At 44.5% G+C, this 59,540-nt stretch overlaps 2 protein-coding genes across 2 annotated transcripts in view; both read right to left on the reverse strand.

The window, feature by feature from the left end:
- LOC144737596 (B-cell CLL/lymphoma 7 protein family member B-like) overlaps positions 1 to 4,028 on the reverse strand; it is an 18,061-nt gene extending 14,033 nt beyond the window's left edge. Inside the window, exons 1-2 of the mRNA XM_078620358.1 lie at positions 3,791 to 4,028; positions 788 to 869 (exon numbers count right to left, since the gene is read on the reverse strand). Of these exons, the coding sequence (XP_078476484.1) occupies positions 788 to 869; positions 3,791 to 3,882 (174 nt within the window). The 5' untranslated portion in view covers positions 3,883 to 4,028. The remainder of the gene's footprint in view (positions 1 to 787; positions 870 to 3,790) is intronic.
- Positions 4,029 to 16,603: 12,575 nt separating this feature from the next.
- On the reverse strand, positions 16,604 to 35,832 carry TXN (thioredoxin). The gene is made up of 5 exons (XM_078620370.1): positions 35,665 to 35,832; positions 22,399 to 22,503; positions 19,633 to 19,692; positions 18,665 to 18,730; positions 16,604 to 17,153 (listed from the first exon to the last, which is right to left on the reverse strand). The coding sequence occupies exons 1-5, from the start codon at positions 35,689 to 35,691 to the stop codon at positions 17,091 to 17,093; spliced, it is 321 nt and encodes a 106-aa protein (XP_078476496.1). The 5' UTR covers positions 35,692 to 35,832; the 3' UTR covers positions 16,604 to 17,090.
- Between the last annotated feature and the right edge of the window lie 23,708 nt (positions 35,833 to 59,540).

Here is a 59,540-nt window from a genome sequence, read left to right on the forward strand (position 1 = left end):
TGTTAAGAGAGCACCTATGAAGGCCGGAACAGCACACGAAGGTGTGGGTGGCCAACACCACGCCCAGCCGACTGTCTCCCGAGTGTTAATATTTACACACCGTACCAAGTACTCATCTGAAGCTGAATCGACCTAGGGGAGGCCCAGGACTGGTTCAGATAATCGTCACTGGTGTTAGCCGTGAATAGGAATCAAACTTGGGTTGCTGGGTTCGTAGCACAGCGCGCTAACCGCTACACTACCGCTCCCCACGCTCACACTGTCACACACACTCGCTGGAGCGAGTGTTCTGGGATCAGCAGTGTGCCTCCAAACATTGTCCCCTCGCTGGGAAGATCCATCTCTCTCTCCACTCTCTCCATACTCTTTACAGCTGGATGGAAGCAACCAAATATTAATGAAACACATTAACATAGGCTTGCAGTGGGTAGGGCTTCAAGGACCTGTCTTTGTAATTGTATGCCATGTTTTATCATAAAAGTCGATGTCCAATGAGATCACAGTAGTCCACTGAGAGGCTGAGCCAGCTAGCCAGATTCACACGCAGAGCCGGCTTGCTTTCCACCGATCATGGAAATGTGCCATGGTGACATCATTGTCTCACAAAAACAAGGTTGTTTTCCACCGACTATTTGCCGAGCTGAGCCAGAACCAAGCTGTGAAACTCTGGCCTCACAGGACACATGAATCTGGCTCCCGAGGCCAAGCGGGGTGACGTCAGCAGCACCGGCTTGGGTTTTGCAGTGGGGAAAAAAAAACTCGTGTCATGCGGGGACCCAACAATCACCTCAAGGGGTTTCCCATCCAGCACTGGCACCCACTTGTAGATGCGCAGTGACGTGTCTCCGACGGTCACCCACCGCTTCTCCCTGCACATTTACAGTAAAGGAGACGTGCAGAGGTGAAATCTCTGTGATTGGAGCTCACAGGGCAGACTCGGGTGCTGTGTGGATGGAGAGGTCAAGTTTCCCTATTGGACAAGTCATGGAGGTACAGACCAAGGTGCTGTTGGTTTTCAACATAATGGTGGAGTTGTGTTTTTTATTTTAATAGACAATACATACTTTTAAAAACTTTACTTATTTAATCCATTGTCATTCATTATGCCTTTGCAAAGCCTGTCATGTCTCCTTGTGTTTCCCCTGCCTCCTAAAGTCCCAGTGTCTTATTTTCAAATGATCCTCCCCCATATTAACTAACATTCACGTTTCCCCCCACAATTGTTGACTCATGTCTTCCATCTATCCCCACCTAGAACCAAACCAGCCAGAATGCGCCAGACCTCATCACATCTCAGAAGTTTATGAAGTGTAATCCCTGTTACTACAATGGATGCCAGGTGTTGTAGGCTTGGGCTACGTAAGTGACTGGGAGATGGCAGCAGGGCAACATTCTTAAATCCATCTATGCAGAGCTTTCAATGTAACCCTCTCTCGATCCCCAGGTATGTATCAGTCTTTTCCCAATTTCTTCAGTTTTATCCCTCATGAAACCAGAAAACGGCCAATCATCCCATTACACGGACCCTCCTCAGCAAGTCTTAAGAGGCTCAGTGATTTCAATTTAAAGCTTTCGTGACTGCAGGGATTCATCTTCTTGGTTCTTTCGGTAAAGTCACGTAGAAGGGAAATAATAAAATAATAAAACATTTATTTTATGTTTTATTTGTATTACTTTATTATTTCCCTTCTACGTGACTTTACCGAAAGAACCAAGAAGAAGGCTCAGTGATGCTCTTCTTGGAATACAAATTTTAATTAAAATGGCATTATTACTACTTATTCCTCCCACACCTCATCATACCTCTCTGTACGTCTCTTAAGAATTCCCATCTCACACGTGTGTTTGTATTTCTCTTGTCTAATCACGTCTCACCATTACATCCCATGTCTGCCTAACACTTGCCCCTGTCATTCCGTCCCTTATCCATTACCCGTGTCTTCCATCTCTCCCCGCATCTCTTGGATGCACATTCACACACTTTAAAGATGTCGATAATGATCAGTATCAAGAAGTGGCTTTTTCAATTCGGAATAATCCGTCGACCAACACCACGGCGTTAGACGTACTCAGACAAACTGACTTTCATCTGGGATAAGAAGGTGCATTCAGTTTGTGTAAATAGGAAAGCATTGACTTGTACCATGAATAAACCATGTTTTCTGAAATCACTGTTTTGATAATGACCTTTAAAATAACACCAGATCATGCATGTCATTTTAGGATGATTGCGAATTGACTGAGGTCGCCAAATATTGTGGAACTGCCCATGTGTCCACCCATGACCTCTCTGTTTGCCTTTCACAATCCCTTCATATGCATTTTGGTCTCCCCCCCCACCCCATCTAACACCGTCTCCCCACATCGCTTACCCTCCCTGGCTCTCCCATCATCTCCCGCTGTCTCCCCCACATGTATCCCCGTGTCCTCTTCCCGCATCTCTTACTATTTATCCTATCAAGCAGTCAATGGTCAGCATGCCCCTGTCTCTTCATTTTTGACGTATCTCCCCCCCCCCACCTCTGATCTCTAACCAACTCCCGTAAAATCACTCTCCCCTCTATCCCGACCATCTCTCTCGTCTCACCGCGTCTCTCGCCCCCTGTTGTTCTCAGTGTATCAATGTCTGCCCCTCTCTCTCTTCCGTCAAAACAATTCACACGCCCATGTGTCTCCTCTCCCCACCCCGTCTCCCAGTGCCTATCCCCTCTTTTTCCCATCTCCCAGCCTCTCTCTCTAACCCATGTCGCCTGGAACCCCCCCCCCGTCTCTCTCGCCATTCTCCCAGTCTATCTCTCTCCTTATCTCCCCGTGTCGCTCCCCCCGGCGTCTCCCTCCTCGTGTCTCTTTCGCCCGTCTGTCCGCGTCTCTCGTCTGTCCGCGTCTCTCCCCGCGTATCTCGTCTCTCCCAGCTAATCTCGTCTGTCCGTGTCTCTCGTATGTCTGTGTCTCTCGTATGTCTGTGTCTCTCTCTCCGTGTCTCTCTCCCCACGTCTCCCCGTGTCTCTCTCCCCGTGTCTCTCTCCCCGTGTCTCTCTCCTCGTGTCTCTCTCCCCGTGTCTCTCTCCTCGTGTCTCTCTCCCCATGTCTCTCTCCCCATGTCTCCCCGTGTCTCTCTCCCCATGTCTCCCCGTGTCTCTCTCCCCATGTCTCCCCGTGTCTCTCTCCCCATGTCTCCCCGTGTCTCTCTCGCCCACGTCTCTCTCCCCGTGTCTCTCTCCCCACGTCTCTCTCCCCGTGTCTCTCTCCCCACGTCTCCCCGTGTCTCTCTCCCCACGTCTCCCCGTGTCTCTCTCCCCGTGTCTCTCTCCCCATGTCTCTCTCTCCGTGTCTCTCTCCCCACGTCTCCCCGTGTCTCTCTCCCCACGTCTCTCTCCCCGTATCTCTCTCCCCATGTCTCCCCGTGTCCCTCTCCCCATGTCTCCCCGTGTCTCTCTCCCCACGTCTCTCTCCCCGTGTCTCTCTCCCCACGTCTCTCTTCCCGTGTCTCTCTCCCCTCGTCTCCCCGTGTCTCTCTCCCCGTGTCTCTCTCCCCATGTCTCTCTCCCCACGTATCTCTCCCCACGTCTCTCTCCCCGTGTCTCCCCGCGTCTTCCCACGTCTCCCCGTGTCTCCCCGTGTCTCTCTCCCCACGGCTCCCCGTGTCTCTCTCCCCACGTCTCCCCGTGTGTCTCTCCTCGTGTCTCTCCTCGTGTGTCTCTCCTCGTGTCTCTCCCCGTGTCTCTCTCCCCGTGTCTCCCCACGTCTCTCCCCCCGTGTCTCGCCGTGTCTCTCTCCCCACGTCTCTCACCATCTCCTAACGCGGTCTATGGCCGCCATCACCCGCTTCATGTCGTCCTTGGCGCGGCTCCGCGTCTCCGCTCGCGCCGTGCGCCCCGACATGGCGGGATCGAGGAGGAGGCACACGGAGGAGAAAGCAGCGGAGGATGATGGAGGAGGAGGAGGTGGTGATGATGATGAAGACGACGGCGACGAGGCAGAGGAGGATCGCGACAGTGCCGCCCGCGCCGAGAGAAGAAGTTGAGGGAAAGTTCGCGCTGCCTGCTGGGAAATCAACAGGCGTGACGTCACGGGCCCCGCGAGAACATGGCGCGAGCGCGCGTCACGTGACCGGGGAATTTTGGGGGGGGGATGGGGGGAGTGGAGGGAGAGATGGGAGATTAAGGATTGGGAGGAACGGAGGGAGATGAGGGATTGGGAGGAGAGGTGGGAGATGGGGGATTGGGAAGAGAGATTGGAGATGAGGGGATTGGGGGGAGAGATGGGAGATTAAGGATTGGGAGGAGAGGTGGGAGATGGGGGGAGTGGGGGGAGAGGTGGGAGATTAAGGATTGGGAGGGGAGGTGGGAAATGATGGATTGGGAGGAGAGATGGGAGTGGAGGGAGAGATGGGAGATGAAGGGAGTGGGAGGAGAGGTGGGAGATTAAGGATTGGGAGGAGAGGTGGGAGATGAGGGATTGGGAGGAGAGATGGGAGATTAGGGGAATGGGGGAGAGATGGGAGATGAGAGGAGTGGGGGAGAGTTGGGGGAGTGGGGGGAGATGCAGGGAGTGGGAGATTACGGGAGGGGGACAGAGAATGGAGATGAGGGGATGGGGGGTGGGGTACAGCACCCCGGAGCGGGAGCTATAGGTGTTTCGTGTTGGTCAGCCCCAGGACCACTCGGAGGGGGGTCCAATCTCTAGGCGACCCACATCACCTCGTTCCGACCTCTGAGCAAGGAACCCCCAGATCCATTCTGTCATTCCTCAGTCCCGCTCTCCTCAGTAAAAGAAAGTCCCTCATTCGCCCCGAAGTGCCTCATTCACCTCGGCCAGTAGCTTGGTCAACCTTAACTATTTGTCTCGTGATGTGAGGCCAACATGTTGCTTGCCATGTGTCGTGACGGGCACTGCAAGATGCGACCACGTCCGTCCAGTAATCGCCAGAGCTGCATCGGCTTCCGGTTCCCGAACGAATACATTATAAGGTCTCACTCGTTACGTGTGTAGTGACAGGGTGCCATCTGTTGACCATGACGGATGACTACGGGTATGGGTGCGCTATATAACAGCCAACCACAAGGGGGGTGTAAATGGGCCAAGGGTCAGAGGCGGGGATCAGTCGGGAAGGTCCTGGAACCTGCATGAGAGTTCTAGAAGGGAGGCGTGGCCAGAGGCGGGGCTTGGCCACGCTGAGGAGTATATAAGAGGGAGGTAACCAGAGGTTCGGGGCTGTCGTGCGGGTTCGGGTCCTGGCTGCCGTCGCTGTCTTCGCCGTCATCTCTTCTTCATCGTCAGCCCGTATGGCCGACCCGCTGTACGGTCCCCATCGTCGTCGTCACTGTATTAGTCAGCCAGCTGTATAGTTAGACCGCCGGCGATGTGGCTGTATGAGTTGGTCAGCATTACGTAGCCCAGTGTATATGTCGCTCAGTGATTCTGCCTGTAAAGTGTGAGAAATAAACAAGGAGCGCTCTACACGTCGTGTCTCGGAAGTCGCTCACGACACATGCAAAGTGCTTCCCACGAATGAACCGAAATATCTCGCTGATCTCGTCAAGGAGCATGAACCATTACGCTGCTGTTGGCTCGCCATTGAACAAGGACGGTCACTGTATCACTCGCTTTCAGATGCGCTTCTGCGGCCATCTTGGAATGCTCTTCCGATATTAGGAAAGCCACTGGAGCTATGCACTTTTAAATCTTGATTGAAAACTAATTTCTTTAGAACTGCTTTTTGTGTTTAGAATGTTGTCCTTCCCCCACACCTCTCCGATTAGCGCGGTTGGCTACGTACGGTGCGAAAGAAGTTCAACATACTGTACATACATACTACATGGACAGGGATGTCAGGGAAATACATTTGCAATAATCATTATTTATAATGAAATCTCTAAAAACTGGATCTTTTCCTGCAGTATTATAACTTGAAATCAAAACATTGTCTAATATGTATTTCCACTAAACATGAAATATGGTATTGGGTCTCTCCGACATGGATCATACGGGTTGTTTCAAAAAGATGGACACAATTTCAAAGCAGTATATTTCACGATGGCAACATGTTACAATTACACAAAAAGTTACGATTTAATGAGTTATAAAGTTTTACTAACCATTTTATAAATGTTCTATGTGCCCTCCACCTGCTGTATGGAGAACATCGAGACGATAGTTGAATTCGTCCCAAACGCCTCTCTTCTCACGTTTTCCTCTGAGGTGCGTGGTCGCCCTGTGCTCTTCCCCTTACATAAACAGCCTGTTTCCACAAATTGTCGGTACCAACGACGAATGCTCTTTGACATTGGCGGATCAATGCCAAAACGCCGTTGAAACGCACGCTGCACCGCAATTACGGATTCAGTCTTGCTGAACTACAGAACGCAAAACGCCTTGTGTTGCGGGGTCACCATCTTGCGAATGATTGAGGCTAGGGGCTGTTTGTGTGCTGGGAGAGGCATCTCGCGGTAATCATTTGAAACTCTATGCCCCGCCCTTTCAAGTGGTAAGAGTTTCATTCATGGGCGGTTCGTGGTTGCAGAGATATAGCGATTTCAAATCGGGTCCATCTTTTTAAAACACCCTGTATTTCTATAATGATTGCAAATATATGTTCCACGACTCGATGTGTAACGGCTGAATATTAATCTGCATTTCAAACACATATCCAATGCAAACATAACATGCTGCACATCTGAGAACTGCAACAACTTTATATGCAGGAATAACTGCCCCAAATAACGTTGGCTGATCAGCGATAACCATCATCTACAGTGTTTGGAGTCTTGAACGTTTGCATCCTAACACATTGTGTCCCACTAATAACAAGGCCTTGCTTATACTGGTAGGAACCTCCTGATTACACCAGCCCACAGGGGATTATTGTGTCCGTCCGTCCGTCGTCCATACACAAATTGGAGGGGTGGGGCTGGGTGGAGAGGGTGGGGAGGGTGGGGATGGGTGGGGGGTGGGAGGGGTGGGGCTGGGTGGGGAGGGGCTGGTCACCCCGTGGTGCCCTTATAAAACTCAACGTTTAACCTACTCACGCCGGCTTGTGCCCGCCCTCACAGTCGGGCATATTTGCGGAATACACCACGCCGCCGTTGACCCTGACCATTGACCGAGCAGCCCAACGTTCCTACCAGCTCCCTCCGCAGGAATGTGTTTGCACCATGTGAACGACCCAACACAGAAATCCCTGGGTTTAATCGCCCACGAAACGCATAGTTTACCCTAAATCGCATCCGCACAAATCATGGCAGATGCGTCTACCTTAGGGGCCGTCCATAAATGACGTCTCGCACCTAGGGTTGGGGGGGAGTCAGACATTTGTGACGATGTGTGACGAGGGGGGGGGGGTGAGAAATGTGACGTCACATCAAAATGCGCAACTTTAAATAAATATAGACGACACGTTCTACTTAATTAAATAGACTTTTTAATAAATGTTTTCTCCTACAACATCGGAGTGCAGCGCCACATTAAATACGCACTACAATGACAATAGTTTAAAGCGATTCGAAGCATGTTTTATTTGGGGGGGGGGCAGAGCTTGTGACGTCATATTTGAGGGGGGGGTGTCTGACTTTTTGTGACGCCACGTGACGAAGGGGGGGGGGGATCAAAAATCTTCCAAAATCGCGTGACGTCATTTATGGACGACCCCTTATGCACAAATAGTTTTTTTTAAACCCTCCAGTAGTAGCGTGCAACTGCGGTCATCCAGAAGCGAGCGTACGATGTGCAACGATGCAATGCCCGATCCACAAATACGAAGGAGCCACACACAGCGATACAACTACGTCGCTGCTTCTGACGCGGTTATCTAGCTCGACCACCCGAATGTGAAATTGTAGTTGCTGCGCTGCCGCCGACATTAGCCGTACGAAACATGGCACGCAAAATGCATTCGTGCGCTTCATCCAGTGGGTGGCGCACCATTCCTGTAAATGCTTACCCCGAGCTCTCAATACTCTGATAGTGGTTATTAATTCTAGATTTGAAGCTTTCGTGACTGCAAGGATTCATATTCTTGGGTTTTTTCGGTAAAGTCACGTAGGTAAAAAATTAAAATAAAATAAAAATCACGACGTTTCGGAGGCAACACAAGCCTCCGTCTTCAGGTGGAACCGTCACAGCACGCTCGCTGTATCAAGTAAAAAAAGCGAGCGTGCTGTGACGGTTTCACCTCCGAAACGTCGTGATTTTTATTTTATTTTTATTTTTTACCTACGTGACTTTACCGAAAAAACTCAAGAATACTCTAATAGTGCGCTGTTTTTGAGTTGTACGCCTTTTGGCGTCATCTGGTCCAACACCAATGGAGACTAGGCTCTAAGAAAAGCTGTCTCGGGTGTGGACCAATCAACTTCAAGGACAGTGCATATCATTATCATTATCAGAGTTGTTTCTTTTTGTTTGCATTTTGACTGCTTGTGTTGTGGTTATTGCAAACATGATGCCTTGTATAAAGGTGTCAGTTTTTGTACCAGTTTAAAGGGTAAAAACCGACTACTACTGCACAATTCCTTGTTGAGACGCTTGCGGTTTAAAGGTGTTAATGTAGGTGAAAGGTCACAGGTGGCTCAAAGGTTAAATTTAATCCTGTTGATCCCTTGCTTTTCAAAGGAATGAGAGACCTCAGTGGACCCTGTACGACAGATGCTGTGCTCAAGTTCAAGTTCATTTATTAGGTATAGCCTTGTGAGCCATTCGGCTCTTGAATCGGGTGCAACCGCAACAAACAAAAAACAAAAACATGAACAAGAAAACATCTTAAAGTGAATATGGGACCAAGTGCAAACAGAAAATCCAAGAAAAGACAGCAAAATATTGCAGAAAAAACACCGTACACCAACGCTGTGTGCAAAAAGCCCAGTGGGATGCAAGTCAAACGACAACAACAACCACAAGACAACTTAGATTAAGGCCATCAGTCTTACTCCGTACTACAACAAAGAAACATGGCCAAACCAATAAACTTTTCGAAATCACCAAAATAAAGCCATGAAAGCAATGAAACAGTGATCATAGGAACTGACGGAATTTTCACAATAAATGACATAAACAACATGTACTACCAAACCCTGTAGCCATAGCTGGCTGCATGAGTCACTCCACAACAGCAGGAGCATCAATCGGAGTATTATAATTTGTCAATGCACCTTAAGATCAGCACACTAAATCAAAACACAGGTCATACTTTGCAGCGATCATCCGGAGCGAAACATTTAATTTTAGGCCACTGATAAAAATAAAACATAATACAATAAAATAATTCTCACGACGTTTCGGCTACAACGCAAGCAGCCGTCTTCAGGTGAAGAATGAGACACTGCCAAGCTAGGAGCTTATATATAAGCTGAGTTGGAGGTGGAAGAAGAAGAGAGCCTTAACAAAAGAATGTGCATATCAAGAGGAATTTAGCATATTCATGGGAAATGCGTAGGAGGTGGGCGGGGGGTTTTCAAAGTCATATTATGCCCATGCATTATGCAGGATCAGCAGCACCAAGGGAGGGTGCAGGGAGTAGCATTAACAAAGGAAAGGAATGTTAATAGTATGTAGCTGCAGTTACTAAACAACCACGTAGAAAACTAAAGTATAAACTACATAAAAAACTAAAGTATAAACTGCATAGCACCATCAGTATATTTACTATACTCTACAATAAGCTGAGTTACTAACAGCAAGTAATACATTACAATTCTACGTCGTAAAAATTATATAATATGCTTCCATCTAAACTTTATTCTCTTACATCACACGAGCATACACCGTACTGCCATAGATAAACCCAACATTAAATTATATACTGTCTTGCTATAAAACACCCTATACCTTATACATTTTAATATAACACTATGTATTATTCTACCCACCCTAATGTGTATCACACTGCTATATGTTTACTATACAATTACGATACTATATATTACTTTTTACATTGTATTAAGCATATAAATGTTATACTATTTGTTATTATACACTATACCATTGACCGTCGTGTCAATGGGTGAGTCGTGAGGGGGAAAACTTGCAGCGGAGCAAAGAATCCATTCCCTTCGGAGAATACAATGCCAGTGAGTGGAACGCGGTCTGAAAGTCACCGTAAACGTGAACACAATCAGTTAAGATCCGAAATGGTTTATTACGTCCTTCCAATGATTGCTAAGCCAGAATCCATCTTCTCGGTTGAAATTGTCTCTGTGTTTGTATATGTGGATCGCCTCATGAACGAATCTCTCATGATTTCTCTCATGATTTCCCTCCACGACTCACCCATTGACACGACGGTCAATGGTATAGTGTATAATAACAAATAGTATAACATTTATATGCTTAATACAATGTACAAAGTAATATATAGTATCGTAATTGTATAGTAAACATATAGCAGTGTGATACACATTAGGGTGGGTAGAATAATACATAGTGTTATATTAAAATGTATAAGGTATAGGGTGTTTTATAGCAAGACAGTATATAATTTAATGTTGGGTTTATCTATGGCAGTACGGTGTATGCTCATGTGATGTAAAAGAATAAAGTTTAGATGGAAGCATATTATATAATTTTTACGACGTAGAATTGTAATGTATTACTTGCTGTTAGTAACTCAGCTTATTGTAGAGTATAGTAAATATACTGATGGTGCTATGCAGTTTATACTTTAGTTTTTTATGTAGTTTATACTTTAGTTTTCTACGTGGTTGTTTAGTAACTGCAGCTACATACTATTAACATTCCTTTCCTTTGTTAATGCTACTCCCTGCACCCTCCCTTGGTGCTGCTGATCCTGCATAATGCATGGGCATAATATGACTTTGAAAACCCCCCGCCCACCTCCTACACATTTCCCATGAATATGCTAAATTCCTCTTGATATGCACATTCTTTTGTTAAGGCTCTCTTCTTCTTCCACCTCCAACTCAGCTTATATATAAGCTCCTAGCTTGGCAGTGTCTCATTCTTCACATGAAGACGGCTGCTTGCGTTGTAGCCGAAACGTCGTGAGAATTATTTTATTTTATTATGTTTTATTTTTATTATTTTATTACTTTCCTTCTACGTGACTTTACCGAAAGAACCAAGAAGATGAATCCCTGCAGTCACGAAAGCTTTAAATTGAAATTTAGGCCACTGAATATCACTGGCAGCTAGGGGTGTACAACTCCTGTTGAAATGGCAGACGCAATAACAGCGCAACGGATTTAATTGACGAGTGCGAGGGTAAGAAGCCGAGACGAAACCCCTAATGAATCAATAAATCACCGCCGAAAAATTCGTTTGCGGCCTGGAAAACAAACAGATTTAACAACACACGAGGATGTGCTTTGCATGTAGATAAGCTTTAATCAGACGAATAGACCACCACACATTTAGATCATCAGCTCAAAGGAACTGAACGTGTGGTCATTTTGTCCTTTCGGAGCAGTGGTTCTCAACCGAGTGGGGGGGGGGGTACACGGACCCCTTGGGGGGGGGGGGGGGTACGTGGCAACGTCCCAGGGGATACGTGAGGTTATTTATAAATGTGTGAATTGTATATCATACGTGAGAGTCATTGGTGAATAATCATGTATGAATATGCCAACATATTATAACGATACGAATTTAAATCCACATGGTAACCTAGAACGATTAAAAATATCTTTCGAAACCCATTGATCGTAAACAATTTGGGTTTTCAAGAGTAACCAGCAAGCGCGAACAAATTACGCCATGCATATAGGTTACTAGAGCTAGTTAGAATACCTCACAAAATGGACAATCGGTTAACATATTCATTTTTCGATTTAAAGCTTTCGTGACTGCAGGGATTCATATTCTTGGTTCTTTAGGTAAAGTCACGTAGGTGAAAAAATAAAAAATAAACGTTTTTTTGTGATTTCTATATATTTTTTTCTTTTTTTTTTGCACCTACGTGACTTTACCGAAAGAACCAAAGAGTATTCTAACTTTTAACAAATCCGTGCGTTATGAGGTGTCATAATTGCGTGGAATTCAAGAAACCTTTGGTACCGAAATAAAAACGTTTCTTTTATGAAGCTTTCGATTAATGATATAGCCATTTCATGATAGGTAGCCCCATAGCAACCTATAACACATTCTATGCATGGCAGTCACCCATGCAGGCGCTACACATGCTCAACCTTGCTTAGCTTCCAAGGTGTGACGAGAGACCGGGCACATTCTGTGCGGTTTGGTCCTGTGCATGTTGTACACGCGCTTTCCAACGGTGAGCTTTATGTATGTCGAACTTATTTCGCACCGTACGTAGCCAACCGTGCTAATCGGAGGTGCGGGGGAAGAGCAACGAACTAAACACAAAAAGCAGTTCTGAAGGAGAAATGCAGAGCTGCAGGAGAAACGCGTGGCCCTTAAGAGGACGGACGTCGTCCGGCACCGTGAGCACATTAATGTGACGGTGGCATCTAATGGAGTGACAAACACGATCTATCCCAGTCATTGTAAGCCCCAGCCCTCTTCCACCCACCAGGAGCCCCCAGGAGGCTCACACTCTTTAACACAATCTGCTGCAAGAAGGGGATTATTATTAGAGGTAATCATGATCAGCGGTGATTTCACATTCACAAAACATCTGTTAATTAGTCCAACTTGGGCAATTATTTTCCATTAGCATTAACTTAAACAAACATGGAGTTATTTTCATTATAAACACACAATGGGTGGGGCCTGCTATAATAACGATATAATCTTGATTTCATGCATTTAGTTTTCAACAGAGCAAGACTACAATTATTTTACAGTACTAGATTTTCCTATTTTGGTGGAAATCTGTAGACTGGTCAATCTAGAGACAAGGGAAAGTGGGAATGAGGTTGGGCATTTGTACAACACAACAAACCTGCAAGCAGACATGCACCTTATATATTACCTTTAGCCAGAAAGCTCCTTAAATAGTGCGACAACAAACTTGTGGTTTGTCCAGAATTTTTTGTCGTCCAACGCACCTTTTGGCAGATGGAGAAATGGGCGTGGTAGTGATAAAAGCCGGTAAGAGCGCCGCGATGGTGAAATGTTAACTCCCATGCCTGGTATGCAGAAGGTCGTGGGTTCAATCCCAACCCTGATGCCTGTATATTTGGACGAGCAAATTTCTCACATTAACATGACTAGACCCAGCCATTTCTTTATGACCCTTGGGCTACACCCATTTCAAAACTTTTAAAACAGTCTACGTCAGCAGCAGACCATGCTTTCCCACCTGATGACGGATGCATGTGTTGCACCCGAAACGTCGTGATTTATTTAATTTTATACCTACGTGACTTTGCCGAAAGAACCAAAGAGTATGGATTCCTGCAGTCACGAAAGCTTCAAATCTAGATTGTATATTTGGAGTTAGCATGTTCTCCCCGTGGTCACGTGGTTTTTTTCCGGTGCTCTGGGTTTTCCCCTCCACGATTAGAAACATGCGTTTAGAGGATGTGGCTGCTACACATTTCCACAAGCCACTTCGTTGAGCTATTTGTGGCCAGGTCGCTTATGAAAAAGAGCTATTATAGCTCAGTGGGCCTTACCTGGTAAAATAAAAAAAGTTTAGTTTTACCCACCAGTGGCTCCGTGGTTGAGTTAATGGGTCACTCAAAGGTGAGTTCTCAACTGCTGGTTCTGGCTTGAGGATGTGCAGCAAGCCTAACCGACTGGACAAGGAGCTTGTACCTCAACAAGAATGTTTGACATGGCTTGTCTAGTGGGAGTATGATTGTTCATGGGATTTCTCTGTGCATTTTGGTTTTGGCTTGCAGACCCCAAAAAAATGGTAAAAAAACGCTTTTCAATGTACACACTTTTATTTGCACTCAAAAGTATAAGATACATTCTTTTGACCCCAGAATTATTATATTTGGTGTGCTCAATAAAAGTAGGTGGCTTGCATAAAGAAAATTAAACATCGAACGGAAGCCACCCACTTTTATCGAGCACAAATTTGATTAATTCTGGGATCAAAATAATGTATTTTCTACTTGAATGCGAATAAAAGCGCATGGATTGAAAAGCTAGTTTTTTACATAATTGTTTTAAGTACTTGTTGCTCTCGCGCCAAGAGAGGAAACACAGCGGCCGCTCCAGCGCCTTGACAATCGGCGATAGAAGTGCTACTTTCATTGGTCAGAGACTGGTAGATGGGCACGACCATTCGCGATAAAAAAAATAATTTTAAAACACGAATAGGATTGGCAGGACCTGGACCGTTTAAAAAAAAAAATCTTGAATTGTCACGCGAGGCGAGTCTGTAGAAAAATGTCAGCTCGTTCGGCATTGTAGATCCGGTATATAAACAAAACACAGAAAGTTAAATAAGTGTGTAATAAAAAGAAAATCTGGTAAAACAGCCCATAGGACACTCCTAAAAAGGTCTTAACTAAATTAGTTGGATTAAGGAATCTTTAATTGAGATTTTCAGCGCAAACATTGTAAAATAAAATATTTTAAAACACTTTTAAAAAATACACGCTTTAATGAAATATACCGTACGAGTACCGGTAATCGCAGTACTCCACGACTCCAGGAAGTGGCCCCGAGGCTTGCCATAACGTAAGGGATCGTGGTGATTTACAGCTAACGTTAGTTGAGCGTGGACAATTAGACCCAAGCCGAAACATAACTTAAAAAGATTGTTTATATAGTATTGTCATCAGTATGACATACGTATACCAAGTTTGCAGTCGATACATTGGGAAATGGGTTAAAATTTGAGTTACAAGTGAAGTATTTGAAATGACGGCAGGAAACTCCTTGACGGGTAACACACTTTTTATTAAATCTTGACTTGTCACAATACAACGTGTGGTCTCTATTCTTCCGACTGCACACTTCACTTAGCTCGTGTAGACTCTCTGCCTCTGGCTACACTCTTCACTTAGCTCGTGTAGACTCTCTGCCTCTGGCTACACTCTTCACTTAGCTCGTGTAGACTCTCTGCCTCTGGCTACACTCTTCACTCGTCTCGTGTGGACCCTATGCCTCTGGCTACACACACATCACTCGTCTCGTGTAGACCCTATGCCTCTGGCTACACACACATCACTCGTCCCGTGTAGACCCTAAGCCTCTGGCTACACACACATCACTCGTCTCGTGTAGACCCTATGCCTCTGGCTACACACACATCACTCGTCCCGTGTAGACCCTAAGCCTCTGGCTACACACTCTGCATGCTGACACTGCATGCTGACACTGCATGCTCACCCTACACTCCGCCTCTGGGTTACAGAGTCCCGGTCCCCACAGGACAGCGGGACTGGGTACCGCAGGGCCCTATCTCTTCCTCTCCGTCTTCAGTCTTCGCTGGTTACACTCTCCCCTTACGCCTGTGTGCATCACCTTATATAGTCCCTCCTCCCGGGAGACGGAGCGGATGCGGACCTCGACGTGAGCATCGCTCCTTAGTGAACCAATCACGACGCGCTATCTCTACGATCCGTTTTCCCCCAGCGCGTGTTTCCACTCCCCAACCAATCACGCCGCGCTGCCACCCGATCACTCCCTCTCCAGCACGTCACCGGCACACAGCCAATCAGCACCACACAACCCACGACCCCGCGCTGACCCCTGATCCCTCACCGTCAGCGCGCGTCACCACACATACATCCAATCACGACGCGCTGGCACCCGATCGCTACCCCAGCGCGTATCACCACTACACAAGATTTGAGGATACAACAACAGAGTTGAGAATACAACAGTGAGTTTATCAAAAGCGTGTAAAATAATGTTTTAAAATGTTTTAGAATGTTTTTTAATGATAGAATATAGTCTTGTCATCAGTATGGCATAAGTATACCAAGTTTGCAGTCGATAGCACATTGGGAAGTGGGTTAAAATTGAGTTACAATATTTTTTGAGGATACGACAGAGTGAGTTAAATAAAAGCGTGTCAAAATAGGCAAATTATCAAAGTAAAAATTCGATATAAACTTGGCACGCCAAACACAAGCTGGTTGAGCAGTGTCTACACACCGGGGTGACTGGACACAATGGCTGTGTTGGAACACAAGTATCACCGAGATCCTCAGTTCGGATATAGATTTCAACCTCGCGATAACACTGGTTTCTCAAGTCAACTGCTGAGAGTTGGTTTGTCCGGTCACTACACACAAAACCCTTCAATGTTAAAATTAATTAGTCATTAATACAGATTCCAGCTGTAATGTCTGTTGCAAATAATTTAGGAATACATTTGGCAGGTGGTGCATTAGGGTAAATGACAAAAACTTGCATTCGTCAATAACACTTTCTTAACAGGAGAAATTGACGTTTCAAGCAATGGCTCTAATTCATAGCACATGTAGAGTTCTGATCACTCTCATTCAATCATCATGAAGCAAAACGCTTTGGGAGGGCATGTTAAGATGGGCCACTTATTGTGGGTGAAGTTTATTGAATTAACCCCAGAAAATGCGACATCGTCTGGGTACTTGCTCTGAGACCATGTGACTTTAAATTGCCGAGACTTCCAAATATAAAATCTCAAGCTTATATGAAACACAGCAGACTTGTAATTGAAAATAACAAATAACAAATATTGGTGATAAAAATCACCAAGGAATGTGGGGGGGGGGCAGAATATATGCACCATCCAAAGGCAATAGCAGATTACCAAATTCATTTTATTTTAAATTTCACATACAGCCTCAAACGCTTAGATGTATACTCCATCAATACAATGAAATATCAGCCCAAAAACAATTGTTCATAAGTCCAGTGTTAATTTGAAACTCGTCTCATCCATATCTGCACCATTCAGCCATGCATACCATGTCTACGACCAAAACTCCCATCATGAAAAGAAAACTGTGAGGTTACAACAGCATTTAGTCAAATTTAATTTACAGCAAATGTCAGGACAAACACCTGTCTTAAGACACCTTCACCTCTTTAGTAAGACTTTCTACCTCCCACAGTTAGAGTTTTGTTATTTAAGCATTAGTTTTTTTTCTTTCATTTTAAAGCTCCTTCAATTGTTCTCGCAGCAGAAGCTGTTGGTGCCATATGAAGAGAATAAATCAGGGTCTTTATTGGAAAAATAAGCAAAAATAATTAAAATGAAGGCAATCTGCTGAGTTTACTCATTGCATTTACATCAGCTCCTTTAACGTCTTCTCCAGGTGATCCTTATTGGCACCCATCACCTCCCCCACCTGTTCAACGAGAGACGGAGGGACAAAAAAACAGGGTTGGCAGTCACAAGCACCATCAAAAGCCATTGTTAACAGAACCTTGTAGCAGACTGGTAATGGATACATACAACAGATGTTAAGAGTAATGCAAACTTCAAATGAAAATTCATTTCTTCAAAAAGGAGTCAACCAGACACCAAACGTTGCATCATATGGAAGTTATTGGGTTCGATTCCAACCCTGATGCCTGTATAATGTGGAGTTTGCATGTTCTCCGTGGTTGTGGTATTCTTCTCCGGGTCCTCAGGTTTTTCCCCTCCAAATTTAAAAACATGCGTTGCGAGGATTTGGCTGCTATACATTTCCACATAAGCCACTTCGTTCAGCTATCATTTGTGGTCAGGTCACTTTACCGGGTAAGGCTCACATGGGCCTTACCTGGTAAAATAAAAAGAAAAGTTTAGTTTCTGTAGATATGTACCGAGGCTATATGTCCTGGGCTGTCAAACACAACTCTGAAGCTTGATTCATGAGAATAAAGGCCAGTTAGTTTTGATCAGTGATATCCCTTCCATACATTTTAATATATTTTCAGAAAAGCAACTTGTGCAATGATACAATACACTTTACCAAAGCTTTATAAAACTCTTAAAATAAAAAAATTGCACATGAAAAAAATACATTCAGAAGGTCACCACAGGACAATGATCCAACTTTACATTTATGTGCAGAAAATTGGATTTGTAGAATCAAACATGAATTAATTTTCTTCTTTTCCAAATTGTATTCTAAATGTCCCATCTGCATCACATGCTCAGATTACCCACCGATTTGTAACCCTCGCAGGGCAATGCATCAATCACGCATTAGAAAATGGTGCATGTGTAGAGGTGTTACGGGAGGGCGAACAAACACACCAGGGGTGGTTATGCCTGCACGCGGAAGGATGCTTACATCCACGTCAGCATCGTTTAGCCTGGGGGGCTGAAACGGCGCTGTGATCCCCCACGGCCCCACCCCTCGAGGGGGGAGTTGCTATACAAGGCGGTGAGCCGGTGGGCTCGGGGTTCAGTGTTTAGCTTAAACCAGTGAAGAAGGAAGACCGGCTAGATAGGCCCTGGGACTCCCCTGGATCGCCGTCCTTCTAAGGACCGACCAGGGCAAGCCAGTGGCGTGGCCCCGAGAGCCCAGAGCCGATGTTCTTGTAAAAGCCGGTCTGGGGACTCGGGGTGCCGTAATCCCAGCTTGGCCAGAGCTGGATCAGCTAGCCTCCCCTAGCTCTGTAGTGGAGGACCTGGGAGTAGGCTAGCCGGGATAGAGATCGTGGGATCTCCCTGTTAGACGGGTGAAGGGGCCGATACCCCTTCGAGTGTTGTATACCTTGGCCTGTATAGAGTGGAACGGTTAATAAATAAGTATGCCTCCGACTACGTCGTCCAAGTCTCGTTGAACCTACTACACATGGAAGGAGATATGGCAGATCGTCTCTAGACAATCCAAATTTATTAAAAAAGATGCATAATTCCACTCACCTTTTCGTTGTTTTTGAAGAAAATGAACGTGGGCATTGCCTTGATGCCACACAACTCGGCAATATCCTGCACACAAGTGACATAGGGAAAAAATACGTTTCTACTTAACCGAGAGCTCCATTACGTTAGTCCAGTGCTGTTGTCAGCCGACTCCACTCAATAAAAAAAGGGGTTGTCCACACAAATTCTCAATAGAAGAGTTGACTTGGCACCTTTTGGAAGAACACAGCGAAAACATTTCCTGCCACACAAAATGTGGAATTTCTACGATATGATCAGGGCCTCTAACAGAGGAAAAAAAAACCATATCGGACATTCCGAGTTTGGCAATTAAAAGTGCAACCCAAAACACAATCATCCATTATGTTACTTTAATGTCCAAACATTGGTCAAGCCACATACATGCAGCAGTTGAAATTGTATTTCATAAAAACGGACAAACCAAACCGAAAAATCTCATATCCCGGTTCCCAGCTGCAAGACGACTTAAGAGGTTGTAATTTTATACACCAGTATTTTCCATCGGTCTTTGTTTTGTACGACAGGTCCCCCCCTTACAAAAGAGATTGTTTTTTTTTGTCTTAAGAGGGCTCTCTCTTTAAAAGCCATTTCATGTATTAAGTATGTGCATATTATATATGTACTGTACACAAGCACTGGATGGACTGTTTGTGCATAGGTACTGTATATGTTCACACTGTATGCCTGCACTAGATGCATGTGCTGTACGTGTGTACCACTTGTAGTTGCTGAACACATGTACGAATGTACATGTGCTACATGTACTGTATGGCTACACGGTATGTGTACTATATGCACATGCTGTACGTGCTGTGTGCGTTCTGCATACAGGGGAGGGGGTTTGAGCAGTGTGTGTAAAAAAAGTGCTCGATGGTTCTGCACGCCTGGGCTCCCGTGAATGCTCTGGTCGCCGTGAGCGAACCGCACGGACGGCGGGAGATGCTCACCGCAGCGTCGTCCACGTCCACCACGCAGAACACTACGTTGTGGTACTCATTTGCAAAGTCCTAAAGAGAAGTGGGGGGGGGGGGAGACACAAGTGAGGGTTTTTACAGGTAGGGACAACAGTTCCACACTGCCCACCAGGGATTATTTGTCTGTCTGTCGTGCATGGCCCTGCCCCACCAGAGCCCTCTCATTGGCTCAGGGGCGCCGACCAATGGGAGCGGGGGGGGGCACCGCCGCGACGTGGGCCAATGAGGAGACGGGCGATGTTTCATTCAGAAAATGGAATTGGGGGAGGGTGGCTCCATTCATAAAATGGAAGTTTTGAAAAGAAAAAAGCAGATCTTTTTGCCTCGTGTTTCTTTCAACATTCCCAGCCTTAAGGTGATTCAGTTGGGGGTGGGAGGGGTGGGGCTGGTCACCCCATGGTGCCCTTATAAAACTCAAATTTTAACCTACAGACTACACTATACACGACACGATACGCTCCACTTATACAGGTAGGAACAACAGCTTCCACACTGCCCACCAGGGATTATTTGTCTGTCTGTCGTGCACGAATGCACTGTCCAACCAAGTTCTTACCTGCCCACTCCAAAGGAATGTGTTTTCTCAATCGCATGGAGGAAGTTTAAGCAGCTCCCATAACCCAATTTATTTTGTGAATACATTGCAAACAGGTATGTAAAGTCAACCCCCCCCACCGCCACATACCTCCAAGCAATTAAATTGAATCATCACTATACTGGGGTAGGGGGGGGGGTTACAATTTAAATAAACAACTTTTTTACCAGCTTGAAAACGTTCACGCAAAGAGCTCCATCCATCTGTCATTCTCATGTAGAGGATCCAATGTGAATGAAATGGAAAACTGGCCACATTTAATCAAACGAGTTGCCTCCCCAACCAGAGGCAAAATGACCTGCCTCGATACCCTTTCCCTGTCGGCCAAGGTATTCCCGCCCAGGCAGAGCCGTCTATTTAAGCCTCATGGTCTCATTGTGTCCTACGGATGCACTGCATTTTGTGCACCTGGTGCGAACACAGTATCATTATTACCGCCGATTAAATAATTTCACAGGACAAACGAACGTTAGAAACCATTTTGAGAATAAATAAAAAATCGCGCAGGGTGCGTCTTGCTTGTTGTCTCGTTTTTATCGATTTCGTTAGCTTCATTAATTTATTGACAAGTTGTACGAATCGTACATAATCGATTCTCACCTCGTACAATTTGATGCATACATCCTGAATACAAGATTTATTTATTTTTAAATCGATGCATTGTTACATGCCAATTGCAGCTGCACGAAGCAACAATTTATTTGTACCTCAGCCTTAACCACAGTAGGAGACAGTGTCCATTCCATTTTAGATGCTATACCTTCAAGATTACACAAAATAAAATCAGAATGTATACTGGAAGAATCCGATGAGCTATAAAGCTCTTTCATGAGTGTCCAGTAGGGGAAGGTCAGAACGTTACAACGAAGAATACAAAAAGACGATAGGCGTGGAAAGTATTGTAAGTGTAATGAGAGAGCGCACCGACGGGCGACTGCATAGGCACTGCTGCATCAGTCGTAGCCAATCAGAGCTAACGGTTCCATCTGGGCCAAAGTTAATGGGCGGAGCTCGTGGGTACATGCGGGAACCATCGGGAAGGTTCTGAGGGGGGCGTGGTTAGAGGCGGAGCTTGGCTCCGCCGAAAGGGATATAAGGAGAGGCAGGGGGAGGACTCGGGGTCGGTGTGGGAGCCTGGAGTCCGGACTGCATCTCCGCCATCTCGTCACGCCACCGGCCACGTGGCAGCCTCGAGGGCCGAAGCTCTCCCCTCTCACTGCGTGCCGTCAACCAGCGGTGCGCGGGAGAGTGAGGGAAACCGCGCGGGAACGGAGGAGCAGCGAGCACGCGCATGCAGAGCGAGAGAGAGAGAGGGTGACCATCCAGAAAGGGAGTGCGGTGCTGAGCAGTCATCACTAAATAAATAAAGGACGCAAGTCTCAACCTGTCCTGGAAGTCGTTTATTACAACTGGAAGTCAGAAGTGGTTATTTTTGAGACGAGAAAACACAACAGAGTGCGAAGATGTCCAAGCATCAACAAAACGCTTAAGAAAATATAAAACAACTTTTTTTAAAATCTTACCAGGCAAAGTCCACCGAGCTATTCACTTCGTTTTCAGAAGCCAACTGGCCACAAATGATAGCTCAAGGAAGTGACTTATATGGACATTTATAGCGGCAAAATAATCAAATAATCTAACACACTGGGCAAATCGCCTAACATTGTGATTATGAAACCCCATAAGACACACCCATGCCCCACGGCTTAAACTCCATGGCCAGATGCACAAAACCTGATGCGGAAGTTTCCCTAATCATTGAGGGTGGCAGAAGTTCACACAATGGTGTTATTTTGTGGAAAAACACATTTTTGGAGTAGTTAAGTGTCTGATGGTAGATACAAATAATAATAATATCAGGTTCATTATTGTATTTATTGAAAACTTTTGCCTGGCAAAAACAGGCCTTATAAACTAGCCAATAACATTGCAGCCAAATGTGGAATCTGAAGCCCCACAGCTAGTTTTGTGCATCTGACACAGCCATTATATGAACCTCCTGACGAACAGAAACATGACACAAAGCTTTAACCACCCATGACCTCAGAAGATGCTGCATTAGTTGCCCAACATTGTTGAGCCTCTCTTCATGGAGACCACCCTCAAATGTGTTAATTATTCTAAAAGCCAAAATGTACACTCACATGAAAGATCGGAGAGATGACCTTGCACGGACCACACCATGTGGCCGAGAAATCAATTACGACCAACTTGTGCTTGTTCTGCTCCAGAATCTGTTTGTACTCCTCCTGTAAAAAGACAAAAAAAGCAGCCGATCAAATCAGGTCCACCAGGCAGCCGCCCTATTTGGAGCACTTGGGTGTTCATGAGGAGCTCAACTTTGTATGCTTGTTACAGAGGATTGTAACCTGTGTTGATATAATTCAAATGTATTCTAAGAATGGGGTTAAGTTGCCAGACCAGCAGAAATGTCAAAATTTGGGACTTTTTGCAGGCACTGCCTTTCCACCTGCATCTGAAAGATCCTTAAAGTAGGGATGTAATAATGTACTCCCCTCCTCGACACAATGAATTGTTAGAATTTAAGGGTCATGATTCAATAGGTTTTCCTTTTTTTCCCTATACTTTTTTTTCATATTTTTCATACTTTGATACTGGCAAAAGCTTTGGTGCCACTTAGTGGCACATGACTGAGGTTTACAAAAATGGCAATTTGTTTACACAGTGGTTTGAATACTTCATAAGAGTTTCATAGTTCATACAAATGTAACATGTAAATCAGTTACCAAATGCAGTGGGGTTCACAATTCAGCAAGCTCACTAGTTGCAGTTTGCGTTATCTGCCGCACCTCCCCGTTCAAGGTCGAGATGAAGGATTAACTTTCTTCTCCTGCATCGCTCGCAAATTATGCAGAACTCGTCTCCAGTCGTGGCCCTATGCCACGAGGCCAGGTTTCTTTAACTATATTTAAATAGTGGACCTCGATAGAAATTAGTGTGTACTGGCTGGCGGATCACACGACATCACCTTTAAAATGTGGCCATTAACCCATAACTCTGGTTTCCAGGTTTCTTATCTCTCTCTTATAAAATCTCACTTTCATCTCATTGATCTACATCTCTGGCGCAGCGAGTCATATCTCAAAGTGGACAGTTCCAAGTTCGGCGAACCACTCCAAGAGCTTTCAATTTAAAGCTTTCGTGACTGCAGGGATTCATCTTCTTGGTTCTTTCGGTAAAGTCACGTAGAAGGGAAATAATAAAATAAAATAAATTAAACATAATAAAATAATATAATTATATTTTATTATGTTTAATTTTTTTTATTGTATTATTTCCCTTCTATGTGCCTTTACCGAAAGAACCAAGAAGATCACTCCAAGAGCCTTTACAGGTAACCAGTTGAAGAACTCTGTCCAAAACCACTGCTGAGAACTCCTCATACCGACGGCAGGACCAGTCTCTCTATAGCAGGATGACTGTTGGTATCCTACAAAGTGAAATTCAATTAATTGACCCAGAGGAGATGGGCCCAGTTGATCCTGCAGTGCATTTGGAACCTGCAGCTCTGGAAGCGCGAGTCAATTGCAATAATCGCAGCATTACACAGGAAAGTGTACACTTTTCAGACTGAATGGTTTCCCGACATCCATAACCAACCAAACTGTACAGTTTGTTTACTTTCTGCCCTCCTTTAGGCAGGCTGTATGTACATAATTTATAATGTGAACGAAGGCCATTATTTATACAGGAAAGATATACTCTTTCAGAAAGGTCCATTGGCCAACTTCATCAATGATTATAAAGCGTGTCGGTGGAACTTGGGAAAAAACCCCACACGTACAAGAAATATAAACTAGAATTGTTTTATTCTACCAGGCAACACCCACAGAGCTATATACAGTAGCTATTTTTCAGAAGCAACCTGGCCACAAATGATAGCTCAACGAAGTGGCTTATCATCTGGAAATGTATAGCAGCCAAATACTGGAAAACAGATGTTTCTAAAATGTGGAGGGAAAAACCGGAGGAACCGGGAAGAAAAATCCACGCGACCATGGGGAGAACATGCAAACTCCTAATATGCAGGCGTCAGGGTTGGGATAGAACCCACGGCCTCCAGTATACCAGGCGAGGAAGTTAATATCTCACCAGTGGAGTAGAAAGTGGTAACATTCAAAGCTGTGCAAGCTTCTCCTGTCTCACAACCTCCTGGCCAACTCGGCCTTTCTGCTCAATGTAAAAAACACGTCAGTACATAACGCTCATGCGTTACAAAACCACCCTTACCGACTCGGCTGTGCATAACCTACATCACTGCTGTGCATAATATCCCTTCGCATACATAACCTTCCTGTTCTACACCAGCTCCCCTATGTCTCTGTATATAAAACACCTGCTGTATTGCAATTAGATTGCAAACCTCGTACGTGAATTTTAGTGTTATCACCGTCAAATATGAACATTTGGCAGCTATACAAATGTCAAAATCAATTTGAGGCAGGACAACAGAAAATAATTTACAAAATGCAAATTAGCCTTGATCACAAACCCCCCCCACAGCTGTCCAAAATATAAGTCACAATGCAACATATCATTGCATGCTCATGACTGGCGGTAAACAAATCGGCTCTCATACACAAATACAAAGACCTCCCATATAACCTATACAGGTAGTGCTGTGTGGAAACACCTATGAAGGCCAGCAGTGTATGGAGGGGGTGGTATAGCTAAGATTACTCAAGCGCAAATGTTTACACACTGCACTGTGTATGCAATCTTAAAGGCAGAGTAAACCTCGGGGTAGGCCCAGCACCAATTCAGATGTTATTCGCTGATGTTGACCGAGTAGGTGCGGAGATGTTAACTCCCTCGTCTGGTATACAGGAGATCGTGGGTTCGATCCCGACCAAGACTCCTGTATACAGGTAGTCCCCTCTACTTACGATGGAGATGCGTTACGACGACCCCATCGTAAGTCGAAGATGGCCTAGCCTACCCAGGAGTCTTAAAGAATGGTGATAATTTAGCAAAACAGAGCAATTTACAGTACCGTAGTGTATAAACTATATACTGTATGTATTTAGTAATTACAATACTGTATTGCACAGTAAAATGTAAAGTAAAAAACAAGGTATATGAACTGCAATTTAATAGAAAAGGCGGGAGATGCGTACATCCCGGCGGATCCCAACGTCCAGTATTGTACCGCGTACGCTGCTGCGTTTACCTGCCGCGCAGAATTTAAATTATTTTACAATTTTGTCGTATCGCCATCATAAGATCGAAATATCGTAAGTCGGACCATCGTAACTCGGGGACTATCTGTATTTGGAGGTTGTATGTTCGTACGTTCTCCCCCCGTGGTCACGTAGATTATTCTCCGGGTCCTGTTATTCCCTCCATATTTGGTAACATGCGTTTAGCTGCTATATATTTCCACACAAGCCACTTTGTGGCCAGGTCGCTTCTGAAAAAGCTATATAGCTCCGCGAGTCTTACCTGGTAAAATAAATCGTTTCAATACATTAGTTTTCACTCGGATCGCCGGATCTGCAATGCAGTGTGCCAACCATTGCAGTAGTGTGGGAAGTGTGACGACACAGGAATCATTCCCTAGAGAAACCCAGCCATTTGTTACTTAAGAAGCGTCTGGACGCTGTGGGATCGGTTCATTACAGGGTTAAATCAGATGCTCCAATCATCACGGAAACGCAACGTCACGGCGCGATGCAATTACTTGCATTTCCCTGGCAGGGAAAGTGCCGGATGAGATGGTGGTAAAAAAAAACAGCCCCAGCGTTAAGAACACACAAAAAAATGGCATGCAGAGCAATTTACAGTACCGGTTCTTTGTAGCAATCGCAATAATATAAAAACACAAATACTCTTTGGTTCTTTCGGTAAAGTCACGTAGGTATAAAATCACATTTCGGGCGCAACACAAGCATCCATCATCAGGTAGGAAAGCATGGTCTGCTGCCGAGGCAGACTGTTTTAAAAGGTTTGAAATGGGTGTAGCGCACTTCTTTGACCCTTGAGCTACACCCATTTCAAACCTTTAAAACAAACAGTCTGCCTTAGCAGCAGACCACGCTTTCCCACCTAATGATGGACGCTTGTGTTGCGCCCGAAACGTCGCGATTTATTTTATACCTACGTGACTTTACCAAAAGAACCAAAGAGTATGGATTCCTGCAGTCACGGAAGCTTCAAATCAAGATAAACACTAATGTGTTGCCCCCATTTAACTCAATAAGCATGTCCACCTATATGCTGAAACGGTCTCAGAAAAGGCAGGGCATCGCCCTCTCTCGTCTGGGCATAAGAGCTGCCATTTATGGGGTGTGGTTTGGTAATGGCCTGGCGATTGAGCGTCTTTTCACATGAAAACAATGAATCAGCACCACGTAAGGTTCCTGAAATTTAACCCCGAAGCCGTTTAAAATGTTACTCAAGGAACAGACTTCGCTGGAAAGACAGCGAGCCTGTATGTTGATGTTTTCCCCATAATTGATATTCTGTCAACTAATGTACTCTTTTTAAGAAAAAAAAAGTGTAAAGTGTCTGCTTAATCAACTTATGGAATCAATTGTGTCAATTAAAAATAACAAATTGTTTGAGTGTCCCTGCGAATATCTTAAAACACGTCGTCAAGAATGCTCGATTTTAGACTGGTTCGATCTAGGCACTGTGCTGATTTGGCAAATCACTCGTGGAATGCATTTTACATCACAGCAAAAAAAAATTGCAAATTCTTCAAATACCCGAGTTTAACCACAACGGCCAACTCTAACTGGAAGTACACGTATATATACAGTCTATGGCCTGTGCACTCAACACTGAACCATTTTTTCTCGGACTTGTAGCCTCGCTAAAATAGCTCCAAGCTGGTAAGATTAAATAAATTGCCCAACTGACCGCAACAATTGACAGCATGTACTGTATTGTCCAGATACATAATTTTCATCCGACAAAGCATTCATCCCAATGTAGGGCACTCATGAAAAACAGTCGTTAGCCTTTGTAAGGACTACTCTAAGCCTCTTTTAATCCATTGCTAGATCAAAGTATCCTGCTGTTGTGTAGCTACTCATGCTGGTCACAGCAGGTTGAAGGGGGACACTCCAGTACTATACTCATTGGTTCTTTCGGTAAGTCATGTAGGTAGAAATAAAACAAAAAAATCACGACGTTTCGAAAGCAACACAAGCCATCGTCTTCAGGTGAAAAATCACGACAGCCGCGATGTCTGTGCTGCTCGCACGGCTGTCGCGATTTTCACCTGAAGACGATGGCTTGTGTGTTGCTATCGAAACGTCGTGATTTATTTTGGTTTTATTTCCACCTACGTGACTTTACCGAAAGAACCAAAGAGTATGGATTCCTGCAGTCACGAAAGCTTCAAATCAAGACTGAACCCCAGTATTAGTTCAGGTTTAATTTGCCATTGATGTTAGCCATGGTATGGAATCAACCTCTGGTTAACCAGTTCACAGTACATTAAGACCTATCTTTGCACTACTCCGTTGAATGCGTTTCGTGGAGAAATGTTTTGCTAAAAACAATTAAGAAAATCTAAGCGCTTACGAATGAGAACACAGTCCTGATGTAATGCACACACCACCATGTGTACATTCGCTCAGGCAATAAGAACGATGTACACTCAAGGTCTATTTTACAACAAAAAAAAGACATTTTACCAATTAAGGTCCACAGCTTCGTAGCTCTTTTTCAGAAGCAACGTGGCCATAACAAATGTTAGCTCAAAGAAGTAGCTTGTGGTCACGTGAAAATTTAAATTAGCAGCCAAACTAACTGCATGTTTCTAAATGTGGAGGGGGGGGGAAACCTGAGGAACCGGAGAAAAAGGCACACGACCACAGGGGAGAGACGAGCAAACTCCAAATATTCAGCAAGCGTCAGGGTCGGGGTCAAACCCACGACTTCCTGTATATCAGACAGTGAATGAGTAAGCCAAGCAGAGGGCGTCAGAAAAAACAAAAGCACCCACCAATGCGTGTTTACTTAGCCGTGGTCTCCCTCTGCCTTATTTTCACGTATTTTCGTGAGCAACTTAGACCCCATAATATCTGCAAAAAGGACTGCTAATGTCAGTGCTGGAAATGTGACCAAAGCGTCGAGGCAATGTATAATTACATTAGATGATAATAAAATGCTGTAAAGCGTGTCGGGGCAGGTGAGCGTTAGGTGGCTGTGGGTCGTGAGCATAATCAGGTGGAGGCACAATACTTACCGATATTATTATAATAAGAAAATCGTATTTTTCAAAATGTCTACCATCTGTATTATTAGGGTGATATTAAAGAAAAAATGAAGGCCTCGTAGAAAGAAATAACGCTGTCGGAAATGCATCGCCATTCATACAATCGTATAAGGACCCCTTATTACCACCAATTCGGTGAGCACTCACTTCTCCAACAATTTTGTTATGTCACCAATAATTTGCCGGAAAACCTAACTTGCTAATGGCAAAACCTACCAAATGTGCCATGAGAGAAAATACACAAACCCCTCCACTTTCAAAGAATGGGTACATTGTCATTCACAATAAAAAATAACAAGCTCCCTTCATGGACTAGCTTGCCAGTTTTTTTTATACATTGTTTGTGTAGTCAACATGATTAGGGTTGTTTGCTTAGAAATCCAGCTCTGTATTTCAGGGACTAGACTTAATTAAAATGTGTCACTCAATCCTTCTGCCACCAAGCTTTTTTCCTATTATATAATAAAGGTCCGTCCCATGGAGTTTTGTATTGTTTGCTTAAGTGCAGTTTGTAAGGGCAGCCAGGCTAACAAATGTGTATTTAGCAGGTCCGTGGCTATTTGTTCACAATTGCCGTTATGAACTCCAGCTTGTATTTTTTGTTTTTGGTACACACACACACAAAGTGTGTTGGGGTTTTCCACCACAGAGATTGTACTGCCACGGTCGCATTTCTTGCGGATATGGCCGAGCCATTTTCCGCTTGTTGCAAGAAGTTATGGCTCGAGGCCAACAGCCGTGGGCGTATTAGCCAAAAATAAGTACCAGCTGCTTCACACAATAGACAACTTTGAAAAAAAAAAATTCGCGTAATTTAAAATAGTGTAAAAAGCACATGGAAAAAAAATCTCCGCTTAGTAAGGCAACTGTATTAATCTATTAAATCGAACACCTCAGGTCAGCCTTGTGCTGTAAGAATGGTACGAATACCAAACATAACAAATCATTATTATTAAAAGGATATGGGGACTAACATAGGAAGTCCTCCAACAATGAATATTTAAAGACCATTGTCTTAAATGATTAACAAATTCCATAGCAGCAGAGCAAGTCTGTAATGTTTGAAGAGGCTTATGGAAAAATAATAGGATTTTAACCTTTCTGATAAGGTGTATGGAGTCACCTGGTTTATTTTAACTTTAAAATGAAAAAAAATCTGAAAAAAAGTCGGAGAAATCTGTAGAATGATTTTTTTATCTGGACAACCCACATCGCCAGTGCCTCACATTTTTCCAACAGTTAAGGAACACATTCCTGCGGAGGGAGCTGGTAGGAACGTTGGGTTGCTCGGTCAATGGCCAGGGTCAATGACGGCGTGGTGTATTCCGCAAATATGCCTTTAGTGTGGCCCCCGACAATACACAAATCTGAAAACACCCCTTTGCAGGTAGTGTGGCGGCCCTCACACGTACTTATGTCTTACCGGTGAAAGTGAAGAACACTGATGTAGAGAAATAACTTTCAAAGTCACTCAAGTTTTCTTTGTCGGGCCACAGACCATTACAGCTTGGATTTGCCTTTATAATGAAAAAATTGCCAAATGTAATTTGTGCTTGTCTGTATTTTCCTGCATAGCCGTTCAGTGCTAAAGCTAGTCTTTGAAACAAATAAATACTGCCGGATGTCTCAATGGAACCTGAACGATCTTGAGGTTTTAGAATAATGGGCTCGATAAACTATATACAGGCAGGCAACAGCTCATCGTAGAAACGACATTTGGTAAAAAACCAAAGAGACAAAAACAATTAAAGTGCTGATAGGACCGAAATTGGTTGGTTGACCTTAATACCTCAGGAACAAAGCGTCACTCGATAATAAGTGGAGTTATTCAACTTCAAAAGCCTGATTATATACCTCGTGTCACAATGTCTGTTTTTACTTGAATGTTGAACTTCTTTTACAATGTACATCGCCAACTGTGCCAAATCAAAGGTGGTATTTGCTTTGACTGTCTGAATCATAAATGTTTGTGTTGTTTCTATTGTTGGTAAAACGTTTCCAGGTTCGATGGGGGCTTCTTGCCAACAATAATATACTTCATAGCTACGCAACTTTTAAAAGGCTGCTGTTATACAAGTGGCACCTAATGGTATCTAATTGCACCTCCAGAGAAATCAAACCGATCGCACAAACACCACCTACGAATTAGCAGATTAAAACATTTTCCACATTAAGAGCTTCACAACAGAGACAGGAAACAAGCCGAGAATTAAAAACAAGAGACATCACACAAGGATAGCACAATGCGTGTAGCGCAAACGCCATAACAGATTACGACGATTTGTATTTGTTCACAACAGTTGTGTGTCAAGTAGGCGTGATGCAGCTATTAATTTATTTTTTTATTTCATAACAGCCCGGTAAAAGTGACGAACCGTAATAAGGTGAAAGGAGGAGGGGGGGTACAGAAATTCCGTAGACCAAATTCCGAACTCCGTGCTCCTGGGTTCTGGGAAGGGGAGGAGATTCGGCTCAACTGCCCCACTCATTCTAGATTTGAAGCTTTCGTGACTGCAAAGATTCACACTCTTAGGTTTTTTTCCGGTAAAGTCACGTAGGTAAAAAATAAAATAATAATAAATGAAAATAAATCAATTAAATCACCATTTTGATGTAATCGATTTATTTTTATTTTTTTGTTATTTTTACCTACGTGACTTTACCGAAAAAACCTAAGAGTATACCCCACTCATGTAGGGGGACTGCGGGCAGGAGTTGTAGGTTCTTATATGGGGAAGTGAAGGCAAGGGAAGAGGAACAAAAGTAAAGGGACAAAAGTGTTGGTTGGCTATTAAATTTATTAGACGCGATTCTTCCACTCCCTGATATGCACAAAATCACGCGGGTGAGCATCTTTGAACAATTTTACATCTTGGCGAATGGAGCAAACTAAACTATACACACCACTTAAAAATCGCCCTGAGGATCCAGAGAAAAACGCGTGCTTTTATTTAAGTGCATTGAAGGTAGAGTCTTTTGCAAATCGGTTTGATAAAACATTAAGTATCAGTGGTTTTATTGCAATGTTGTCAAGATCAACCATGTAGGACATTTTCCAGGGCTACTGAAAGGGCCATGTCGTGTTCCCCATACTTGATAAACATAGGACTTTACCCAAAGAACCAAAGAATACGAATTCTTGCAGTCACAAAAGTTAAGTTAAAATTTTTACATATGACTATGGTGGCAGGACACGAGATAGATCGCTTATCACTAATGTTACCATATTTGGCGTTTACTTAAACTATTATTAAATGGGAAAATAAATCCATCTGCATGTGCATAAATGCAACTTGATAAAAAACACAATTGCAGTTATTATTTACCCAGGAAAGCCTCAGGTTTTTGCAATGGGAGGGTGGGGAAGACTACGTAATCCCAATTAAATAATTAGCAGACCATTTCTCAGAATTGGGTTGTTTGCCCAATGCCACTGTCATCCCATAGCTAAAACGTTGTTGGATACAAAGTGCAGTGTGCTAACCACTACACGATGTACCTGTCCCCAAAATTCTATATTTTTTATGCCTCTCTACAGGTCTGCCTCACTCCATCTGTGTCTCTCAAGGTCTCGGTCTACTTTTCCATCTGTCTCCCGTGTGTGTCGCTGTTTTTCTCTTTACAATCTGTTCAGAGCATTTGGCTGCGAGACATTTTTTACGTGATAAGCCACGTCGTTGATCTATAATTTCTGGCCAAGTCACTTCTGAAAAACACATTCCTGCGGAGGGAGCTGGTAGGAACGTTGGGTTGCTCGGTCAACGGCCAGGGTCAACGGCGGCGTGGTGTATTCCGCAAATATGCCCGACTGAGGGTGTGAGTAGGTTAAACGTTGAGTTTTATAAGGGCACTACGGGGTGACCAGCTCCTCCTCACCCAGCCCCACCACTCCCATCTCCCACCCAGCCCCTCCCCACCCAGCCCCACCCCACCCCTCCCCTCCCATTTTTGGATGCACGACGGACACAATAATCCCCTGTGGGCTGGTGTAACCTGGCGGTTCCTACCAGTAATAGCTATGTAGCTCAGTAGGCCTTACCTGGTAAAGTAAAACAAAGTTTCGTAGTTTTAAATGGCTTGCCGTTGAGGGCCTGTCCGCTCTTCCTGCCCATGTGCACAGGGCCCCACAGTGTTGAGATGTCACTTGTCAATGTGGTAGAGTCAGGGGTGGAGGGGGGGGATGTTCTCCCGTGAGCCTGGTACAGTGCGTGCTGGGCCCCAGACAACTCTGCTCTAAACAGCAAGGGCCCTTCTTACCTGCTGAAGGACCCTATCCAAGCCTTGCAAGGTAGCTCAGACAACAGTTGTGCTTTCTGCCTTCCCCGCTCTCTTTCCTCCCCTCCCTCCCCGCCCATCTCCGAGTAATAGTGCACAGTCATCCCACCTCAACAGAAAGCGCAATTTAAACGCAAATGGCAGTAGTTAAATGCACAAGACACCACCCCAGGATAAGGCGTGCCAAAACGAGCATCTATCACATTCACGCCTTCATTTTAACTACCGTACATGGCCAATAGACACGTTACATCTATCTTACAAGGTACACTGGCAATGATTGTAAATATTTAAGTGCTAAAGTTGTAATCGTTTGCCAAAGCTATGACATTTCCACATTTGGGCTGTGGCATGAGCGTCACGATATCCCACGATTTTGAAATCTACAACAGGGTCCTTTAGAATCTACAGGAAGCAACTCCCACTGGATAGATGGTATTAATGACCACACAATATTCATAGACTATGGCAAGAATCGAAATAATTTAAGGAACTTGTGTAGCAACCTACGGATTAAATGCCGAGCAGAAATAAAAACTAATACTATTGTTTTTTATTTTACCAGGCAAGGCCCACCGAGTTATATAGGAAGCGACCTGGTCACAAATGACAGCTCAACGAGGTGATTAAAACATGTGGGAATGTACAGCAGCCAAATACTCTAAAGCACATGTTTGTATAAGTGGAGAGGGAAAAAAAACCAGGGGACCCGGAGAAAAAGCCACACGACCACAGGAAGAACATGAAAACTCCAAATACACAGGCATCAGGGTTGAACCCACAACCTCCTGTATACCAGGCGAGGTAGTTAACATCTCGCAAACCTGGCGCCCCATTAAAGTATTATAATTTTATTATAGTATTGCGGTCCCAAAGGATCTCTGAAGCACAATTGTATTTTAACGTGCAATAAAGAGAAGTGCCGTCTCATTTTAACAGAGCAGTTCGGTTCCAACATCGCAGTCTTTCAAACAACTGGGATCTCATTCAGACACCAGAATCAGACACCTCAATGCAAACTGGAGTCTTAGGCAAACACTATAAACCCATTTCAACACACTGGGGTCTCAGAAACAGCAGTCTCATTGTTCAATCGCTGAAGTTTTGTTGAAACACGGGTTTCTAACAATCGCTTAGGTCACATTTACTGTCAAGGCAAGCGGTTACTGCATAAGTGTTGACAGTGTTGTCACGTACACCGTTATGTAAGAAGTCAAACCTACCCCCTAAAAGCCTTTTACACATGTTCCTTGCGACTCCCCCCCACTCCATTCTTGGTGGTTTACATCCAAGCCTTTAGGCTGGTCACGTGGACTTTTCTCCAGGTCCTGTTTTTCCCTCCAAATCTTGCAACATGCGTTTAGTGTTTGGCCGCTATAAATTTCCACGCGATAAGCCACTTCGTCGAGCTGTCATTCATGTGCCTTTCCTGGTAAAATAAAAGCTTAGCTTTTAGTTCCCATTTCGACGAATTTTACTTCAGGCTAAAAGGAAACGTCAACGACTCCACACACTTCCCCCCCCAGCACGACGTGGCATTTGATTCAGGTCACCATTCCTTGCCACGCCGAACGTGAATCACCCGATCAAGACAGCTAATATTAGCCTGGTCAGTCCTGGGCCCCTCCCAACCTTCAGCTCACTCTGACAGGTGTGGTGATGATTTCATATGGTCATTGAAGTGCAGATATTGGAGGTTCAGTTATGTGTGATTTAGACATTTTTATTGCTTTGCAAGTGGGGGAAATTGCAGATACCCACTCGGACACTTCAAATTTATATTTTAAGCAATTCGGCGCTACATACTCCATGGTTTGGCGTTCGTAGCCACAGTTGAACACGAAGACGTTTTTTCCCTGTGCATTTAGTATCCGAATCTCCCGTGTTTTGTAAGGATCCAGTTAAACTTTTTTTTCCGTGTACGATTAAAGCGAGGCAATGTTATGGTGGCGTGGTCAAGTATGGCCATACTCACGGCTAAATTCACTTAAAGGGCATGGAGTTTGTTTGACCAAAGTTCAACATGGGAATGATTAGACAGAGTTGGCATATTTCGTGATTTGCTTAAACCAAGGGTAGCCAAAGAGATGAATCTTTAACGTTATACGAATCATATTCTTGGTTCTTTCGGTAAAGTCACGTAGAAGGGAAATAATAAAATAATACAAATTAAACAATAAAAAAATATTTTTATTATTTCCCAATAAAATTGTATTGTTTTATTTTTATTATTTCCCTTCTACGTGACTTTACCGAAAGAACCAAGAATATCAATTCCTGCAGTCACGAAAGCTTTAAATCGAAATCATTTTCCTATCAGGTCCGCGACACCAATAAAATCTGGCAGCTAAAAATAACTTTTTGAAATTTCCGTGTAGTCTATCGATCATTCGAAATTTGCATCTTTCGCTCTCGTGGCCGCGTGGACTTCCATCAGGGTCATCGGGGTTTTTTTCCCCCTTCACATTTTAGAAGCATGCGTTTTATAGAGTAATTGGCTGCTATACATTGCCACACGACAAGCTTCTGAAAAAAAATGAGCTGGTGAAAAATAAAAGTTAATAGTTGAGATTCGAAACTGTCATGGCCCACGAAATAAACCTCTATCAACATCGAACCCGCGGCTATAAATTACTTATTAATACTTTAATTGCAAAAATTGCAAGCGGACAGGGGAAACACCCCGATCGATTCGCGAAACCGCGCCGCAATGCGGGGTGCATGGCTGACTGTGTGAGTGGGGTAGACACAGACTTTAAACACCCAACAACAAGGCTTCGCCTATCGCTCAACAACCACACACGCTCAACAACTCGAGGGCGACTCACAGAGACGGACGGACACCCAACAGAGAGAGACACACGGTGTTGGGAGGGGTTTGCCTTGCCTTGTTATTCAGCTTCGTGACACCCATGGCGACAGCGGAGCGAGACGAGCGGAAGTGACGCACGGGCAGGAGAGGTGATGGGGAGGGTGGGTCGACCGGACACTGCGATGAGCGAATGAAGGAAGAGGCGGCAGCAGGGAAGAGACGGCGCGCGCGGTATTTATAGCGGAGCGCTGCGTGGGTGGGAGGGAGAGGGCGACGCCTATAATCACGCCCCCTTCACCCACCACCCAATCACACCACGCCTCCTACCACTCACACCACGCCCCCTTCACCCACCACCCAATCACAACACGCCCCTACCACACACACACACACACACCACGCCCCCTTCACCCACCACCCAATCACACCACGCCTCCTACCACTCACACCACGCCCCCTTCACCCCCTCACGCCCCGCCCCCACCAGCACCACCCACAAAAAGACAAAGCCAAAGTTGACCCAACGTTGCGCCAACCACTTGCCATCGTTTTTGTGTCTGTTTAGTTTTTACGTCATTTCCGAGCACCACCGATTAGCAGGGTTGCCTACGTTGCGGTGCGAAAGAAGCTCAACATACATAGAACGTTAACCGAAGGTTGTGCCAACAAAATGTTATGATAATTGTTTTTTTACTCTTTTATCTGGCAACAAAACTGACACCTTTTTTACAAGGAGTCATGTTTGCATAGATCACAATACCTGCAGTCATAATGCAAACAAAAAACATAACTCTGATAATGTATGCACTGTCCTTGAAGTTGATTGGTCCACACCCGAGACAGCTTTCCTGAGAGCAGGGGTCCTCAAACTTTTTAAACAGGGGGCCAGTTCACTGTCCCTCAGACCGTTGGAGGGCCGGACTATAGTTTTAAAAAACTATGAACAAATTCCTATGCACACTGCATATATCTTATTTTGAAGTGAAGAAACAAAACGGGAACAAATACAATATTTAAAATGAAGAACAAGTAAAGTTAAATAAACAAACTTGCCAGTATTTCAATGGGAACTATGGGCCTGCTTCTGGCTAATGAGATGGTCAATGTCCGGTTCCATATTTGTCACTACTAGTCGTAACAAGTGATGCAAGTGTGCATCCGTTAGTCTAGATCTGGTTGGAGATTTCAAATGTTTCATTCTGGAAAAAGTTTTTTCACAGACATAAGCGCTGCCAAAGATGGTTGCCATTTTGAGTGCATGGTTCCTGAGATGAGGATATGTCTTAGAGGAGAGAAATGCATAGAAATTATGAAGGCTGCTTGACTTGAATGCGTCTTTCAGAGAGTCACAATTCTGCAGTTCAGCCAGTTCCATTTGGTAAATTGTATCCACATTTTCAATGTCAATAGAAAATGGGTTACGAAAAAGCTGTATGTCCTGTTCATGGAGATGAAGCTCTTTAAATCTAAATTGGAACTCCTTTTGCAATTTTTCCAGTGAATCCACACATGTTTTGTTTGGGAATGCAACCAATGGTTTTTCCGCTAACAGATTTTGAGTTGTGGGGAGATGGCAGAAGTTTTCCTCCTTCACTTGTTTGATGAGGAGGCCTAATTTTACTTCAAATGCTTTGACATGTGATTGCATATCACAGATGAGCTTCCCCTTTCCTTGAAGTTGCACATTGAAACTGTTGAGTAGCTCTGTTACATTTGTCAGAAAGGAAATGTGCCATTTCCATTCTGCATCATTGAGCTCTGGTACTTCATTGTTTTTTGAAAACAGAAAAGCTGTAATCTGTGGAAGTAAGTCATAGAAACGTTTCAAAACTCTCCCTCGACTCAGCCAACGGACTTCTGTGTGGTACAGAACATCTCCATAGTCAACATTTAGGTCAGACAGAAATTCCTGAAATTGTCTGTGGTTTAGTGCATGAGCTCTAATGAAGTTAACAGAGTCCCACTTCAGTGATTTACTACACAGCGCTTGTTGGTGGATGAGGCAGTGTATGGCTATTGGATGAGAATGGTTATGTTCGTCCATCTCTTGGTTAATGCGAGCAATTACTCCTTTCTTAGACCCCACCATGCTAGGAGCACCATCAGTTGTCACACTGGCTAGTTTAGCCCAGTTCAGCTCCAAACCATTCACAGTTTGGCAAACCTTTTCATAGATATCCTCTCCTGTAGTTGTTCCTTTGATGCTTTGCAGTGCAGCAAGCTCTTCTGTGACTTTGAAATAGTCATTCGTCCCACGAATAAAAATTAGAAGTTGTGCAGAATCACGAACATCATTGCTTTCGTCGAGTGCCAAGGAAAAATAGGAAAGTTTTTTTGTGGAGTTTTGCAAATGCTGATGAAAATTGTCTCCCATTTCTTCAATCCTCCGTGTAATTGTAGGTCCTGAAATACTCACTGTACTAAATAAATCGGCCTTCTCTGGACACATCTCTTTGGCAACAGAAAGAAGGCATTCTTTAACAAATTCTCCCTCAACGAATGGTCTGCCAGTGCACACTATTAGCTTGGCAACTTGAAAACTTGCTCGCAGTGATGAAATATTTAGCTGCTTCTGCTTCACAAAAGTATTTTGCTGAGTTGTTAATGTATTTTTCAGTTTTTATATTTTATCTTTTCTCACTTCTCCGACCAAACAATCATATTTATCTTTATGTTGAGTTTCATAGTGTCGACGTAAATTGTATTCTTTGAACACAGACACTATATTCTGGCATATCAGACACACAGCTCTTTCCTTGTACTGCATGAAAAAGTAATCATAAGTCCACTGTTTTTTGAATATCCTACACTCCGAGTAAATTTTTCTCTTTCTTGACATCATTGTTTCCTAGGGAGTCAAAATTGATATTAGTAAAATACCAATATATATACAGCGCTACAAAAACAATATACCAGCAATAACTTTGCCCACACAGAGACATACAGACTGAACTGCCCATCAATGCAGTCTGATTGGGGGAACTCCGCTTTTACCCCAGGCTCACACTGGTGCGGGTGCCATTAAAAAGTTAATTACACCTGCAGTTTTGTTCACAGATCGCAGCCCAATGAGTGCTCACAAGCGCAGCCCAATTAGTGCTCACCAGCGCAGCCCAAGTAGTGACCATGGGCCGGATAAATGCCCTCGGTGGGCCGCATGTGGCCCGCGGGCCGTAGTTTGAGGACCCCTGCCTTAGAACCTAGTCTCACATGGTGTTGGACCAGATGACGCCAAAAGGCGCACAACTCAAAGACAATGCGCCATCAGAGTATGAGAGCTCGGGGCAAGCATTTACACCATTGGAACCTCCTTTGCCAGTAACAAAATATGATCATTGGTTTTTTACCCTTTTATCTGGCATCAAAACTGACACTCTGATGGTGCATTGTCTTTAAGTTGTGCGCCTTTTGGCGTCATCTGGTCCAACACCATGTGAGACTAGGCTATAAGGAAAGCTGTCTCGGGTGTGGACCAATCAACTTCAAGGACAGTGCATACATTATCAGAGTTATGTTTTTTGTTTGCATTATGACTGCAGGTATTGTGGTCTATGCAAACATGACTCCTTGTAAAAAAAGGTGTCAGTTTTGTTGCCAGATAAAAGGGTAAAAAAAACACTTATCATATTTTTTCTTCTGGCAAATGAGGTTCCAATGGTGTAACCACATGTTAGTTGGCCCAAAGTTTCGCAAACCGCATATGAAAACCTTGAAAATGTGTACTGGGTTATTCGTAGGCCTATTAAATCGGGATAATCGCAGATGATAGGAACAATATAGGGCTGTGGATAATAATTATTTTTCAAAGATATGTTGAGACAGTGCGGCTGCAAAGACAGTGCGTGGACTAGCGGTCACGAGGGGAAATTACAGAGGTGGACATTAACAGAGGGCGAGTTATGAGAAGGGGGGAATCATCTGGAAGTTATCTGCGTTAAGCGCCCTAAATAAAAAATAAACTAACCTCTAAAGTTCGAGTTGTCCGAGAGTCATTACAAATACTACAGCTAGCGGGAATAAGAGTAATCGTGGGTAATTTGTTTGCGGGAAAAAGATGTCTTCTGTGGATCAGGGTTCAAAAAAATAGAGCAATTGGCAAATACGATTCAATGCATCAACACAAACACAATGCAGGAAATAGCTGTCAAAATGAAAAAACTCGTCAACAACACTGCCTTCAAAAAAATAATATGTAATCGGAGACGTTTTGAGAAATGGCCCTTCTCCATAGCACCAATGAAGAGGGGACATTGTCTGAAACGTCGCCAGTTATCTATATTAGGCCATAGTTGTGTCGATGTGTGCGTTCAGTTTTGTTTATTGCGCTTGTACCCAACTCCCAACATAGCAGAATCACCATATAATTGAAAAAAATAAGGCAGTTAAGGCTTAATTCAATAATACGCAATGTTAACGTATTTGCCGTTCAATATTGAGCAATGCAATGTAGATTTGTGTGTCGCATTAAAACATATAAAAAAAATGTGCATTCGTAATAGCCAAATAGTGACAGTGTACTGAAACATGAATGAGGTGGAAGGGATGCTAAAATTTCGATTTAAAGCTTTCGTGACTGCTGGGATTCATCTTCTTGGTTCTTTCGGTAAAGTCACGTAGAAGGGAAATAATAAAATAGTAAAAATAAAACGTTATAAAATACAATAAAACATAATAAAATTGTATTTTATTATGTTTTCTTTTTATTATTTTATTATTTCCCTTCTGCGTGACTTTACCGAAAGAACCAAGAAGATGGATGCTAAAATGTTAGCATATTAGCACCATGTAATTATATGCGTGATGAGGCATCGTCAAAGCACAGATACAGACTGCCCAAAGTTGTATGGTGGATGACAAAGCAGATTAGCTATTCGTGATAATGCACCGTACGTACATTATTCATATCCACTACTGAATGAAGGCCTCGCCCATGCCGTGTTGGTCAATTCAGTTCGGGTTGGTGACGGGAGTGGGGGGGGGACTCGGTCAAGACCGCTTTAGATCTCACTTTAGATCTAACTCGCTAGTAATGGTTATCCGTGGTCAGGAATCAAGTTAATTTCGTCAGGTTCAATTTCGATTTAAAGCTTTCGTGATTGCAGGGATTCATCTTCTTGGTTCTTTCGGTAAAGTCACGTAGAATGGAAATAATAAAATCATAAAAATAAAACATAATAAAATTATTCTCACGACGTTTCGGCCACAACGCAAGCAGCCGTCCTCAGGTGAAGAACAGATCTGTCGATAAGACAGAGTCTGAATGACACACCCCAGGCTTGGAGCGTCTATTTAAGCTGGGAGGGAGGAGGTAGAGCGCCTTGACAAAATAATTTGCATATCAAGAGGCAGAGGTTAGTGTAAATGCGATTGCTATTACCTTAGAGTCGCGGCATCTCTTCAGAAAGGTGAGAGACTCGATTAGCTGAGCCTTCTTATCCCGGAGTTTGTTGAAAGATCTTAAAGTTTTGTGGAATCCCACCCCGTAGTGGCAGTTAAATTTCGATTTAAAGCTTTCGTCAGGTTCATTATGCACTGCGCTCATCACCGAGCCACCGATCCACTAACAATATTATCTATGGGCCCTCTATAAATTAAATTTGGCCTTTTGAAGCATTGAAGTACTGTATAGCCCCCCCATCTCAAGCCACTTGTACTGTTGAAAAATGTTGACACTCCGACTGATGCTTCTGCCTTTGTGGCGTGACTCATGCAGCCAGCTATGGCTGCAGAGTTTGGTAATACATGTTGTTTAGGTCGTTTATTGTGAAAATTCGGTCACAGTTCCTATGATCACTGTTTCATTGCTTTTATGGCTTTATTTTGGTGATTTTTGAAAAGTTTTTCGGTTTGGCCATGTTTGTTTGTTGTAGTACAGAGTTAGACTGATGGTCTTAATCTAAGTTGTCTTGTGGTTGTTGTTGCTGTTTGACTTGCATCCCACTGGGATTTTTGCACACAGCGTTGGTGTACGGTGCTTTTTCTGAAATATTTTTGCTGTCTTTTCTTGGATTTTCTGTTTGCACATATTCACTTTAAGATGTTTTCTTGTTCATGTTTTTGTTTGTTTGTTGCGGTTGCACCTGATTCAAGAGCCAAATGGCTCACAGGGCTATACCTAATAAATGAAACTTGAAAACTTGAAACTTTATTCATGTCAGCTGTTTAGGGAAGTGCGTGTAGGGTTTAGGGAGCTGGACATCTGCGACAAAGAGCTTCTCAGCTCATCGGATTCCTCCAGTATAAAGTATTCTGATACAGTAGAACCCCTCTTAAAGACGGTAATTGGTTCCACGAAACTGGTTAAGTGATTGGGTCGTTAAGCGAGTTTCGGAAATTCATGCTCAAGGCTTGATTCGTTCCGATAGCATTGGAAGTTACACCTTTTCACCCAAAAACAGTAGTTTATAATATTTAAACAATGGATATTAATACATAAATATACTGACAACATCAGAAACACATACTATCAAAAGAAGCATAGTTAATCAATGTATTAATGAATATTTACTGTACCTACAACAGCTTGTCGTTAACAGGGGAATGGTCGGTAAGCGAACACATTGGGCTCTATGGAGGCCCGTTGTTAAGCGATTAGTCATGAACAGCGGTGGTTGTTAAGAGGAGTACGACTGTGCTGAGTTCATGACTCATGGATGAACTATATAACCCAACCCCGAAATAAAGATCGGTAAAATGTATGGCTTTACATTCTGAGAAATGTGTTCAATTATGAGTAATTTCATCGCATTGCTATTTATTAAGGTCGTACGTTCAAACTTTGTTTATTTAACTACCGGTAACCACACAGAGGAATACAACAAAGCACGTACTGTAATTGTACAAGGCTGTGTTTTTGCGCCTGTCATCCTACACGGTATATGCGCTGTTGTGGTTATCGCATGAAGTTGGCTTTCAATTCAGATATACTGTAGTGGCTCCATTCAATCTCCCAAAAAGGACAGTTGCATGAAACAATGGGGCAAGCTTTTTAAATGTCCTTGCCTCTTTGTTAACCCAGCAGCAGTATAACAATACTCCACAATTCGTCCATTCCCAGGTTGCGTGTGGTGGGATAAAGTGTAGGTACGCCCGTCTCTTCCAACACAATTGACCAGCGTGGAAGAGTAGGCCAAATATTTGACCTTTTTTGGCGACTGTAGTCCTTGTTAAATTTTGTTTCAACCGAGTTACCCCCCTTGCCTGACCCAACGTGGTTCTGAGACATGAATGTATGAATAATTAACGTCAACTATTTTAACTAATTGTCCATTTTGTAAGGTATCCTAACTAGCTAGTAACTGCAATATAATGAAAAAAATTCAACGAATGTTCAGCATGCATGGCGTAAATATTTCGCGCTCGCTGGTTACTCTTGGAAACAACATTGTTTACGATCAATTAGTTCAGAAATATATTTCATAGCGTTCTAAGTTACCATTTAGATTAAAATGGTTTCGTAGTTATTTTATGTTGGCAGATTCATACATGAGTAGTCACCAGTGACTCTAATGTACGATTTTATGTCACAACATGTACAAATCATCTCACGTACCCCCTGGGACATTGCCACGTATCCCCAGGGGATCCGCGTACCCCCGGTTGAGAACCACTGGTCTAGAGGGCCTGCTCTATAACTCCCTCTAGTGGAGGCGCTTCTACCAGCAGTGGTGTGTGGATCAGAACCTAACCTTACGCTCCCAGTCTCTAACTATCCATCTCTATGCATCCCTCACCCTGAGCCCAGTCAACACTATGAGACATCTCCTTTACCAGTGGCAAATATAGTAATAGATTTTTACCCTATCAACTGGTACAAAAACTGACACCTTAATACAAGGCATCATGTTTGCAATAACCACAACACAAGCAGTCAAAATGCAAACAAAAAGAAACAACTCTGATAATGATATGCACTGTCCTTGAAGTTGATTGGTCCACACCCGAGACAGCTTTTCTTAGAGCCTAGTCTCAATTGGTGTTGGACCAGATGACGCCAAAAGGCGTACAACTAAAAACAGTGCACTATCAGAGTATTGAGAGCTCGTGGTAAGTATTTACACTATGAGACATCTCCTTTACCAGTGACAAAAGATAGTAATAGGTTTTTACCCTTTCAACTGGTACAAAAACTGACACTTTTATACAAGGCATCTCCAGTCACCACTTTCGATCCTTTTCTCTTGTGGCAACCCCTTCACTGGAGCACAGTCCCACTGCACATAACACAAACATCATCACTATGACAACCTGCTTCCGTTTCTCCCTTAAAACAACCCCATCACATCCCCCCCTAGCACATCCTACTGCTACTCCCTGCAACCGCCTCTCAGCGATGCCCAGGCTTACGCCAACCCCTATCACTACCCTATTACTACACCAACCCCTGTCACTACCCTTATCACTACCCAACCCCTATCACTACCCCTATTACTACCCCAAACCCCATTACCCCAACCCCTATCACTATCACTACCCCAAACCCTCCATAACTTCTCCCCCCTGTCTTCCTGTCACCATAAAAACACTCCCACTTTGAATAAACCCACTCTTTATTTTAACCACTATCATCTCATGTACAATTCATGCATTGTCGTAAAACGCCGTGGATTAAGGAGTTATATCAGAATATGTATTTATACTGGATGAATCCGATGAGCTATGAAGCTCTTTCTCACAGATGTCCAGTGCTATGTAGTATGTACATCCATGTAAGATAAGCTATAGAGAAGTCTGTTTATCTAGTTTATTATTATTATAGTACCGTACTTTTATTCTGCATAATGACACTCGTGATTATTTTGTTTCATGCATTACTCTGCAGCAGTTATTCTCAAAGTGTGGTCACCAGACCCCCAGTGGTCCGTGACAGTCCTCCAGTTGGTCCACGTGGCCGTGATGCAAATGCAGGTTGATCTGGAAAAAAACACATTCCTGCAGAGGGAGCTGGTAGGAACGTTGGGTTGCTCGGTCAATGGCCAGGGTCAACGGCGGCGTGGTGTATTCCGCAAATATGCCCGACTGTGAGGGCGGGCACAAGCCGGCGTGAGTAGGTTAAACGTTGAGTTTTATAAGGGCACCACGGGGTGACCAGCCCATCCCCACCCAGCCCCACCCCTCCCACCCCCCACCCAGCCCCACCCTCCCCACCCAGCCCCTTCCCACCCTCCCCACCCAGCCCATTCCCACCCAGCCCCTCATCACCCTCCCCTCCCCACCCAGCCCCTCCCCACCCTCTCCTCCCCTCCCTACCCAGTCCCTCCCTGCACGACGGACACAATAATCCCCTGTGGGATGGTGTAACCTGGCGGTTCCTACCAGTAACAATGTTTATATCATTTGTTTCGGAAATTAATTTATATTTTGCGTAGGATATTTAATTTAAAAAAAATTAGTTCGATAAACTACCCTGCTGAAACCACCCTAGCATTAAGATCTAAATGCCACTGCTAAAAAAAAACATGTAGCGGTTTAAAAGAAATGTGTTGTTGTCACTGGTATTGCAAAAGAGAAGTGAAAGCGTTTTGTCACCAGGGCTGGGGGATGGGTGGTCCGTGGAAATGTTTGCATCGGCTGAGTAATCCGCGGGCCAAAGAAGTTGGAGAAACACTGATTTACAGGGTGGTCCAGATGTCTTGTGACCCCAATCTAATACTGGTAGGAACCTCCTGGTTACACCAGCCCACAGGGGATTTTTCTGTCCGTCCGTCCGTCGTGCATCCAAAAATGGGAGGGGTGGGGCTGGGTGGAGAGGGGAGGGTGGGGAGGGGCTGGGTGGGGAGGGGCTATGTGGGGAGGGGCTGGGTGGGGAGGGTGGGGCTGGGTGGGGGGTGGGAGGGGTGGGGCTGGGTGGGGTGGGGCTGGGTGGAGAGGGGAGGGTGGGGTTGGGTGGGGGGTGGGAGGGGTGGGGCTGGGTGGGGTGGGGCTGGATTGGGATGGGCTGGTCACCCCGTGGTGCCCTTATAAAACTCAACGTTTAACCTACTCACGCCGGCTTGTGCCCGCCCTCACAGTCGGGCATATTTGCAGAATACACCACGCCGCCGTTGACCCTGGCTATTGACCGAGCAACCCAACGTTCCTACCAGCTCCCTCCGCAGGAATGTGTTTATCTTAAAGGTATATTTTTTAAAGTAAGGTTTATTTAAAACAGAAATAAATATGCAAAGGAAATAAATGTTCGGAATCAATTAATTGGCGATCACAAGACATCTGGGCCACCGTGTATATCACTTTGAGTAGAGTCGGGGACCCGTTTCTTAAAGAGAGGGCCCTTGCCTGTAACATTTGGCAGTTCTAACTTAAACTAATCTCTTTTACCAGGTAAGTCCTACTGAGCCCTACTGAGCTCTTTTTCGGAAGTGACCTGGCCACAAATGATATTTCAACGAAGTGGCTTATCACGTGGAAATTTATAGCAGCCAAATACTCTAAACGCGTGTTTCTGAAAGTGGAAGGAATAACCCAGAGGACCCAGAGAAAAATCCACGCGACCACGGGGAGAACACGCAAGCTCCAAATATACAGCAGGCGTCAGGGTCGGGATCGAACCCATGACCTCCTATACGCCAGGCGAGGTAGTTAACATCTCACCACCCTGGCGCTTTCAGCATTGATTCAAGAGCCAGCCTGACTCTGCTGATGAGACACTATATATGTCAAAACCGGTGAAAATATTTTGAATCAATCAATGCTGCTGATATAATGCACTTCTAGAAGGCCGTTGGCGCCGATTGATTTTTTTTTATAAAGAAACACTCTTCTGTTCTTAATGTGCAGAGGCAGACATGAAGGAGACATGATCTGCTTATCCATCACACAGAGATGTAGCCACCCATTACACATGGAACGTTGGGAACAATGGCTATAACCACATGCCAACGTTGGTCCAACCATTGCGTATTTGCTGGGTATTGGCAAAATAATGACGTATTCATTTAGATATTATAATCGATTGTTACGCTCGTCATACAGTCCATGTGTCATATCGCGTTATGTGTGAATCGATCATTTTTGTCTTTGTATTTACGTCAAGCCAACATCCACTGCAGGAGCTACATTCACAGCAATTTATTTGAAGAATATATTATCAAATAGAATGGCGACTCCGAGTTGTTACCTGCTTTAAGAAGCCAACAGACGAAGCAAGTTATTCGACAAGGCAATACAGCAAGTGGGTGCCTGACATGGCTTGTTGTACAGATAAGCAGACAATATGTCTCCTTCATATATCGCTACACATCATTACACATCACTCCCACAAGACCGTTGGGCCGATGGGTTGCGTAAGACATATCTTCTGTTTTTAATATGCGGACACATACATATGGAAACATTGGCTGCTTATCTATTTTGTTAATTATATTGTTCACAATAATGACGCAAGTTATTATTTCGTGGTTCACTCTCTGGATGAGGTTCAGTTTGTGTGTGTGTGAAATGTTCTCTGGCACTCTAGTTTTCGTCTCGCATAAACAAATCAACATCTGCCCGAGAGCTCTCTTAAACACATTCCTTGCGGAGGGAGCTGGTAGGAACGTTGGGTTGCTCGGTCAACGGCCAGGGTCAACAGCGGCGTGGTGTATTCCGCAAATATGCCCGACTGTGAGGGCGGGCACAAGCCGGCGTGAGTAGGTTAAACGTTGAGTTTTATAAGGGCACCACGGGGTGACCAGCCCCTCCCCACCCAGCCCCTCCCCACCCTCCCCACCCAGCCCCTCCCCACCCTCGCCTCCCCACCCAGTCCCACCTTCCCCACCCAGCCCCTCCCCACCATCCCCTCCCCACCCAGCCCCTCCCTGCACGACGGACGGACGGACACAATAATCCCCTGTGGGCTGGTGTAACCAGGAGGTTCCTACCAGTATTAACACTCCGTATTGTATCAGAACTCACCGAGCACTGCAGTACAGTGCTTTGGGTAGTAAATAAACATAAGGCCCCTTCTGTTATTTATATCTGCGCAAAAAAATGCATTTCATAACCCAAGATCCCAGTAAACATGCTACGTCGGGACAACATTGAGCAAATGTTTGATTATCATGAAGTCAATGTTGGCCCATCGTTGTACGTCGACCGGGAACATGAGTTTGAAATTCCATAAAAGTGTGATGCGTTTACATAAAGCTAACAGCCATTAGATGCGCTACATGCACAACACTGGCTCAATGTTGTACGTACTATACGTTGAACTGTATCGCACCGTACGGAGCCAACCCCGCTAATCGGAGGTGCGGGGTAAGAACCAAACAGTTCTAAAGAAATTACTTTTCAGTCAAGGTAAAAAAAAGTACATAGCTCCAATGACTTCCTAATATCGGAATGAAGAGCATTCCAGACGACCGCAGAGAAAGGTCAGATTCAGTGACGCGGTTGGCCCAACTGTTCATGTTTACTGGGTTAACACCGTCAGTTATTTACACACCCAAACTCTGGGCTGATTTCACCCTTATAGGGGCAGGAAAGTCAGGTTGGGGGCCGTCCGTAAATGATGTCACGCACCTGGGGGGGGGGGTTAAAACATTTGTGACGAGGGGGGAGGGTTCGAGAAATATGATGTCACATAAAAATGCGCAACTTTAAATGAATATATACAACACGTTCTTCTTAATTAAATAGACTTTTTAATAAATGTTTTCTCCTACAACATCAGAGTTCAGCGCCACATTAAATACGCACTACAATGACAATAGTTGAAAGCGATTTGAAGCATGTTTTATTTTTTGGTGGGGGGGGGGGGGCAGAGCTTTGTGACGTCATATTTGAGGGGGGGGGTCTGACTTTTTGTGACGCCGTGTGACGAGGGGGGGGGGGTCAAAAATCAAAAATCGTCCAAAATCGCGTGACGTCATTTATGGACGGCCCCTTGTGCTAAACCAACACTTTTGGTGAATCAGATGTTATTGCCAAGTGTCGTCTTCCCTATATCACTTGGGCTTTCGCGACCAGTATTAAAGGTTTTTGGGTCAGATCATCTCCCCTACTACACCATGGGCCCTCAACACACAAAAAAAAACCCATAAGCTTGTACAAAACCCTACCGCAACTATTTAATGCCACATCCTGGGTAATACCTACTGTCTGTCCTTAACGCTCGTGACGTCACTCCACATCGAACAGCCCCCCTCATTAATAATCATGAGCAGGTGACGTCCTCCACATGCAGCACCCTCCTCCCTCATTAATAATCATGAGCAGGTGACGTCACTCCACATTAAACAGCCCCCCTCATTAATAATCATTATAAGGTGAAGTCCTCCAAATGGACACCCCCCCCCCATTCATAATAATTAGCGGCTGACGTCACTCCACATGGAGGGGCCGAGGCGCTTCCTCCCCCCTCCGCGACGTCAACTCACAACCCTCACTACCAAGGCAGAACCCTCACGTCACGCGATCTCCGTAACGCTGTTGAGACATCAAAGTAAAAAGGACGTCGTGATGAACAAGGGATTATAACCTTAAAATGAAATAGGTCTGTGTCACCACGCCCTTACAAATTGCACACGAATTGATGCAATGAATATCACGTCGCGGTCTGCTTTTCGCTTGCAAGTTTCAGATTTACTGCAATACACCCGTCATTGGACAGGCAAAATGCTAGTATGTTAATTAATAAACCGTGTCCATATCACCACATAAAATGGATCTTTAATCTTATCGACCTATTGGCCTTTCAGACTTTTAATGGCCCATGGTACAGAGAGGAAACAGATGACACCAATAACATCGGGTAAACTACCAGCACTGTGCTGTTTTTGTTTAGCACGCCAGGCTGTGCTGACGAGCCCCAGAAGCGATTAACCGCTCAGAGTTAGCGCGATTGAACAAATGCTGCTTCAAATTAATGTAGCCGGCGTGGGGCGGTTTTGCAGTTGCGGAAATCTGTACGCGTGGGTTTCGAACTGTGTCTTGTTATTATTGTCGTGTCACAAGAATGGCACGCCTGTGTGAACACGTGCAAGGATGGTCTTAAACACCGTGTGAAGAACACATTGTTACCGACTCCAGCTCTTCATCCATTACAGAGAGAACGGATGTAAATGCGGTCTTTGTAGGTTTCACGTGTAGTGACATAGCGCTGACGGCTGTCCAGCAGCGGCAACTGCGGTGGACAGTTAGCGCACACGCCATTGAGCATATACACGGGTGGGTGCCGGCAGGGTGGAGGAACTGGGGCAAGGGTCACGGAAGACCTCATCGGGAAGCCCCTGGAACCCGCTAGTGGGTTCGAGAACGGAGGCGCGGCCAGGGCAGAGCCAGGCCACGCCGAGAAGGATAAAAGCAGCGGAGAGCGAGAGCTCCAGGCTGCCGGTTCTGGGAGTGCAAACGTCTCGCCGTCGCTGTCGTCGTCGCCGCCTTCTCTTGATCATTGCGCGGCTGGACAGTTGTTGGCTGTCTCGGTCGACGCCGTCGGTGTAACGCGGTTAGGGTTGTGTCTAGGCTGGGCTGTACGGCAACGAGAAGGTAGGAGGTGAGCCTCTGTGTGAACCTAACGAGTGTTACAATAAAGAAGGTGCCTCCTGCAACTACCTCGTCTCCGACTTGTGCTACACTACACATAGAAAGAACACGAATGTGGAGTGCACTGTTCCCCCCACCCCACCCCAAGAACAACGCATGTGATCAAATGATTTGCGTTCCCATTGTGTAAATATAATTACTTTTGATCTCAGTCCCTAACCAACTGCATTAGCATTCTTTTGATGACTCAATTTTAGTCGCCCTCATTATGCTCTCTGCAATTAAAATTCACTCGACGCACTTTGTGATTTGTAAAACTAGCTTCAGGGTCTTTTTGATGCAGCGATCGAGCGATGGCACCAGCACATGAGTAGTTTCACCACTGTATCTCCACGGGTGACATCCCCTCATGCACGTTGTCTCATTTGGCTGCCACTTCGTTCGATGCAGGGAAAACGTTGAACCGGGTTACGTTATTGCCGGCCGTAAAAAAAGCGCGTGTTTCAGCCTGCCTTCTACACTGCTTCTGTTTCTCTCTCTCCCTGCCTCTCTGATACTCGTGTCTCTGTCTCTTCAAATCTTCACTCGCAGGACATACATTTACCGATCTCGTCAAGACGCATAAACCGTCATGCAAACTCCGGTCATCCTCGCAGCGACTTTTGGCGAGCCATTGAACAAAGATGGCCACTCCATCGCGCGCGCTTACAGATGCACTTCTGCGGCCGTCTGGAACGCTCTTCCTTCCGATATTCGGAAGCCACCAGAGCTATGCAACTTTTAAACAATCTAGATTGAACACGAATTTCTTCAGAACTTATTTTTGTGTTTAGTTTGTCGTCTGTTCCCCTGCACCTAAGAGTAGCACGGTTGGCTACGTACATTGCGAAAGAAGTTCAACATACATATATCTCGTCTGTCCATTTCTCCTTCCATATATCTCCCGTGCCATTTCACTCTCTGCCAGGGTTTCCCAAACTCCAGTCCTACAAGCTACGTCAATTAACGCTGTCTGCGTTGAGAGCCGATTCAAACTAGAATATTCGTGTGTGTGTGTGTGAGATGCAGACAGCGATAATTGCTTAGCACGTCACGTGGGACGTGTTTAACCATCATCGGGCGTGTGCAGCTTGTAACGGGTTGACTTGTACGCAAGTGTAGTGAGTTCTCAGTGAGTCAGACGACGTAGTTGAGGCACACTCTTTTATTTAACCAAAGGCGGTAACAATACTTGAAGGGGTAACGGCCCCTTCACCCGTACTCAATGGGAAACACCCCTAGCACTATTCCCTGACTGTCCTATTCCCAGTCCTCCGCTATGAGTGCTAGGGGAGGCTATCTGATCCGGCCCTGGTCAAGCACGGATCCCGGCACCCAGCCAACCAGACCGGCTCTTACAAGAGCAGCGGTCCTGAAGCTCTTGGGGCCGCGCCACTGGCTTGCCCTGCTCGGCCCTGAGAAGGACTGCGAGCCAGGGGAGACCCAGGGCCTATTCTGCCGGTCTTCAGTCTTCACTGGTAAGCTTCTAACACACTGCCTCCGAGCCCTCTGGCTCCCTGTCTTTTATAGGGATCCTCTCCGAGGGGTGGGGCTATGGGGGATCACAGCGCCCCCATGGCCCCCCAGGGTTAACCGATGCGGACGTGGATGTAGACACCCGTGTGTGGGTGCAGACACCCTTGTGTTTCTGTCCGCCTTTCCCCGTAACAATCCCTACATAAGCATATTGGTGAAAGCGAAAAGACATAGTGTGGTGAATCGCGAGGAATGGAAATCCTAATTTATACATCTCACTCAACATCCCCTTGTTGTGTCTCTGCTTCTCTTACTCCACATACTTCCTTACGTGGGGCGCCACGGTGGAAAGATGTTAACTACCTCGCCTGGTATACAGGAGGTCGTGAGTTCCATTTCGATCCTGATGATGCCTGTATAGTTAGAGTTTGCAGTAGCTTTCTCCTCGTGGTCACATGGATTTTTCTCCGGGTCCTCCGGTTTTCCCCCTCTACATTTAGAATCAACATCACGCGTTTTATTTTGCTATACACTTCCACATGACAAGCCACTCGTTAAGCTGTCATTTGTGGTCATTTGTGGTTAGGTCGCTTCTGAAAAAGAGCCATATACCTCAGTGTACCTTACCTGGTAAAATAAAAAATAGTTTAGTTTAAATAGTTTCATACACAGTACAGTATCTCCTTGTCTGTTTCTGCTTCTCTCACTCATGTAATTTAAATCTAAATTTAAAACTCATTCCTGTAGAACTGCTTTTTGTGTTTAGTTCGCTGTCCTTCCACCACGCCCTCGATTAGCGCCGTTGCCTACGTACAGTGCGAAAGAAGTTCAACATACACACCTGTAACTCCTAGTTGTGTACGTGTGGCAAATGTTACATTGGTCAGATGTTTTGTTTTTTGGGAGGGGGGGGGGTATCTTAATAAGAACCTGAGTAGACATGTACGGGACTAAAATAGCCAGAATGAGGAAAAACACGACTGGAATTTGAATTGCAGGGCGTGAAATATCCCAGCCTGAAAATAGGTGCGTTAGTGTTTATAGGTGGCTATCGGAATGCGGGTAAACGACACACAAATTTGCTCACTCTCACGCCCACTCTCATATTACGGGGCTTCGTGAAATCTCGATTTAAAGCTTTCGTGACTGTAGGGATTCATATTCTTGGATTTTTCGGTAAAGTCACGTAGAAGGGAAATGATAAAATACTAAAACAATAAAATTCTCACAACGTTTCGGCCACAACACAAGGACGACTGCTTGTGTTGTGGCCGAAACATCGTGATCATTTTATTGTTTTATTTTTTATTATTTTATTATTTCCCTTCTACGTGCTTTTACCGAAAGATCCAAGAATATACTTCGCGAAATCGTTCCATCGCCCACGACTTACTCTTTTTTGCGTTTCAGTTCAGCTTTTTGTTTTATTGCGGATGAGTAAGAGTGACGGGAAATGAGGGTCCAAGGACAGCCCTTGGCTCGTGTTCTTTATCTAAAATACCAATGTAATATGTACACATACACAGTCTACAAAGACAAATATACTCACGTTTGACCTCATAGACTGTAAAGGTGTAACAGCACGCTGACCTTGGTAGCGACAGTTTGGTGGATGCCTCAAATGTGGCACAGTGTAACGTATAAGCATGAACAGACGCACTATATTTTAGTCGTTCGTCTTCTAAAACTTAAAACAAAAGTCTTTGTTGAATAACATCCCAATTGCAGAGGGAATTTGCTTAGCTGCACATAATACATATGTATATAAAGCACGCAGCTTCAAGGGGAACCTACTGGCAACTACGATCTCAAACACCCAAAGCATAACGAGTGGTTAGAACCCGAAACAGAGGACATAGCTTCAGCCAAGCCGTGCCAATCACCGACTTAAGAATTACAATGTGTATTACTACTGGAGGAATTCGATGAGCTATAAAGCTATTACACGCTTTTATTTTACTCACTCTGTCTGTTGTTGTTGTCGTATCCTCAAATCTTGAAACTCAATTTTAACCCACTTCCCAATGTCGTATCGACTGCAAACTTGGTATACTTATGTCTTACTGATGACAATACTATATTCTATCATAAAAAATATATATCTTTTAAATATTCTTTTTAATATGTTATGTTTCGGCTTGGGTCTAATTGTCCACGCTCAACTGACGTTGGCTGTAAATCACCACGGTCCCCTTACGTTATGGCAAGCTTCGGGGCCACTTCCTGGAGTCGTGGAGTTTTGCCATTACGAGTACGGTTCGTTTCATTAAAGCGTGTTTTTAAAACGTATTTTTAAATATTACTTATTTTTCACAGACGTCCAATAGGGGCGGATCAGGACGTTACAGCAACAAACAATACAAAACACGATAGGGGTGCAACATACAGCAAAGGGAAACCAAACCATGAAAAAAAAGACAAATAAAAAAAACTTTTTTTTTATCTTACCAGATAAAGCCCACAGAGCGATTCGCTTATTTTTTAGAAGCGACCTGGCCACAAATAATAGCTCAACAAAGTGGCTTATCACGTGCAAATTTATAGCGGCAAAAGAATCTAAATGATGAATGCGGGCCACAAACCAGCCACGAAACGCCCACGGAATTCATGCTCTTAGCGTGCTGTTTAAATAGGCCCCGGCCAACCAGTTCTCCCAGGTTGGACCCACATTTCATGGCGATAAAGCCCTCCCTTCAACATCACCCCACCACAATCCGCACCTCGGATTAGCACGGTTGGCTACGTACGGTGCGAAAGAAGTTCAACATACAATCTGATCTAGCTCGAACCCAATGACCCCACCAGCGTGAATTCATCCCTGATTCGCCACATCTCTGGAACTTTCCCGAAAACGAATTCCCTCTCCAGGCTGCTTGGGTTCGCCTCCCAGCCCAGTTTGACTCCTCACCCATTTAGCCAACACAATACGGTACACTATCCCTTGCCCATACCCACACCTCCACAATGGATGCCATGTGGGACTTGCGATCAACTACAGAGGCAAGTGTTGTTAGCGAGCATCTATTAAGGCCGGCACAGCTGACGAGGGATGTAGTGTGCCTCGCACCGCGCTCAGCCACCTTTGCCCATTGCTGATGTTTCGAGATCACAGCAGTTTATGACATTCTTGTGAAAGGTGCCTTATAAGCGCAAATTGATATTGTCAAGACTGGGTTGACCTCGGGAAGGCTAAAGTATTGGTTCGCATACCACTAGCCACTGGTGTTCGCTGTGACTGGGAATCAAATTCACGTCGCTTGATACTTGATACAGCAAATCTGGCTGTGACGGTCCCGCCTGATGACGAAGACTTGTGTTGCCTCTGAAACGTCGTGATTTGTATTATTTTATTTTTATGAATTTTTATTTCATTTTTTACCTACGTGACTTTACCGAAAAAACTAATAGTATGAATCCTTGCAGTCACGAAAGCTTCAAATCTAGAAGTGATTGTTACTCACCATTCAGCAGACCTGTAGTTTCACCTATTGTCAATAAGGGGGCAGAGGCATTACCTCGCCAGGGCAAATGTCCATGGGCCAGAAAGGGGCCAACGGCGGATCCCAGTAAATGGATCCTGGGACACATTCCCCAGGCCCCCAGGTGGGGGGGGACCGGGGGAATGATGTCACCTTCCAGAGAGTTCCAGAAGGAGGGCGTGGCTAGGGTGGAGCAAGCCACGAACGAGTTTATAAGCCAGAGCACTCAGAGATAGGCCTCAGCAAGGTAAGATAATTTACCCTTTTTACCGGGTAAAAGGGTAAAGGTGTCGACATGCCAAGGGGTAAGGTAAAGGTAGCGCAAAGTATTACCCGGTAAATACGGTGCCTTGTTTACCGCTAAAATCTCCGTGGCGCAGTCCGTGGCCTCCATTTAATAAGCAATATTTAAAGATACTCTTTTTTTTAAACACGCTTTTATTAAATGTACTAGTAATGGCAGAACTCCACAACTCCAGGAAGTGGCCCCGAAGCTTGCCACAACGTAGGGGGCCGTGGCCAATTACAGCCAACGTCAGTTGACCGTGGACAATTAGACCCAAGCCGAAACATAACATATAAAAATAATGTTAAAATATATATATTTTTTATGATAGAATATAGTATTGTCATCAGAATGACATAAGTATACCAAGTTTGCAGTCGATACCACATTTGGAAGTGGGTTAAAATTGAGTTACAAGATTTGGGGACACAACAACGACAACAATAACAGAGTGAGTTAAAAGAAAACGTGTAAAATTGGAATCATCGAGAGTATTCTATATGAATAAAGTGCTCTACCTAGAATTTACTGTTATAAACCTTTTTCATGTGTAGCAATACCCCAGTAATTACCCTGTAATGGGGTAATTTGTATGGGGTAAGGGTAAAAGGTAGGTTCGTTGCTTTTTACCTTTAACCTTATACCTTACCTGCTAAAGGGTAAAAGGTAGGGTAGAGTGATTGTATTGTGGTAAGGTAAAAGGTAGGGTAAAGGTAGGCTTGTTGTTTTTACCTTTTAACTTTTACCTTACCTTGCCGAGGCCTACTCAGAGATCTGGCTCAGTTATCTCCACACTGAAGACCGGGCTGGAGAATAGGACCCTGGACCCCAAGCCCCGCGGCCCTTCTAAAGGCCGGAGCTCAGTGAGGCCAGTGGTCAGGAGCCATGGACCAGGAGGTCGGGTCAGTCAGCCTCCCATAGGTCCCAGCCGGAGGACGATAGGGAACGGGTTACCAGTGTTAGGTCCCGTATCGTTCGGGGGCCATACCTCCCTAGGTATTGGGTGAGGGGACCGATATACCCTTCAATAAACCAAATTGTTGCCTCATAAGAAGTTTATTTGTCAGTATTTACAACACTACACTTTGCTTCAAAGCGCAGTGCGCTAACCACTGTCCCATCGATCTACAAAACACCTACAGCATATTAAATACAGCAGTGGTTCTCAGAGTGTGGTCCCGCGACCCCCATTGGTCCGCGACAGTCCTCCAGGTGGTCCGCGGGGCTGTGATTCAAATGCAGGTTGATCCGGAATTAATGACAATGCCTTTTAAAATATGCTCTTTCTTGCCGGTATTAAAATATAAAAGATTTTACCCTTTCTGGCAATAAACCAGGGGGTTCATATTCTTGGTTCTTTCGGTAAAGTCACGTAGAAGGGAAATGATAAAATAATTAAAATAAAACAATAAAATTCTCACTATTATTTTATTTTATTATTTCCCTTCTACGTGACTTTACCGAAAGAACCAATAATATGAATCCCTGTAGTTCACGAAAACATAAATTATTTTTCAAGGAATCATGTCTGCATTAAGCACACAAACTTGTGATGAACATGCAAAAAAAAACATGCTCTGGTAATATATGCTAATTGGGGAAGGACAGCAAACTAAACACAGACATAAAACGTCCGCACCATCGCAAGTAAAAATGTTTGACCTTCGATGGTGAGGCAGTGGAAGAATAACCCCAAGGCTTGGTCTCCTCAAGGTTATCGAGACGTTGACCAGGTCCCTGGGTGGAAAACCCCTCCCCATACCTCTACCGTAGCAGACGTCCATCAAAGCATTGTGTCCGTGCCTTGGAGCGTCTCTCTCCCTCAGGGCCACGCTGGAACTGGGCAAACTTCTCAGAGTGATGTCGGATTATTCCTTCATTAATGAACTTAAGGAAATTATATCGTTTTTTTAATACTATTTAACAACACACGACTACTGCAACTGGCACATGGAAGGGGCAACATTTAATTTTTTTATCGTAATATTAATTAACAAATTACAGTGTATGATTTTTTCATACAATTTGATAACACACGATTACTGTACTTGGCAAAACGGAAGCGGCAAAGTGTAAACATTTTTGTCGTAGATTAATGAACAACACACGACGTTGCAAGGTGCAATACTCTGCAGTTATTTAACGTTATCCAATGGACACAAAGCGGTAGCGTTTCAAATCAACTGTTACTGGTAGAAAACTCCTGGTTACACCAGCCCACAGAGGATTATTGTGTCCGTCGTGCAGGGAGGGGCTGGGTGGGGAGGGGAGGGTGGGGAGGGGCCGGGTGGGGATGGTGGGGCTGGGTGGGGAGGGGCTTGGTGGGGGGGTGGGGAGGGGCTGGGTGGGGTGGGTGGGGCTGGGTGGGGCTTGGTGGGAGGTGGTAGGGGTGGGGCTGGGTGGGGAGGGGCTGGTCACCCCGTGGTGCCCTTATCAAACTCAACGTTTAACCTACTCACGCCGGCTTGTGCCCGCCCTCACAGTCGGGCATATTTGCGGAATACACCACGCTGCCGTTGACCCTGGCCATTGACCGAGCAACCCAACGTTCCTACCAGCTCCCTCCGCAGGAATGTGTTAACCAAGGACTAAAATGCAAACAAGCTCAACCGCTGCGTGTATCATTGCTTGGAACGACGTGTACAGCACGTGGAAGTTGCTCCACAGGTTGGTACAGCTCTCACGACGGACATTTTAAAGTCTCCATCCAACAATTTCCATAATGGCAAACCGTCTTGCTGTAGAACACCTACAATAGGTGTTGGGTGAGATCACTTTGAAGTGGTCCTGGATTTCGATTGAAAGCTTTCGTGACTGCAGGGATTCATATTCTTGTTTTTTTCGGTAAAGTCACGTAGAAGGGAAATAATAAAATAATAAAAATTTTACAATACAATTCTCACGACGTTTCGATTGCAACACAAGCTGTGAAACCCACAGCAAGAATGTTTTTGAAAAAAGTGGCGTTTTTTTATAACGTTATAAAAAACTATTTGCCAGAATAGTTCCACTATTCTGGCAAATAGTTCCACTATTCTGGCAAATCGCCCGATGATACTGGTTGATGTAATTACCAGCGAAACGTCGTACTCAAATTGTAAATGTTGTGGATTTACTCTCCAACACACTGGTGGGCTGATGTAGTAACTAATTGGCTTTTTTGTTTATGTGACAAACCTTACTGGCTGTGTCGAGTGGTGGAGGGTTACGACACATTTATACTTACGCGATCTAACCCAAAAACCCTTATTATGGGCAGAAAATAATTTACTTTTGTCAGGCGCATTTCATCCATAGGTTCCAAATGGGGTTGCGTGCGTGCGTAAATATGTCTCGGTGCATGCATCTCTTCTTGCAAAAAAAAATTCACATTATCTACCATGAAAATATAATAAATATATTGTATGTATCTTGAACTTTCGCACCATACTTAGTCCAAATATTGATGAATAGTTATCACATTTATAATACGTAGTTAAAAATAAAATGAATACATTGCGTTGACGGAGCAGATTGCGAGGGGCCGGCCCTGTGATCTGGCCTTCAATCATCCAGGATATAGTCTTCGTGGCAGTTGCATTGCTTTCGGACGAAATGAAGAAATTCCCTGAAGTGCAGACTCGCACAGGAAAATCTCCTCCCAGGCCTCCCTCCTCTAGCTTTCGTTTTCCCCGGCAATGGTGACATCCTATTCCTCCGTCACCTCATCGGGGCTGAGAGTGGGATTCAAGCTGGTAAAGAGATGCGTTTGCCATCGCTGTCCTGCTTATTGTTTAGTCTATTGTTCTTTGCCCGCACCTCCAATTAACACCGTTGGCTACATAGGTGCGAAATAAGTTCTACATACACGAATTTTTAAAATCAAGATTGAAAACTAATTTCTTAAGAATAGCTTTTTTGCTATTAGTTCGTTGTCCTTCCCCCGTGCCTTCTATTAGCACAGTTAGCTACATATGGCTCAAAAGAAGTTCAACATACATACATACATAATTTTTTTAAATCTAGATTAAAAACTAATTTCTTAATTATTGTTTTTTTGCGTTTAGTTTGTTGTCCTTCCCCCACACCTCCGATGATCACGATTGACTACATATATGGAGTGAAAGAAGTTCACCATGAATGTCGACTTAAAGCTTTCGTGACTGCAGGGACTCATATTTTTGGTTCTTTTGGTAAAGTCACGTAGAAGGGAAATAGTAAAATAAAAAAAA

This window comes from Lampetra planeri, chromosome 3 (assembly GCF_965212315.1).
Source record: "Lampetra planeri chromosome 3, kcLamPlan1.2.h2, whole genome shotgun sequence".
NCBI classification, from domain to species: Eukaryota; Metazoa; Chordata; class Hyperoartia; order Petromyzontiformes; family Petromyzontidae; genus Lampetra; species Lampetra planeri.

Coding starts and splice junctions, on each gene's coding strand:
- TXN (XM_078620370.1), bottom strand. CDS start 35,691: ATGGGTGTCACGAAGCTGAATAACAAG. Junction 19,693..22,398: donor TCATCTCTCCGATCTTTCAT/GTGAGTGTACAT, acceptor ACTTCTCTTTAG/GACTTTGCAAATGAGTACCA. Junction 17,154..18,664: donor TCTTCAAAAACAACGAAAAG/GTGAGTGGAATT, acceptor CTCGTTGAACAG/GTGGGGGAGGTGATGGGTGC.